Source organism: Carassius gibelio, chromosome A11 (assembly GCF_023724105.1).
Source record: "Carassius gibelio isolate Cgi1373 ecotype wild population from Czech Republic chromosome A11, carGib1.2-hapl.c, whole genome shotgun sequence".
NCBI classification, from domain to species: Eukaryota; Metazoa; Chordata; class Actinopteri; order Cypriniformes; family Cyprinidae; genus Carassius; species Carassius gibelio.
In genome coordinates, this window is record NC_068381.1 from 13610471 (window position 1) to 13682559 (window position 72089).

General features: G+C 37.0%; 2 protein-coding genes and 1 pseudogene across 13 annotated transcripts in view; 2 read left to right on the forward strand and 1 right to left on the reverse strand.

The window, feature by feature from the left end:
- The window catches only part of LOC128022401 (membrane-associated guanylate kinase, WW and PDZ domain-containing protein 1), a 118734-nt gene extending 101789 nt beyond the window's left edge, over positions 1 to 16945 (reverse strand). For 7 of the 8 annotated variants that reach the window (XM_052609928.1, XM_052609930.1, XM_052609929.1 and 4 more), the window contains exon 1: positions 16121 to 16944. In XM_052609928.1, coding sequence (XP_052465888.1) covers positions 16121 to 16418 — 298 coding nt within the window. In that variant the 5' untranslated portion in view covers positions 16419 to 16944. Of the gene's footprint in view, positions 1 to 16120 lie in introns of all 8 variants that reach the window. The other variant, XM_052609925.1, reaches the window with a different exon arrangement.
- Positions 16946 to 27032: 10087 nt separating this feature from the next.
- LOC128022404 (protein PHTF1-like) lies at positions 27033 to 37399 on the forward strand. 5 transcript variants are annotated; one of them, XM_052609938.1, is made up of 17 exons: positions 27033 to 27698; positions 27777 to 27874; positions 27968 to 28024; positions 28116 to 28185; positions 28937 to 29095; positions 29279 to 29459; positions 29655 to 29769; positions 29855 to 30031; positions 30111 to 30359; positions 32609 to 32737; positions 32977 to 33246; positions 33975 to 34106; positions 34510 to 34596; positions 35070 to 35225; positions 35909 to 36004; positions 36095 to 36220; positions 36495 to 37399. In XM_052609938.1, the coding sequence occupies exons 2-17, from the start codon at positions 27845 to 27847 to the stop codon at positions 36513 to 36515; spliced, it is 2055 nt and encodes a 684-aa protein (XP_052465898.1). In that variant the 5' UTR covers positions 27033 to 27698; positions 27777 to 27844; the 3' UTR covers positions 36516 to 37399. The 5 variants fall into 5 exon arrangements, with proteins under 5 accessions (XP_052465898.1, XP_052465897.1, XP_052465899.1 ...); XM_052609937.1 differs by having other exon boundaries at positions 27033 to 27548; positions 27699 to 27874; XM_052609939.1 differs by having other exon boundaries at positions 27033 to 27548.
- A 3291-nt stretch (positions 37400 to 40690) lies between these two features.
- LOC128022830 (6-phosphofructo-2-kinase/fructose-2,6-bisphosphatase 2-like) lies at positions 40691 to 47099 on the forward strand (annotated as a pseudogene).
- The last annotated feature ends 24990 nt before the right edge of the window (positions 47100 to 72089 follow it).

A 72089-nucleotide genomic window follows, 5' to 3' on the forward strand; every position in this document is an offset into this window, starting at 1 on the left:
TGGCACCACAAAGAATAGGAAAAAGGAGTTTAAAAAAATAAAGTCCCTCCCCAAACTCACACCACTGTTTGAGCCACAGGTTGTGAATTTACCTTTTGCGCAAAATTTGAATACTGCATAAAACATTTGCAAATAAAGCACTGTTTACATTCAGTCCACTGTTTAGTCCATTTATACTGTTTATATATCGCACAAAGTCACATGACTTTCTTGATGTGCATTGAGGAATTTATTGTAGTTTATGTGCATGTTTTCTTACTGGTTATAAATTTTTTTTTTTTTAATTCTTTTATGTGTTTTATACATTTATTATTTTTGCACAGGTTAGCATTTCCATTCAGCATTTTTTTATGTGATATCCCAAAATGCGCATTAAAATAGCTGGATAAAAACATAGCTATTGTTGCTGTGTTGGACTTATCAGTATGCAGGAAAACAAAACTAATATTACAGACTAAGATGTCAAAACAGAATGGAAACAAAACCAAGTGTGAAAATGAGTATGAAGCCAGACAACCTTTTTGAAAGAAACACCTCCAATAATTAATTTCACTTTCCACTCCAAACCAGAGCTCTTTAGATAAATACAGCAGGGTCAAACTTCAGAGAGCACTAGTAAAAATCTAAGACTATATTTTGTGGAATTTAACATCCTGTGGTGATCAGAACACATCCGAACAACAGAGGCCTGATTTTACCAACACCCACTCACAATACTACACCAAACTGTGCTCTACTGTTGTGGTACGCCAGTCGCCCAAACGCTGATGGGAAGTATGAGCAGTAAGTGTTATTTTGGATCTCTAAAAGAGTGAGACAATCAGCAGGCGGAGGACAGACAAAAAACTGCAGAAGACACTACTGAGGATGCAGTGCATCAATCACACAGCACGCACACCAGCACCAGCAGAAGGAGAATACACTCACTTAACAGACACAAACACCACAATGAAACACCCAAACACACTAGAAAGAACATAGCATGTGATATGTCAGCAGTAAGCCACACAAAACAGTGAAGCATTTTTCTGTTGAACACAGAGCAGAAATCTCACAACCTCCTGCCATACACACCCATATACATACACACAAAGATTCAAACTAGAGGCTGCATGCGGCGCTGAGGGGCTTTCCCACTGGACACCTACAGAGCAGACCAATCCAAAACCCCAGTGAATTACAGCGGCAATATCTACTGCCTTCTGCTCAAGGGTCTGACAGCTTAACGATTTCTCCCACTCCCATTTTACACAAACGCACACACACACTCTGCATTTCATGCACACACGTCAATTACATTACACACCACAAAAAGCAATCGTGATGCCATCCCCTCCTCGCTCATAAAGTATCCATTTCCAATAACTCTATGACATACGCCCGATAGTATAAACAAAGAGTCACTCTACAGTTACTGTACACCACAGCACACACTTAAATATGTGAGTGACAAGAGCAAAGAAAGAAAATGTGCCAGAAGACTGAAAATAAAACAAATACGCTAATGAAAGAGCCAAATAAATGCCAAGAAAATAGTAAAAGGCAAAGAAAGAAGAAGCAAAAGAAATAACCAAATATACAAGAAAAAAAGTGTAAAGTAAACAAAAGGACAAGACAATAGAACACGATAGAAAATAAAAAATAGAGAAGCGAAAAAGCAAAAGAAACTTAAAAGAATAAAAAAAGAAATAGAGTGCAAAAAAAGAGGTTGAAAAAACCAATGAACAAAACGAGGAAAAAAGGAAAAAACAGGAGAGAGAAAGCAAAAGGAAAAGTGAATCACGAGAGAAGTAAAGAGTGATAGAAAAGAGGAGCAAAAGAAATCATGAAAGTGTAAAGTGTAAAATGCAAGATAGAAAAAAAAGAGGAAAAAATGCAAGAGAAAGCACAAATGAAAGCAAAGGAAGAAGTTTTTTTCACAAAAGTGCAAAAAAGGAAATATGAAATGAAGTGTGAATGAAAAAGTGCGAAAGAAACTGCAAAAGAAAAAATAAGCATGAATGACAAAGAAAGCATGAATTTAAGAAAGAGCAAAAGAAAGTGAAAAAAGAGCGAAAGAGTGGAAAAGAAAGTGACAAACTGCAAAAGAAATAAAGGCCTTGGTAATTTGGAGATGGACACATGAGTGTCTTCAGGCAGACAGTGGCTGGAAAAGAGCTGTGTGTTTCTGTTAAAGAGTCACCATACAAAACCATACTCTAGTGAGGCACAGAACAGCTCGAAACGAACTCTGGTCAACAAACAGACATTTGGGGAAACCACAGCGGGACAGGTAAACTAGACATTTCTGCCTCTGGTATTCAGAGGGACACAATATGACTGCAGATATTTGCTTCATGCTTCACAGAGCCGACAGAGCGGGTGGCACTGAAGGCATGAAAAGGCTTACTGCAAACATCCTGCTGTTGTATTAAAGACAGGAAAACACACAGCGGGCGGCTGACCGGCCTCCTCCGGTTCAAACGGGTGTAGCTACTGCCACTGGAATCCATCCAAAATGTTATCTGCATTGAGTAAATACTACAACAACATCTAAAGGTCAAATCAGCCATCAAGGAAATGACTTCATATCTTATAGTAAAACACATTTTGTGTGTTTGGATGCTAGTGGTGTTTGCATAAATTTAATTGAACTGAAATTTAATGTAACTAATTTAACTGAACTGCTTGTCCGGAAAAACATCTCCCTCAAAATAAACATTAAAACATTCTTGCATGACTTAAAAAGCAAAACTCACAATTAAAACACCACATTCATACTTGAGAACAAAAGTTAACCATAATTAAATTTTCCAGCTCTGTTTTACAATAGAGCAGTTTGTGTTTGAATGGAATGACATCACTGTTTGGACATCTACAGACAACCACTGGATTCACAGCAGCGGCTGGTCCACAAAATGGCAGGCGCCTCCAGCGGTGTCACACTTCACATCTGGCTGTCGCTGTTCTTTACATCACCAACCCCATTACATCAACACCAGATTCTTTCCAAACATGCATGGCTGCAATTTTGATCTCAAAATTTGACCCATCTACATTGAAAAATCAAAGCTTTTTAGATTTATGTCGTCTACACAATGGAATGCACCAATAACAGAATTTTGGTCAATAATGATCAAAATAATTTGAAATTTTGTAATAACTTAAATAATATTGAATAATAAATCTAAATTAAATATGAATATCTATTGTGTATATATATATATATATATATTTTTTTTTTTTTTTTAAGACATATTTCTGAAAGACTGTTTCCGCCACTCAATTAAAAAAAGGCAAAAAGGCAATTGCGACTTTTTAACTCACAATTCTGACGTTGTTCTTGCAATTTCAAGTTTCCATCTCACAATTGCGAGATTTTTTTTTTAATCTTTAAACGAGTTTGTTTCTCATAATTCTGCATTTTTTCCCCTCGCAATTGCGAGTTCATATCTCACATTACTGACTTTTTTACTCAGAACTGTGAGATATACAGTAAACTTGCAATTGCAAGTTATAAAGTCCAGTTCTAAGGGGAAAAAATGAAATGATTTATATCTAATAGTTCTGACTCGTCTCGCAATTGCAAGTCTGAGAAAAAAAAGTCTGAATTGTGATGTTAACTCGCAATTGTGAGGAAAAAAGTCAGAACTGCTATATGTTAACTCGCAATTGTGAGAAGTGGCGAAAACGGCTTTCCATACACATTACCAGCTTCGATTTCAACCTAAACATATCAATACCAATAAATGTACAAAACTTAAAAGCAGTGCTGGTCAATAAAGCTATCATGCAACCCTAGCAGACATTTGTGATTAATATAGACCCAAAGTACACACTGTGTATTCAGTCAGTGCAGGTAATTTGATCTTCAGTGAAACAAGCTCTGTATTCTGTGTTATTGTATGATGAGACAGGTATATAATATTAAGAATTACTGGCCAAGGCTTACTAAAGGAAAGGCTGTTTGACATCAATCAGTGTATCAGTCCATTAAGACCCTCTGGTGGGCCATAAAGCCTTCAATCACGTGACCGATGACTGTCCACTCCTCACATCAATACATTAGCCTCCACTCGGGTGGGTTAGTGAAAATACAGGGAAATTGGTGCCATTGTCCTTTACAATCCAAAACCTTCTGGAAACAGAAATATTTATACTGTTATATAACCACTAATCCCATCATTTATTTTCTGTGGGATATTATGGACTGTTAATATGCAAATGTGCTGACCCTGCCTCTCCCCCAGTAGATCAGCAAAAGCCTTCATTAATATTTCAGTGATTTTAAGTATGCTTGACCCTATTAGGAGGACTGAGGTGTCTTACAAAATACATATACAATCACTACATTCATCTGGTGTGCATTACAGTCTCAGATCAAATGTTTAATAGGGTCAAACTCTCATTTGTGTGATTAAAATGCAGGATTAAGAGTTTCTTAAGAAAAGATTTTCAAATGTCAACTGGGGCAAAGATTAAAAATCAGACACTAACAGTGCTACATAGGATTTTATCTAGCAATTTTAAAATGACATAAAATGTACTTTAATTTTCAAGTCAAAGTTCATCAGATCTGTTAACTAATCTGTTATCTAACCTACAAAGAACAAATGGTGTAAAAGATTGTGCAGCAAAGGATGTGACGTCATTTTGACACTTACACAATAAGAGTTGTCTTCTGGACTCTTTCTGCACCTGTTAACAAGTGGAATGAGTATGTTTGTCAGTTTCACCCCAACCTGTCCGACGGGTCCCGCCCAGAGAGCAGGTGTGTTACGTCCACAGTTTGCTAGCGGAGCAGTGTTGTAATAAACACTAGCGCATGTCAGTGTCAGTGCAGCATCACAATCTACAACCAGTTACCTCCATAAGGCTTCTGGTTAAAAAATTAACAAGTTGAATTTAGAGGTATTTTGGCGGTACATGGTGGTACATGATGGAAACACCATGTCTTAACAAAGTGTATCTGTTTCAAAGGGACTTTTTAGAGAGCAGCTTCATGAATGAGATAAGATATGTGAACTATTACGCACAAGAGACAAAAGCAAGGACAGAAAAACAGAATATCAGAGACCAGTAAAGTGAGATTCCTGACGTTCCAGAGCGCGTTGTGCAAACAGAGGGAATGGAAATGCGTAAACATTCACCAGAACATTCCTGGGCTCTTCTACTGAGTGTTCAGCAAACAGGTTTCATGTGAAGTCTCTGGCACTCTGGATATTTTTGTCAGCTATTTCTCATCTATTTGCTTAAAGAAGCCAAACTTCCTCCTGACCTCTTCAGAAGGTGGTCAGGTGTTGACCAAAGGAACAAACAAACTACGCAGATTAGGACATGTGCAGCAAAAAGTGTAGAGGAAAAGGTATGACACAAAAAAGGTAGGAAGTAAAGGAAGCAGGAAATGACACTGAGGAATTGGTCGGGGCTAAACAGCAGAAAGGGCTCATCAGTTTGTCTCTGCCTTGACTTGTTTCTCAAGCGCTGCAGAATCTGAGTCAGCAAACAGTTTTACATTGAATGCAGCTTATGCCAAGCGTTTCCCTATCTCAGCTCTCGAACTTTATTCAGGGTTTATTTCAGCAAAGTACCAACAAATTAACTTAAAATACCATCAGAGACTAAAGACAGTTAAATAACTGATTGAAAATGAGGGAAGTTAATGAAATTAAGGACAATTATTTATTTATATATATATATGTGTGTGTGTGTGTGTGTGTGTGTGTGTATATGTATGTGTATGTATATATATATATATATATATATATATATATATATATATATATATATATATATATAATAAAAATGACAAAACCACATTAAAATTAATAAAACTTTAACTAAAAATTAAAATAGACAAAATAAAAATCAAATAAAAAATCAAATATGAATAAAAACTATAAAATGATCTTAATAATGCTAATTGGAATGCATGTAATAATTGCTAGGCCACAGCTGTAACAAAGAATGAGATATGAACACAGTGCTGGACTCAAACCTGCATTTACCATATGAGCACCAAAGCCCAATGCTAGCAGCTAAACCACATCTCCAACAGAGTCCTCTCTGAATGTACTGAACAGATGAGGTAATGTGTCAACCCAGATGTATACTGAGTGAAAAGGGAGATGCAAGCAAGAGGGTAAAAAGACTAAAGTTAAAGGAATGCAATATGTGATGGGGACAACGGAAATGAAAGGCTGAATGAAAGTGAAGGAGATGCTGCAGTCTGCACTTTTTAAATGAGGACAATGCGCTCCATAGAGAGATTTAATTGCAATACCTGGCAACAGGACTGATTCAATTAGGTAATGTAGGAAAGAGTTTGTGTGTGTATATGCAGTGCAACCCACTCGTGTAAGATGAGATGATTTCAAGGTAAACTGATCCAAAAAAAAAAAAAACAACATGCTGAGAGAGATTAAAATATAAGCATCAGAAAGTGAACCAATCTGATTTCTGAACTGGACCAATCAATTCAATTACTATAAATTATCAATTTCTAATGTATTTCTCCACTATCATGAAATCTCACTGAACCATTAATCAAAAAGTAAAAAAAAAAAAAAACAATCTCTAAAGATATGTGCAAATGTAAGAAAGAAAAAAACTCCTCCAGTGACTCCTAAGAACCACAATTTCTCCGTCTTTGTTAATGACCAAAGAAGAAAAAAAACTTCAAAGTCTGAACTATTTGTTTTTTCCCACCACAAAAAAGTGACAGATGGAGAGAATTGGTTAGTCATGCCTCATCCTCCCTTCCTCTCAGAGGTGCTAAAGACAACATTGTTTTCTTTCCCACTATAATGAAGGAGAAGAGGTCTAAAGCTTGCCACTACTGAGGAAAAAACCTTGCTAAATGAAAAACAGACAGAAAGAAACACCAACTGCACCGCAAAGGAATCGTAGCCCTTTAGCATAGCATAAATTATTCCCACCCAACCATCCACAGAGAGCAAGAGAGGTGCCCCAGACTCCAGGAATGGCCTCCTTCGGAGCTGTTGGTGCAATTACAGGCCATGCCAGTAAATCAGTGCCTAATTTAAACTGACTCTGCTATATGAAAGGGTTAAGAAAAGCATGTGCCACTCTCGAAATCATGATTTTCTGCCATGAATCTTGAGAAAGAGAGATGAACAGAGTAGAAGTGAGAATGCAGTAGGTCTATGACAACATTGGTATGAATGTTGCTATATAGTTGATATTGTGAAGGTGTTGTTACTTTGTTCGTTTAGTTAACTTGCCCATATTATATATCTAATAAGAATTTTTACATCATATTTATCAGTTTTATCACGTTAGTTTCACAGTTTTTAGTTTGTTAAAAAAAAGTAACACTATCTTGCAGAATATTAAAAAATCAAAGTAAATTAAGTAAATTAAAATTGATAAAGTTATAAAATAATTCATTTATAAACTATATAATTCACCAGAAAGAGAACACAGTAAATCTATAGCTATTGGTAGCAATATTGTGTAAGTAATCTTAAAATATTCTTATCTATTGGATTGCATCTGATAAAAATAAATAAATAACTGAAATTAAAATAAAAAGTACAGTAAAAATTGATTGACTGATTGAGTAAAAAAATTATTATTTATGAGAATGAAGAGAAAGAAATAACCCTGCTGACTTACTGCAGGCAGAATATGATGGATCGCAGCAGACAATATGTGCTTGTGTGTTTGTGTGTGTGTGTGTGTGTGTGTGTGTGTGTGTGTGTGTGTGTGTGTGTGTGTGTGTGTGTGTGTGTGTGTGTGTTTCTGACCCTTTCAACTGGGATGCAACTGTGCTCACACAGTCACATAAACATCTCTCAAATCACAACACCACGACTCAGCAAGAGACACAACGGAACAGCATGTAAAGACTGATTAATGAAGATTAACAATAAAAGGAAGCAATTAAAAAGGTGTTGATGAGAACTATGACTCCCTTTCTTAAACACACACAGCAATATAAGACACTAACGAGGAAATAAATCTGCACAAAATCCAGTATAATAAATTAGTACAAGATCACACATGTCCCTCATTTCACAGACAACAAAGATGGGGAACAATGACAGCAGATGTCGCGTACAGTGGCCCTCGCTGTCAGGATTAATCCTACTGTAAACATATGGCAGCCTCACCTCCACAGCTGCATACTGTCAAATGCCCCCCCGTCCCACCATAAACACGCTAACAAAAGACATCAGGGTGGTTCAAACATCAACATGCTTCAGTTATTACATTCAACACCACAAGTGTTTCGAATCACGCCGATCATTTTGAAGATGGAGTTTTGCACAGTTCAAACCCTAGATTTGATTTGTTTGGAAAGCAGGGACGGCATGCTAGTTTGTGAGAACCGAATTAAAACCAGAATAACTGACAAGCAGGGAACGGAGGGATCACAGTGCTGGATTTCCTTTGATTTAATAACTGAAATGTGCAGAAAAAGTTATTTATATCGGAGGTGGAATGTTCCGGGAGGGTTTGTTGTGGGAGAGATTCTGACTTCCTTCTGTAAATACTAACACATGGTTATTAAATTTAATTGCTCGATTCATTTTCCCTTCCAAAACTGGGGTGCATCCTTCCACGGGTGGGTGTGTATGTGGTTGGGTGGGTGTTTAAGTACCTCCTGCTGAAACATTAGTCTCTAAACCAAATTCCTTTTCAAGCAAGACCCGTGCCAAAATATATAGTTTCTTAGTATTATTTATAAACTATTTAGCTTTTATATTTTTTTTGATTTAATTTAAATTTTGGTGTTATGTGCTTTTGTCATTTTTCTAAGTTTTTTTAATATTTATATTTAGCTTTATTTTCAACTGTAAAATAATTAACTCTGTTAATAACCAAAACAGCTACATTTTTTAAAATTGTTTTCAAAGAAAATACTATTTTTAATTATAATTGCCAATGTAACTTTTCTTTTGACATAAAGTTGTTCATCTAATATTTATATTTAATTTTACGGATTATTCAACGTATTTAATAGTTTTAGTTAACAATAACAACACTGCCAGACACAGCAGTTCTTAATTTTGGGAATGGCACTGATTTTACAAAGATAAACAAATGTTTTGAAATTTGAAAAAATTTGAAATGTTTTGAAAACAAGAATATTCTTAGGCACCCAAAGGAAATAAATTCATAATTTTGGAACTTAATGCATACAAGTAGGCTACATGAATTTACATTTGAAATCTCTGAAATAATGCATTTTGGAATGAAATCGCTTGAAAAAGAGCAGGAGAACGATTAGCTCATTCAAGGCTTTCCTAGATGAAAACAACAAGAAAAGCACAAAAGAGAAGGCACCAAAGGATGATGCATGGCCAGTCGCCGACCATATCGGACACTGGGGAGGCAGTGTGTATTCTGTCTGCTATTGTTGACAATAAAAGCCTGTCTAAATCCTCTTGAACTTGTCTGACCCCCTCCGAACTCTATACTCCTTTTCTTGCAGTTTCTCTTTTGGTAATAAGGCCAAACGAGCTGAGGCAGAAAAAGAAAAGGCCTCTTCTCTAATGAGATCTGTGTATTCAGACCCTTGGGCTTCAGCTGAACAGAACTGTGCTGGAAAAACACATCGTGCAGGACGCCCAGTAACTTCTCCAGAGACCTTGGGATGATGAAGCATAATCCAACCGAATATAACAGTGGTATTCAATTAAAGTCCAAAGAGGTCTAGTCTGAACATTTCTTTCACAGCATAATCCAGACAATCAAAACAAACACGTTTTTACTAGCCAATATGTCTTGAATGCAACAAAAGGAAATAAGCACTACATGGAACACTTACTGTAAATCTCAAAGCAAAAGTATTTTTCCCAAAGTCCCTGCAGTAGTAGTTTCTAAAGAACTATATACTAATTATATATATATATATTTAAATATATATATATATATAAAAGAATTATTTATTAAAACTCTCAGCAAGACAATGCATTTGTAAAATGAACCACAAAACGCTAATTAGTGATCTCTATAATATGGGGAACCGCTGAAGATTTGTAAAAAGGCCAAGATTTTCCTGAGGTTAGGTTCAGTTTATTGCATGTGTGAAAGACTGCTCTGAAAATCATTTCGAAAAGAGGGCAATGACAGCAAAGCTGCGGATATGCATGGGTGATCAGAACATCTGATGTGTGCAAGTATGTTTCTGCAGGAGAAACCATTAACTTGTGCTTCTCTGTGCTAGCCTTAGTCTCTCTGCACAGATATAATATTATCTAAAGGAGATGCTCTCTAGGTTTTTTCCAACCTTCATCGATGTCAAAGTCTGTAGTTTGTGACCCAGAGCGAAGCTGTGAATCAGGACATTGAGAGTGTAAAAAAACCATTAATTGACTCTGAATCTGCATCATAATCATTAAATTTGTGCAATTCTCATCCTCATTCAAGAGCTCCATGTGTCAGAATGACAGCAATAAAGTTTGCCTTTCAAAGCATCTGCTGATTCAGAAAACACCACTCTTTCACTTCCTTTCAGTTCTTGTGTGACTGGTTGACAATCCAGACAGACTGTGCCTATTAATGAAAAACAGGGCCAGAAACATAAAAATCTAAAATCTCTCATAAGCACGAACCAAACGTGTATGGCTTGCTGGACGCCTTGACTGTGAGGTTGTGAAATGTGGGGCAGCATCACTGGAGAATGACAAAAGCATTGCGAATAGGATTGCTATGATTATTTTACCAATACCAATAAACAAAAGTGCTGTTTAAACTCAGATTATACAGAAAGAAAAGACAATAGCAGAACACAGAGAAAGAGTCTGGGTAACATAAGAATGAGAAGATTCAAAATAAGAGAGTCAGATTTCACAGTATTTTGCTTCAGTATTTATGTTTGAGCGTTTAAATGTGAGACAAAGATGAAAGAGTTTTATCTAAGAGGCCTTCCCCTGAAACCTCTATTGAGACAGGTAAGCTGTTGACATATCACTGAACACACACCAGCCCTGAGTGTCTGACATTCAGCTGAATGTTTGCTCATCTCTTTGGCAACCTGGGCTTGAATGGAAATAATCACTATAATCTCCAACACTGACACACTCTTATAACAGCAAAGAAACTGTAATAGCCAATTTCCAGCTCAAGAGTAAAAATTGAAACTAATAATGGAGATATTAAAGTTTAAAATGAGAAAGTTTAAGTGAAAAAAGTGATGTGATGAGTAGCCATATTTAGAATTAGGGCTCTGCATTTAACCCATCCAAAGTGCGCACAGCATTGAGAAGTGACGTGACATACAGCCAAGTTTGGTGATCCATACTCACAATTCTTGCTCTGCATTTAACCCATCCCAAGTGCACACACACACATACTCAGAGCAGTGGGAAGCCGGGGAGCAGTTGGGGTTTCAGTGCCTTGCTCAAGGGCACCTAAGTCATGGTATTGCCGGCCAGAGACTCGAACCCACAACCTTAGGGTTAGGAGTCAAACTCTAACCACTAGGCCACGACTTCCCCACAAACACACTGTGCCTTGCTCAAGCTGTAGTACTGAAGGTGGAAGTGAGCGATGGACATTCACTCTCTCCACCTACAATCTCTGCCAGTACTGAGACTTAAACCCGTGACCTTTGGGTTACAAGTGAGACTCCCCAACCATTAGGCCACGACTGACGACTGCCCAACTGACTGCCCAGAAACTATCCCAATTGTAAGAAACTTTCATTATTGAGTGACAAAGTCACAATTACAAGGAAAAAGTAGCAATTACCCTTTTCTCTTTGTACTCTTAGGTGGAAACATTCATAAGAAACAGCACGGTCAGATAATTAACACAGTTTGTTCCATGTCATGAATGAGACAATGTAGGTGAGCTTTTTTTAAGTGCCAAGCAAGAAGTCAACATAAGTTTTGTGAGTCTAATAGCGGAGGGGCCACATCACATGAACATGTTCCCTATATGAAATACTCTTTGATACTGAAACAGTAACATCCAACTTGATCGGCAAATAAGAAATTCTGTACGCCATCCTCCACAGGTCAGTAGTGTCACACCAGTAGCAGTAAGTCACAAGACCCCATTAGACCAGTTGGACGTAAGCTTTCCCCGTGGAAACACACAGTTTGAGGGAAAAAGTGCTTTTGTCCTGCCCTAATAACACTAGTGTAACCAATTCCTCTTAGTTACCACTTATATTAATAAAAATGTCAATGTTTCAGTGAGCAGAATGCCGAGGTCCTGTTGATTTATATAAAGACCTCTATTACACCTTGGTGATATCATCAACAATGACTTTTCAAATGCCTTCTGTGTCATGTTTAAGCTTACCAATGAAACAGTGGTTATGCTTTTTTGTTGTTGTTGTTATATTGGTTTGTTTTTTGTATTTTTTTACATTCTTCAGCTAGGTTTGTCAATGAGCTTAACTGACCACATTGCAAAGAAAAACCCTCTGTCATTCGCGTTTGTGCTCCACAACATCATGCTGAGATAGGAAAGTCCTTGTCCAGGGTCCTGGGATCTCTAGGTTGTGGTAAGTGATTGAACTCCTCATCCTCGATCTGAATACTATCAGAACAGCTGGATCCCTCTCTGCCTTCGAAAACCATTTACAGACATGGTCAACGCTTGATTCACAACAGCTCATAAATTGCTTTAGCTGAATCTGTGGTTCACGGATCAACAAGGTCAACACAAATATTTCTGCTGTAATTATGGCAAAGCTGCTGGTTTTCAAACGTTTACTAGAAGAAACTCGGAGCACTGAATGAACCACAATTTATTATGTGACTCCAGAAGTTCTAAGAACAGTGTGGTTAATAAAAACTATAGATATTGAGGGTAATCAAAATAAACATTATTCATTTTACATCATGATTTTAACATTTTAATAATGATTTTTTTATTTTAATATATTAATTTATAAACTTAAATACGTTTTAGACATCCTGCAGCCTCCTTGAAAGTTTGTTGAGGCCTCCAATGGGCCCCGACCCCGTTTGAGAACCAAAATACAAAATAAAACTGTCATTTTAAACCTTGTGACCCCATTTAGTATTGATACTAAAATGTTCAGCTGTTATTTTTACAATAAATGTCTCATAGACCTTAACTGAATTATGTGCTATAATCAGTTGCATCTTAGTATACAATTTTTTGTGCATCACCATTGGCTTTGCTTTACCAAAATGTGCAGTTGAGATCATTTGTACATTCATTTACTCCTTTACCAGTCTTTCCTTTCTTGGGGCACTGAAAGAATGTGTAGCTTTCCGCATTGTTTTAAGTTATCCTGACTCACCGACCATGATAGGAAGCAGAATGTGTTCCTCTCGTTCTCCTGAACATCACAGATGTTTAAACTGAAGGAAAAGGAAATAAACACTTCCACATGAAATCTACCCACTGAGGCCTCCACCCCTCCCTTCAGCTCATTTACACTGCAGTAAATCTATCAGCCGGCCATATAAAAATCTACAATATGTATATATGAAAAGGAATTGTGTTTTATATACAATGTGAAATGCAGCAGGACTGAAATTTGAATAGAAATGCATGCAGAAAGTAAGGGCACAGCCTCGATAGCCTGATGTGATCCAGACACTAAATAACTTCATGGTAGCCTTTTACCACTGGCTTAATGGCATTTCACAATCCACTTTATATTGGTTTAGGATAGATTGGAATTATCCCTGTGCAAACCGAGGCTGTGGACATGCAAAATACACAAATGCATTTTCTCCCCAGGCATAGCCTAATCCAGCCCAATGTTAAATCCCACACAGAAGCTCCCAGACTGAGAGATGTAGAGCAGTGTGTCATTCCACCCCTTCAGAAAGCAGCTCAGAGTGGGAAACTGATCTAGGATCAGCATTTGTTTAGAGAAAACTGATACTGGATAAATTGTCCTGGTGTGAAATGCATCATGAAAACAAGTCAACAGCCAGTCTGGACAAGATGTAAAGAGTTTGTTTGTTCATCGGAGCAGAATTGGAGAAATGTGTGCATTACATAACTTTCCCACCAATGGATCCTATGCAATGAATGGGTGCCGTCAGAATGAGAGTCCAAACAGCTGATAAAAACATCACAATAATCCACAAGTAATCCACACGACTTTAACCTGTTGCAAAATATTAATCTATTAATGCTTCAACCAGTTAAAAAGTCCAGCCCCTGTTGCCCTCTCACACCGACACGTTTAAACTTTTGGACTGTTTTTTCTTGATCTGTTCATATTTCTCTTCTAATTCAGACAAGATGACTTTTTCACTGTAGAAAAGCAATATTATGGATAGAGACTCATGAAAAACATCTTAATGATGAATTTGTTTATTACAAACACAGCTTTTCACTTCACAAGACATTAATTGACGGACTGGATTTTGGTGTATTCCCTGTGGATTACAGTGATGTTTTTATCAATTGATTGAACTCTCATTCTGACGGCACCCATTCACTGCAATGGATCCAAAAAGTAAATTAAAAAAAAAAAGTCAATAATTTAATTCAATAAAGTATTAAAGATGCTCTTCCAAGAAGACATATTCACGTCATTGTATGTACAATCTGCATTGCATTTTTAAATAAATTAGTAAATGAAACCAAAAATGAGTATCATGTCACTGACCCATTCATTTTCCTCACTTTAAGACTTCCAAATCTTCCATGGCATGTAACTTTCAGCTCTAAGTCTAACTGTTTTCTCAATTGAAGAGTGAGAGGCTTATTCCATCAATCAATACAAAAGCATTGAAAAGTATTCCTATTACATATCACCTCCAGAGAAAGCTGCCAGGGCACAAACTGTCAGAGGTCGCCACAGGACTGAGAGTATTCATGTAAAAATCAATGAAGATTAATAAATTAATTTGTTGTGTGCTGCATTAACTGTGCTGAAGGTTATGGATGGGCTCTGAACTTATTATTATGCAATGTAAATAATAATGCCCCACAGCTGCTTGTATGGACAAAAGCGTATGAAGTCTTGAACCATGCAAAATTAACTTTAAGCTCAGCTTAATGCATTTCATATCAATAATTCATCCTACAAGTCTAAAGCATGGGGAGTTTGAGATCACCAGCCTGTTCAAGACAAAAAAAAAAATGAAGACTTTGTTCACAAACTCAGAAACAGATGGCATTAGTTGCCAAAAACATTTTTATAATTAAGACTGGTTACGACAAAAAATTCCCAGACAGCCTGATAGATTATAAACAGTGAAACTCAACACCAGAATATATATGCGGATAGTGTGAGAGAGAGAAAGAGAGAGAGAGCTGGAGCTGGGCCCAGTAGTGCTCTGGGAATGCAGTCCGAGTTGATTGGCTGGTTTCCTGATATTGTCTGAAGTCATTTGGTGAAATAGGCAAAAGTATACAGAGCGGCGAGAGCAGAATAACTCAAACCATGTGATGAGGCAGAGCCCTTTTGGGAGTCACCTCACCACAGCTTCAGCACAATGGACAGTCTGTAGTGCCTTTACCTAGGGATTACAACTCCTCATAAAGGATTAAAGTGAAATAAATGACGTGAAGAACGCCATCACATCTGATTTTATTTAGTGAGTCATGCTTTAAACTTATCAAAGAGCATCTGTAAAGGGGCTACAGAATATCTGACCCTGGACGAAATGGATTGTCAAGTTACTCTTATTTCAACTTAACTTAACCTGGGGCAAAAGTTTCACAATGCTTAAGAAAAGAGATTCATTCACTCGTAATTGAGAAATGTCCAAAACAAAGCTGAAAATAAATGTGAAAAGTTCTGAAGTTTAACAGCATAAATATAAAAAATTATAATAACACTGCTGCTCAAGCCCCTTTTTTCAGGGACGCACAACCCAGGTCCTGTGAACTGACCCATGAAAATTTGGTCTTGTCTTTGAATTTTAGAAATAGCCATGCAACTATATATATAAAAAAAAATTATATATATATAAAAACATAAATATTGTGTCAATAAAAAAATACATTTATAATATCATATTGTTATTATTGTTGCAGTCTAATGACAAAATAATTAAAACTAAATAATTAGGCCCCTCTCTACTTAGCCAAGTCACACAAATGGTAAATTATGAAATATTTTCATGCATAGCTGGTACTTGGAAAACAATCCCTAATGATGTGTATACAGAAAATGCATTACTGGAGAAAAACAAAAGTGAGATTAAGGCACTCTTCTTACCTTGCCTCACAGTTTTCAACCTAATAGGTCCCTTACAGTTCTTGATCACTGTCAGCACATCATACAGCGGCAATCCAGAGACAGAGAGCGTCTCCACCTCCAGCAGTAATTCCCCTTCGGACACTTTCCCATGTCTGTACTGTACGGCATTCCCGTTAACGTGTCCGATATAAGCGAACTCACCGTTCTCCGCTCCGCCGAGGAGCTGCACGTTCAGCTCTCCGCGGGCGTCCTTACAGACCGTGCACTCGTTAACTTTGGTGGTCCAGTGATTCTTTTTCTGTACCACTTTGGACATGATGAATCAATCAAATCCGTCCAGAAACAGGTGGTTCCGCTGACAGACAAGACAAGAAAGCGCGATAGTTTCATAGAATGAAATATCCCACGCACACGCGGAAAAGTTTCTTGTCCGTCTCCTCGGTCATGAATGCAGCTTGTTCGCAGCCCAAAAAAGAAAGAAAAAACCAAATCAAGCCATTGTCCGGCTGTTGAATAAATGAAATCCCCACTCCGACCGCTTCTCTAATTAGCCTGTATTGTTTTCCTCATCTTCTTAACATCTTTCCCCTTTAATCCTTTGTGCTTATCTGTTTGTCTTTTAATTTCATAAACCTCTCTAACTACACTTTTAGTCTTAAGCTGTTTCCAAAATAGTTAGTTTTTTTCTAAAACACTTCTAAGTAAAATTTTCCTTGGAGCTCAGACTGTGTCGCTGAATGTTTCCTCCTGGTTCACGGCTCCTTTAAACAGGTACAGCGTTGACGTCTGTTTTGATACATTTCATCCCGTTCTGCGTGCTCTGTGCTCTCAACCAGGGATGGAGCGAATGTAACGTGCGCGCATGCGCACTATTTCCCTTCGTCCTCTTGAGGGAATCCTCATTGTGTCCATCACCAGGTCCTAAAGTCCGTCTTTCATAGAAGAAGAATATTAACGACCCTAAGCCGATTTCTGAAAACCCTTGATTAAATATCTCCCACACTATATATATTTCAAATTCTGCAATAAATAAATGCAAAAACGGACATGTATAAATAATCGCTCCTGGATTTTATACCAGGCTACTCAGCATCTAAAAACTGGTTAATTGTAATGAGATTGATTGAAAACATCTCCAGAATTTCCATGAGCCATAAATCATGAAAGATTTTCAAACGTAGAATTTTTTTCTTGTGAGTCTATGTTTAAGACTTGCTGTTTAAAAGCACTAATCTACAGTTTATAGATCAGTGTTTAAAAGACAGGACTACACTCCCTACACTCCTAAACAACCAGTTGTATCTGTTTGCCAGGAGAGTTGGTTTGAGTTGAAATTTAGCCTAGCATAGGGGTTTATCCTTGTTATTCAGGTTCAACCTGCCTGACATGTCTGTTGTCCTAAAAAAAAAATCCAGTGTTGGATTGAAGATTTTGACATTATAAAATATGTTATAATATTTTGTATAATTTAAATATATAATATTACTATATTATATTTACAAACCATATTATAATATTTTTGTGTTTATTTATATAATGACACAAATTAATTTATAATGGGTAGTTAGTAGGTTAGTGAGGTAGATATTCTAAACTGATCAAGAAAAATCTGTACTTGTATCACATTGGCATTGGTATCTACAAGGTTGCAGTATCAGTATCTGTACTAGGAATTCAATCCTCAAGCCATATAATAATTTTTAGCAAGCAATGCCAATATTGTCATGGTCTAACTCTCCATTACTAATTCTGATGTATTTTTACATAATGTAAGTCTCTTTTCAATTACACTGTCACTTTCTCATCTGTGTCAGTATAGTCATACAGTGTTTTTCCTGTGTTTGTCTGACAGCATGTTACAGCCTGACACGTGAAGGGCTGTCGTCGTGATCAGATGGGCTTCGCAGTTCACCTTGGGAAAAGCAAATGAGCTCTCTGATCCTAAAAATAACATTCAAAGTTCTCCTTCTCCCTGGAGACGCCAACCATTGGCCTGGATGGGACAGAAAACAGAGTGCTTTTAGGCTTAAACCATGCAACTTCTCTTCTAGTCGTCAGCGGAGCAATCAGGCGCTCGCCGCGTTCACGCCATGCCAGCCTGCTGCATCTGGGATCTTTGAATGATGATGTAACATGTCTAACCCGATTTCACTCTTGAAATAATCAAGAGCAAAAGTGGTAACTAAATGCTGTTTGGCACCAGCTTTAATCAGATGTCCCGCTTGTTGATGTCATAAAACACAACATAATTGCATGATAAAAAATTCCTCAATTCAGTATTGAGCCTTCCTGTTTCAGAAAGGAAGTAAAGGAAGGCATTAACCTGATGTGGAAGTAGAGTTGTATATTTGGGCGTGCAACTTGCAACATCTTCTCTCTTTTTTTTCCAGTCAAATCCTCTCTGACCTGAGAGTGGGCAGGACTTTCTCACTGCTGGCCTTCTACCACAAACCTTCCTGCCAGAACACGTCATTTAAGGCCGAGTGGCTGATGCGCAGTGACTGTGACCCGTTTCTCCTTTTCATTTGATTCCATCTGCCTTTCCATTCCTTCCTGCAAGCAGTCGCTATTGCAGAGGGTGCACGGTCTATATCTCTCTCTTCCAACCCACTTCTCACTCTCAGTCCATGAACACAAGATAAACACGCTGGCATATAATGCCGTATGTCAGTCCAATTAATTTTTTATTCTATCTGAAATGTATTTATTTAGAATGTATTTATTATGTAATTTATCAGCTGACCTGCAGTACATTAGCCTATACGTGCAGCATTACCAGTTCACCACACAATCCCATTGTGAACTCTCAAATCGGGTTTCTGCATCTTTATTTGTTTTAGTTTCTAGCTGGATTTGACATTTAAAAAGCTAAAAGCAATATTTAATAGCCTATATTTTTATTTATCATAACTGAACTTGGTTAGTGGCAAACATCACTATATCAATATCAAACTTAATGAATATGCAGGATGATATTGCGCATTAATATTTGATACATTTCTGAAATTAAATCTTGTCTGACTTGAACAAATGACATAAATAATTCTCAAATAGATCTCTCTATTTTTACCCTCCTCTTTTTACTGTAGGCCATATTATTTGTTTGTTTATTTATTTATTTATGAGGAAAGATTAAAATATTGCATATAGATTTTGCAGTCTATGGCATGATGTTCACTAGTTCAGTACTGTCAAGTCATTGCTTAGGGTTTTGGCAAGCAATATCTCCTCACCTATAATGAAAAAAAAATGACATACTGACCTTTTGCAGAGAGGAAAAACATAAAACTGTGACATACCACTTTTGTGTAATCTCCCTTCCCCATTACCCAGTAAATCTCTTATATTCATATGCAGGGAAATAAATATATATTTTTGACTAAAGTGATTTGGCACAGTGTTGAGTGCTGCATTCACACCACTAGGTGTAAATCATATAATTACCTCAAATACCAAAAACTACTGAATGTATCATGAATGTGAAAATTTTAAATAAAATATTTAAACAACAATGCATAGGTTTTGTAAATCTGTTTTACTGGCAACAGACAAGAATGTTTCTTATTAGTGTTGTTATATACAGCATCATCATTGTTGTATTTTACTCTTTAGGGGCTGAACACATGAGAGAAAACTGAGTAAATAGCTTCCCAATATGTGTAATATGGAAAATTAAAATAATAATGGACAAGGGAACATTAATGTGATATGTATTTAGGACATCCACGTAAACACATGAATCCAATTATGTCATTCTCACTCTTGCTGGATAATCTTTATTTACTATATAATTAGCTGACTAATAGATGCTCAATTTGAAGGCCTTTGCTCTTCTTCGGTTCTTCTTATTCTTTGTCTCTCTTTCTCTGTGGATCCAATCTTATTCATTAGCATAACATAAATGCACTCTGAGTGCTATCCAATTGCTGTAAAGTACCATAAAACCCTTCAAACAGTCTTTGGTCAGAATATGATCCCTTAAAGTTCTTCAGTGAGTGGATCAAAAAGAATTATCTTTTTAAATTTTTTTAAAGTCTAGTTTGATTTTTGAAATAGTTGGAAATGTTTTACTGTGAAATGTGAAAACTAAGCCTTCTTTGGACATCATTAAAATAAAAAAATAAACCATGCTGGAATTCATTGGCAACTAGACTAGAGAAGGGGTGCATGCAAAACTATTTGATTTAACCCAGTGGTATGTGCGCTAATCTAAATAAACTTTCACTCTAAGCATGGATGAATATTGGAATCAGCCTTTATAGGCTACACCCGAAAACAAGATGACACACCTCCTGCTCTCTATGTGTGTAGCATATATGTGTGTTTCTAACCAGCATGCTCCTGTAGAAACTGGAACAGCTCCAGAACATGCAGCATGGCCCCAGTATCTCTTTTATGATTCCAGTGTCAGCTTCCTCTGAGACTGCAGGAATGCTTTGAAAGCGATGTGGAAGGATGAGCTCCATTCTGCTGTGATCAGTTTCAATAACAACATTACCTACAGATTATACTGCATTTTTGATCTTTGATCCTTTCCTCCTCTTTTGGGAGCATGAGTGGGTGAATGAATTACAGTGAGCACACAACCTTGACTGGCCTGTGAGTTAGACACAGTATACCGAATGTGATTATGGAAGACGAGGACTTTGTACCCTTTAAATGCGAATTGTGCAACCTTATAAAATGGTAGGAGAGATTTTAGGTGTGACACACAATGATATTAGACCACACTGAAACAAATGTGTCTGTAATGAAGCACATTAGTAGAAAATAAACCTGAGATCAACAACGTCATTCTGATCAAGGGCCAAACTTCTGCCCCTAGTGGCAGATACCTTATTCTATGTTAAACAACAATGGTGATTTGGTTAAAAAAAACTGTTTAGGTGGACTAACATTAGATGATGATGAATAATCTTTTTGAGTGGCCCTGGTGAGATGCACTGTATGCACCAAAGGTTTCCGCTTGTGCTCATTGATTCTGTATCTGGTTTTTATCATTTGAAAATGATGTCATTGTTCCTGACACACTGTATATAGCAACTAAAAGTCAATAATATGTTGTACTGACTATGGCACAGTGAAATAAAAACAAGATATTTAATATTTGATCGTTTTTATAAATATTTGGATATTTTATAAATGGAATGGAAAGTGAAAAAGAAATAAACAGATTTGCACTGCATGTATACTACATTTCAGGCTTTCAAAGATTCCTAGACTTACAAACAATATCATTATCTTCCAAATTATGACACACACACACACACACACACACACACACACACACACACACACATATATATATATATATATATATATATATATATATATATATATATATATATATATATATATATATATATATATATATATATATATATATATATATATATATATATATATATATATATATAATATATAATTAATATAATTCATATAAATAATATATATAATTTTTTGTTCAGCAAGCACACATTAAATTGATCAAAATATATAATATAATATAATATAATATAATATAATATAATATAATATAATATAATATAATATAATATAATATAATATAATATAATATAATATAATATAATATAATATAATATAATATAATATAATATAATATAATATAAGAAAAGCTCTGTTCATAACCAAAAAAAGATCTGGATTGCCTCGAGAGAATAAGCTTTAAACTTTTTACATAACTTTTGAAGATAACCTCTAATTGCTGGCCCACATTTATTAGGTCTTCCTGTACTGCAGAGACAGAGCCATTATAAGTGCTAATTCAGGATAACGGATTAGCCAGCTGATGCTAGCGCTCTAATTTATGCTAATGTCTCTCGTTAAAGTGCATCTGAGGCTCTGTGTGGCAGAAAGTCTTTACGTTTCTTTTGCATGTGCTGCGCTCAATGCAGTCTTGGCTGAAATCCAGATGGAAATAAGGAAAGTGAGCATTTATCACATGAATATGCCAGAATAAAGGGGTAGTATAGTTAATCGTTAAGGTGCCTAAGCGCATATAGGTCAATTCAAAATGTTTAAGGTTTCAGGCCGAGCAAGTCCAGATTAATTCAATACAGTGCTTTTCCAAAATAATTCTTAGAAGATGCATGTGTTACCGGAATGTGGCTATATACGCACAAGGAAAATATTGTTGAAAATAAGTCCCTTTAGAGCCTTGTTCTCACTCTTTCTCTCGCTCTGCTTTGTTACATAACATTTGCTCTCTACCTCGGGCTTGACATGGCACAGTCAATTACATCTCTCAGTCTACACGTATATCATTCTGCTCATACTGTGATGAGATTTGGGGAGTACAATATAGGCTGTAAATATGCATAGATACAGATTATATTTACATGTATGCCATTCATTTTCATAATAATCTGGACATAAGCCATATGGACTTGAATAGATGTTATTTTACCTCCTGAAGAAAACCTGGGAACAAAATGAAAATTTGCTGAAAAATGTACTCACCCTAAGGCCATCCAAGATATACATGAGTTTGTTTCTTCGTCCGAACAGATTTGGAGAAATTTAGCATTAGATCAGTTGATTACCAGTAGATCATCTGCGGTGAATGGGTGCCGTCAGAATAAGAGTTTATCTCAACATCACTATAAGTAATCCACATGACTTCCCATTAACGTCCCACCACTTAATGTCTTACTGTAAAGTCAAAAGCTGCATGTTTGTAAAAAGCCAATCCACCATTAAGACATTTTTGATTTCTAAACCATTGCTGGCTTAATTACTAATCATATTGATTTTTTCAATGAAACTATCTTCTTGTCTGAATCAGGAGTGAAATATGCTTACATCAAGCACTGTTTACAAATGAAAACCATCCAAAACAGTTGCAAATATGTTGGTGGATTTTGATGTGAGAGGACAAAGAGGGACTTTTTCACTGGAAGTGTTATTATAGATTATGGACAAAATTATGGATATTTTTAAGTTAAGATGCATTATCTATTTGTTCCTTACTAATACATTAATTGATGGACTGGAGTTTTGTGGGTTACTTGTGGATTATTGTGATGTTTGGACTCTCATTCTGACGGCACCCATTCACTACAGGCATCCATTGGTTAGCAAGTGATGTAATGCTACATTTCTCCATATCTGTTCAAATGAAAAAACAAACTCTTCTACATTTTGTTCGGCCTAAGCATGAGCAAATTTTCAGCAACTATTCACTTAAGGTCAACATTAAAGCAAAATAAAGCAAAATAACCATATTTACTTTTTTTACGCTAATGTTTAACAATTTATTGGTGCAATCAATGGTCCAAATCATTACATTTTTTCAATTGTATTATCTAAAGATATGATTTAAAATAAAAAGAAATGGAAAAATGGGCTTCAAATAATATTTTTAATGCTTGAACAAATACAAAGAAACACACACTTCACCTTTAATCTCATAAGCATGTAATCTTTTCACTCCATTCAGCACGGTTGAGTATTTTATCAAGCATTTAAATTCATATTATGCAAACACACATGTGCACACATTCCTTGCATTTATAGAACTCTGGAACAAAGTGATTCATGTCAGTGGGCAACTAGTACAGCGTGCACATTGTGGACCAGAGTTTTGTCAGCAAAAAACACTCTGCTTCTGAGCTGGATCATGTGAGAAAGAAAGAGAGCAAAGGGTGGCAGAACATTCTGTTTTTCCTGTCATCTCATCCTATATATCATCTTTGACTATATGTATGTATGTATGTATGTCCCCGGGGCATGTCACATCAGCTGTGCCTGAGAGACGAGAAAATACTGCGATCAGGGAGGTGAAATACAGTAAACTAAATAAATACTTATAGTCAGCTTGTCAAATTAGTTAAAGCATGTAAACATTTCATGTTATTATTTCTGTGTGAATAACTCCAGCCTCAGTATCTTTGGCTACACCGCTTCTTTGTCTTGGACTGGGATGAAAGTCAGTTTAGGTGTGTATGTAACACTGACAAGATGACCAGACCTGTGGTTGACCCACTGCTGACTGCCATGTTTATTAATGAATGCAAAAAAAAAAAGCATGCAGAGTTTTAAAATCACTATTCCCACCACTTACTTCACCATACCATGAATAATAAAAACCTCTTTTGATGGTGAGGTCTAAAAGCACTGGGCAGATACACAAGACAACGAGGTGCAGTGAAATCACCTATCTTTTAAAACCGCTGGAGGTGAGATCTGCCTTGCATATGAGTCTCATTAAGAGGGGTCTCGCAGGACAGATCCAGGTATTAGGATTGAAATATCGATTGAGACTTTTCATATAATGTCAGTCAATAATAACCTCCTATACTGGGGCAAGGGAAATCAGAGGGAAAACTCACGAAATGAAATCTATAAGCAGTATACACAGTGCTCACTTATGCACCAACGGAGGACTGGGTAATTACTCCTGGACAAAGGTGATCTATGGGTATGTTGAAAGCAAGAAACCATTAGTGCATTCAAATGAGAAAGTGCATGTAACAGTCTGAGTTTTCCCACTTAGAACGTCCAATGTATATTCATGTTAAAATTTCCATCGCTCGAATCAAATTACACAGACAAAAGAATGTAGACTTATATTTTTATGAATTCCTATGGACACACACACACACACATTATCAATGAATGGTATAAATACCTAACCTAACTAGCCTTCTACCACGCTACAATCCATCACGCTCCCTAAAGTCACAATTAGATAGCAAAGTCCACTAAAGGAGGTAGACCTTTTTCACATTTGGCTCCTAAACTCTGGTATAGCCTTCCTGATAATATTCAGGGTTCAGACACACTCTCTCTGTTTAAATCTAGATTAAAGACACATCTCTTTCACCAAGCATTCGAATAATGCATCTCATAATCTTTTACTGTAGTTATATCTGATCAAAAGTGCATTCTTATTTTTAAGTTGGGTTAAATTCATTTTAATTTGTTAGATCAGCAGTTATGCTAATGATGTCTCTATTTGTTTCTCTGTTTTGTGTAACTATTACTCAAGCTCCAGTCTGGATCCAGAACACCTGAGAAGAGATGATGCTGACCCCTCAGAGGACCCCAGATGATGCTAACCCTGAATCAACAAACAGAACTAACAAATGTTGCTATAAGTATGATTGCATCATATAATAATTGCTGTTAATAGTGTTCATCGCCTGTTTGACAACATCTTTAATTTATTTTTCCGAAATGTTCTGCCATATACACATAAACTGACAGTCACCACTTATAATGTACTACTAAATATTGTAGAAACTTAATTTTCTGTAAAGTAGCTCTGCAATGATTTGTACCGTAAAAAGTGCTATGCAAATAAACTTCAACTGAATTGAATTTAATACTAAAAGTATTAATACTGCTAATAAATCAAAATAACAATTAAAATAATAACATTAAATATATATTTTTTAAATACAATAATAAATAATATATAATGCAAAATACAATAATCCTTAATAAATAACATAATGATTATGATAACAATTATGCATAGTATATAATAGATATTATGCCTTATATTGACTCGATGCAGTAACCAACACATATAGCATTTCTGTATATTCACAGTATTTTGATAATTTGGGTAATCCTTAAACACTGGCACTGTCGACTTGCAATATGGTCCAGATAATAGCCACGGTAAGTTATTTATCTCAGTCAAAATTTCTTAATGGAATTTGTGATTATATGGTGATATTATGGTGTCAGACTAGTATTGGGCTTAATACTGTGATTATTCTGCATGTTCTTCATTATATGTGGCTGCGAATCTATTCAAAACATTGTTCAAAGAAAGTGATATAACCCATCCAAAAGAATGTTATTGGATGTATATTTAAAAATCAGAAAATCTCTGTTTTCAGTCATAACAGTAACACAAAGCAGTGAGTAGTAAATATTATTATTAAATTATTGATAGCTGCAAACATTTTTATCCAAAATTTTCCAGATAGTGGTCAAGCCTGTCTGTCTTGATGTCATATTGCTCACATTTTTGCAGTAAACAAATAATAGTCATGAAGTCTTCATCCATTTAACTGTTTATGGGGTTAATTAGGGTCGAAATATTGAATTTAATTTCTGCATATATTTAATTTTCTTATAGATGAGTAAGCATATGAATTCAATTATAGAAATGAGTGGTTTATTTTCTTCTTGAATAGTGAGAACAAATATTATATAAAAAAAGAGAATGAATTTTTCAGATTTTTTTTCAGAAGAAAATAACAGTTTCAGAAGTAAAAAGATCTGTTTATTCTCAGACGTAAAGAGACAAAGCTAAACGAATAAACGTAATGTTATATAATTAAAATGCTGACATCTTGTGGTGAAAATATAGCGGTACATTCTTGTGGCACTACATTTTCGTGATATTAGTTCTGTTACTTTTCTCGGCGCTGATCAGGATGGACCAATCACAGTTGCTGAGTCCTGGTGAATAAAGGCGTTTTATCTAGTCATTTACAGAGTCATCTCACGCGGATATACAATAAATATACAACAAACGTTTTATTTACAATAATAACGTTAATATAAAACGTCACTAAACACAGGTTTAAATGACTTTATACCAGTTAAAAACCTTTTAACACGGACCGTATTTTTTCAACACTAGAAAAGGGCACGCAACAATCTGTTAACTTTCTTCTAAATTAAATAATTAAAGGTGCAATAATTTAAAGTAGTAATAAACATAAAGAAATTAATAGCACTTTTGAAAATATGTTTGAAATAATAATCTCATGAGCTGTATGAAAATAGCTTTTAGCATTTGATTCAAAGTTGATTCGAAGACCACTTTAGTTCAGACAGGTTTTGTGAATCGGTTCAAATGATTCATCGTAAAGAGCCGACTCAAAGGAACGATTCGTTTAAGAAGGAGCATTTACACATTTAAATACTCCAACCAAAGATGTTACATTCCACGAGTTTCATTGAACGTTCGAGTTCAGAATTTAACTAGGGATATTTTTTGTTTTGGTATCTTATCTTATCTTATTTTACTTTATTTTATTTTATTTTGTCGTTTTACACTAGCTACTAAAATGTATTTTGTATAATATGTAGTTCCGCCATTCACATTGGATGGCTCGTTGTCGTCGCGTGCTTCACACACACTTGTCGTAACTGCCAGGCGCTGATGAGAGTGGCTGGGAACTTTAACAATCACTTTTCTTTTACAACAAGATCATTTTATCTTCGAAGAGATTTAACCGGATTAATGCCAGGGTGGTTTGACAGTAATTATCGTCAGCTCAATACTTTAGATGGTTGTTTTAACTTCTTATTGAGATGTTTATGATGCGGCGTCAGATAGTTTTGTAGGGGTGGGGGGGCGAGGTTAGTTTCAGCGTCAACATAATAATCTGAAAATGTTGACAAGACTCAACAACAACTGCTGAGGACTTACAGCCAGATATTGTTTATTGGGCTCCAGGTATCTTTAATATTGTAATATTTTCTAGAAGCATGCGACTTTACCTGTAACGTTAGCGGTCTTTATCAAATGCAGTCTAGTTAGGCAGCTCACTAGGTTTTGAAACACAGCCGCTCTCTTTATTTTTACTCGATACATCTCTACCTATAGGTCTGTACATTCTTTTGAAAACGGGCGTCTCCTTTTTACTCTAAGCGATGCATAACCTGTATGTCTGCCTCTTTCGAGGAATGAGAGATTCTGCACTACTTATCGTCTGAGATGAACTGACCTAATGTAAAGAAAAATACATAAAAATGGCAGGAATAGCATGGTATCAGAAAAAGGTGAGCCTTACTAGATCTGTTTTACAGTAAATACAGATTTGAAAGTGTTTAGAAAGGGATGATTGACAGTTCGCTAATGATCTTGTGTCAAAGATCGGAGCCTATGATCAGCAGATTTGGGAAAAGTCACTGGAACAGACTGAGCTCAAGGTATTTGGCACAGTGGCAGTTTTTGTTTGCTACAAACAGTAGATGTGCTTTTGAACATTGTGACTTGTGAAACTCTGTTCTGTGTGATCAGGGCTTTGGAAGCAAACCTAAGAAGACTGGCCATATCAAGGCAGATCTCATTGATGTTGATCTAGTGAGAGGTGAGGTATTTTTGTGCATGATTATTTTACAGTTTATAACCAGATTTAAATATTATATAATAAAATGATGTAATCTTATCTAAATCTGAATAAGATGTGTAAAAAGACACACATACAAGTAAACTAAAGATAATCAAATGTGATGTGTCACATAGGAGCTTCTGGGCTACTATTTTTGCTGAAATTTACTGACAGAAATATAATTATTTGTTAACTACTTAAGTATATGTATTTGCCAAGTTGTATTGTTCTCCATAAATGTATATTTCTTTTATTTATTTACAATACAATTGCAACACTGTTCAAAAGTCTGAGGTCACTACGATTTTTTAAAAAGAGATTAATACATTGATCCAGCAAAGATGCATTAAATTGATCAAAAAGGCATTTATAAAGACATTAAAAATGTTTCTAATGTTACTAAAGAATTGTATTTTAAATCAGTGCTGTTCTTTTCATCTTTCTATCATCATCATCAAAGAATCGCAGTTCAATTTTTAAAATTTCCACAGTTATGTTATTCCTCCAGTTATTATAAAATTATATAGATCAATAGTATTTCACAAAATTACTGCTTTAACTGTTTTTTACTGATAGAATAAAGCAATTTTTGTGAGCAAAAAAAAAAAAAAAAAAAAAGGGACTGCCCCCAGACTTTTGAATGATATTGTACATATTTAAACATATCACTATACCCTAAGGCAACTAAAAGCTCTTTTAAATAATTAAAATAGTATCTTTACAACCACAGGATCTACCTTTAGCAAGACCAAACCAGAGAGCCCTTGGACCGCTCTGACTCGTAAAGGCTTGGTCAGGGTCCTCTTCTTTCCTTTCTTCTTTCACTGGTGGATCCAAGTTACATCTAAAGGCATTTCCACCCTCATCTTAGTTCTGTACCTTCTTCAAGGTATGCCGTTTTTCCTTCTTTACAGCAAAGCACAGTCACGTGAACATATCTTAAGCATTCAAGAGTTTTGGCATAGCTTCGCTGATCATTTTTGAAAACCTTTTGTGTCATTTGGAAATGAATTAAAATGAATGAAAAGTCTCCGTATGGTATCATGAGCTGATGGATCTGTGTTCATTGCAGTGGCAGGAGCTGTGTTGTATTTCGAGGTACCTGCAGCCTGTGCCAGTGAGGTTGTGGGTCCATTGTGTCTCATGCTGTTGTTGGGTACAGTACACTGCCAAATAGTATCCACAGAGTCCTCCAGAAGCCCGGACAACAGCCCTGTCCCCAGTCGGACGGCCAGCCCTGTTCGCAGGAAAAGGTTAAGCTACTGCTGTGTCAGATTTGTGCACAAAAAAAAATGTCATTGACCCTAGTGGCACCAAATTTAAACAGTTATATTACTTTTCTATATTGAAAGAGATATAAACAAATAGGTCCTGGCTTTAGATTGGTCAGTACTCCATTATTTGGATGTAATTTCGTATGTTTTAATGATTTTGGTGTTTATTCACAGACCGAGGAAGAGTAGAAAATCAAAGCGGTCTGAGGATGAGAGCAGCAGAGGGGGAGGCATAGCAGAACTCAAACTTGAAGACAGCCACCGGCTCTACAGATCAGAGAAGAGACTGGTAAAACAGTTTCCTTAGAACGGTTCGTTTTGAATTGTCACGAACATTCATGGTTGTGTTGATCGAGATCCTGTGGGCTTTGCAGAACTCCCTGAGGAGGCCTCCGTATGGGGCTTCTGAAGATCTCTCCAGTGAGGAAGAAGCAGATGAAGCAGAGCTGCAAAGAGAGAGACTCTTCTCATCCGCACCTCCCAAATACGCCCGGGCGCTCAGGAATAGACTCCACAGCGTCCCCAAGAGCAATCTGCCACCCCAGACTCATGTGAGTATCTGTGTAAAACCAAGGTAAATGTCTGTAGAATAGTTCTGAATATTCATTACTGTTGTGTGAATGCATACAGGGAGAGAATAATGGCAAGCCAACAGATGCCCCGGTGCTTCCACGTGAAGTCAAGCTTCTGCGGCCCTCATCGGGCTCACGTCCAGCCTCCGACACAGATGATATGTTATGGGAGGAGCTTCTACATGATCCTGACTCCGCCTCCACAGGAAGCAGTGAAAGTGGAGAGGAGGAGCCTCACAGTCCTAACCACTCCATCCCTCTGCCCAACATCACTCTGACTAGTGATGAAGATGAAGCTTTACCGCAGGTGGGTTGTGTTAATAAGTTTAATGTGAATTTCACACCTCGCTTAATGGATTAGTGCATCCAAAAATGAAAATTTGCTGAAAATGTACTTCCTTTCAGACCAACCAAGCCTAGATGAGTTTGTTCCTGCATCAGATCAGATTTGGAGCAATTTAGCGTAACTAGACTTGCTCACCAGTGAATTCTCTGGAGTGAATGGGTGCCGTCAGAATGAGTGTCCAAACTAATGATAAAAACATCACAGTAATCCACAGTCCATCAAATAACATCTTGTCAAGCGGAAAGCTGGTTTTTACATTTAATCATTTAGCAGACGCTTTTATCCAAAGCGTTAAAGGGGAGATGAAATGCTCGTTTTCACTCAATATCATGTTAATCTTGAGTACCTATAGAGTAGTACTGCATCCTTCATAACTCCAAAAAGTATTTAGTTTTATTATATTCATAAGAGAAAGATAGTCTGTACCGATTTTTCCCGGAAAAACACGAGCGCCTAGAGGCGTGACGTGTGGGCGGAGCTAAAGAATCACGAGCGCCAGTTGCGTTGACAGCGTTTGGAAGCTGTGACAGCTGTGAAGGCTGAAACTGAACGAGAGCAGCAGCAGAAAGCACTCGCTCCGAGCGGGTCTCGAATCCGGGTCTCCGATGGGAGGTGGACGCACTAACAAGGAGGCAGAGATATTTTAAGCAGTTTTACTCACCGCCTGCGGTTCCAACACACGATCGTGACCCTTTTTCGTTGGGATTGCATTATCCTTAAGAAATAAACGATACGCAAATCCGTCGTCAAACTGGGCTTTGTTTGTAAAACAAGCATTTTAGAAATGCAGGGAACAAACAAAAACACTTGCACAACTCCGTTGATGCTCTGTAAAAATAAACTCCATCCACTGGTCCCTTAATGCTGTTTTTTCTTTGGTAATCTCTGTGCAGGGTTGTCTTGCCCTGGCAACCAAAAACACACTCCTTTTGTGACATTTCGCGACGCTCTCGCTCTGATCACTGAATGCCTGTGCTCTCATTGCTCTGCTATACGGGAGCACGCGCTCTTTCGGCAGAAGTGCCCTCAGGACCCATATAAGGAATTTCCGCTCCATCTAACGTCACACAGAGCCATACTCGAAAAAAACTTTCTGAAACTTGTGACAAACCGGAAGGAGTATTTTGGGAACAGAAATACTCCTTCAAGCGTACAACTTAATTTTTGAAACTTTGTCCATGTTTAGCATGGGAATCCAGCTCTTTAAAAGTGTAAAAAACTCAGTATGCATGAAATAGCATTTCACCCCCCCTTTAAATAAATAAATAAAAAATGATCATGATTTTCTTATTTTCAAACTATCTTCCAGCTAAAATAAGTTTAGTGTTTTGTACACTAATCATTTTGTGTTTTGGTATTTGGTGTATTTGTTTTGTACAAAAAAAAAAAAAACTGAGCTTTTTGCTTCACAAGACATTGTATGATGGACTGGAGTGGATTACTTGTGGACTGTTGTGATGTTTTTATCAGCTGTTTGGACTCTCATTCTGACGGCACCCATTCACTGGAGGTACATTTTAATTTTTGGTATAAACTCAGGAGCTTCTGGGCTACTATTTTTTCTTTCTCTTTGTGGTTTTTTTTTTACCCTTAGAAAAGGCCAGTTTTTACCACTCCAGTACAAATTAAGATTGCATTGTTAATTTAAACAGCATTTCAATGTTGTATAGACAGGAGGCATTCAATCACAAACTAACCAGTAACTGCCCATACAAATATTAATGTGCTTTGCATAGTTTATACAGAATCATCGGTCAGTGTTTAGAAAAAAAATTTTCAACAGCAAACTCATTTTTAAATTTCCATGATGTCATTTCCTCAGATGAATGATTAAGCACTTATAACAAGTTGTGAGCACTTTGCATGTTGTGCTCAATATCTCTGATATTTTAAGAAGTGTATTGAACTTGATACACAGTCATGAGGGTCTGCATTTCCTTTTTTCTGCATGTTAGTCTGACCTCATGACTTTGATTGGCTGGCATTTTTCTGAATATTATTATACAGTTAAAAAAAGGTTATGTTGCAATACTTATCTTTTTCACAAGAATTTCATAACTTCTTTCCTTTAAGATGTTATGACAATTGTACCCACTTGACATCTTTAACGCCATGTCCCCCAAAAATTTCTAAATTGATTTCATTAAAAAAAAAATGAAGAATTTGTTTATGCACTTAGAATGACACGCATGATTTCTCTCTCCCTTTAGCACCAGTTTTCGTGGCTGCAGGCTTGTCACCCCTCCAGAGACCGTGTCAGTGCCATTATCTGGGAGCAAGGAGACTGTAAGAAAGCTGACATGTCTGTGCTGGAGATCAGTGGTATCATTCTCACACGAGTAAAGTCCTTCTTTCTCTGCCCTGTTTATCTCTACTCTAGTGGTTTAAATTGCTTGAAAAAAGAGAAGAGAACTGTTGACTTCCTCTTTAAACACAAATTATATTCAAATTCAGTCTAAACTCCTCTGTAAGCATTTGAATGCTGACTGTTTTGGAGCTTTGCATTGGTATTTTTTCAACGAGACATACCTAAGGTGCTGTTTGCTGTACAATCATGCTGAAGGATTTCTGTTTCCAGGTGAAGGTGGTTGAACAAGGGATGGGTTATCTGCTCTTCGGCTGTCTGGTCACCACCTCACTGGCTCTGCTGCCCTACTGCTTCAGACTGGCACAGAAACTGGATGTTGCCAAACTTAATTCTGTTTCCCTTGAGGAACTGCCCGCTGTGGTCATCGGGCCGCCTTGTGGCTTGTCCTATGCGTTCTTCATCATCACCATAGTAGAAAGACTTTTCCTCTCTGCACTTTTCTTCTTCATGATGTGTGTGGCTGAGAGGACGTATAAACAGGTCAATATGAAAATGCCTTGGCATCAATGGAGTGTTAGTAAAAAATGCTTAAATGTTAATTTGACAATTGTTCGATTCAGTATGCTAATAAATTTTTACATTTCAAGTTGCATAAATTAACAGTTAAAGCTGCAGTAGGGAACTTTTGTAAAAATATATTTTTTACATATTTTTTAAACCTGTCATTATGTCCTGACAGTAGAATATGAGACAGATAATCTGTGAAAAAATCAAGCTCCTCTGGCTCCTCCCAGTGGTCCTATTGCCATTTGCAGAAACTCCATCGCTCCCGGTAAAAAATAACCAATCAGAACTGCGGTCCGTAACTTTGTTTGTGTTCAAAATGTAGAAAAATGAACATAATAAGCGAGTACACCATGAATCCATTTTCCAATCCGTGTTTTTAGCTTGTCCTGAATCACTAGGGTGCACCTATAATAAGTGTTTATATTCAGACTATTTTAGATTGCTTCGGGGGTACCGTGGCGGAGTAACCCAGTACCTTTGTGATTCTTCATAGACATAAACAGAGAGAAGTAGTTCCGGCTACGATGTTCTTCCACAAGACGCAAGCAGTTCTGTTTATTAACCGCTAACGCGTCAAAAGTTCCCTACCGCAGCTTTAACTAACATGCAAAAGTAGATGGTTTCTTGAAAACTCAGTGCCACAAAATCTTATAAAGCTAAACAGGATGTTTTGTTCTAAATAAATGTGATGTCATCCACAGCGCCTTTTATTTGCGAAACTATTCAGCCATATCACGTCCGCACGCAAAGCCAAAAAATCGGAGATTCCCCACTTTCGGCTGAAGAAAGTGCAAAATATCAAGATGTGGCTTTCACTTCGATCATTCCTGAAGGTATCATCTTCCCACTACATTAGGGATGCACTATAGAATTTGTTGGCTGATATTAATGATTGTTTTTTTGCACGCTAATTTCTTCTATTTTTACATTTAGATTACCATTGCTGTCATCTAATGCTTTTATTTATTTATTTTTTACAAAATAATATAGAATTCTACCCATAACATATTTTGAATTCTTACTTTAACCTTTAAGACATTTTATCAAAGCTCTTTGGTTGCTTTTCAGTTTCAATCCAACTAGCTTAACCAGTCTTTGTAAACACAAATGAAAGTGAATGAGTGTTTTTTTGCAGGCAGTGACATTTGTATTGTCCTGTTTAAAAATGCATGTAGCTAGTTGACATTACATTAAGATACCTGTTTAATTGAATTTCTCTGTTCTGTTTAATAACAGAGACGAGGCCCTCAGCGATCAGTTGATGTCATTGTATCATCGATTTTCCTCCTGGCTTTGTCTATTTCCTTCATCATCTGTGCCCAGGTCAGCTGTTGTTCTATCATACAATGTTTTCGACATACCCTTTAGACCTTTTCAAGGTTTACCTTCCCAAAAATCTAATCATATTTACATAAATGCTCTAGCTTTTATGTTGTTTGTTCTGAAAAATAATTTCTATAATCCCGCCCTACAAAGACACCATTGTACCTTTACAAATAAATACAACATTACACTTGAATTATAATTTAGCAGTGTTAAAATTTACTAATTCAATAATACTAGTTTAACACTGTCACTTTTGTGTTTGTTTTTTTGCCCTTTGTATTTAGTAAGAAAAGTAGTAAGTAGAAATGTGGTTTTAACTGGTAGTGTATGCCATAAAGTCATCTTTTAGAGAAAATTAATTAATTTATATCAATCTTTTATATTAGGCTAAAGTATCAGATTACTGCATCTGGTAAATCTATTCGCAAATGTGACTAATAAAGCCTAAGATAACTGGTATTGTGTTTCAGCTTTTGCACAGTCATCACACATTTCTGGACTCAGAGACCAACTGGGAGCTGATGGTCTGGTGTGCTGCTCTAATGGTTTTCCTCCTACGCCTCGCTACCCTCGGAGCTGAGACCAACCGAAAGTACAGCAACGCTTCTGTGCTTCTGACTGAACAGGTGAAATACAAATATCAGCCACACATAGGGGTGTGCAATATCACAGTTTTTGATCTTGGATGATTAAAGTGTCGTATAAATATCATAAATAACATAGAAATCTTTTACTGTTGTGCCACAACGCACACTCTAATCAGTAGCAGTTTTGGCGCCTCCCTCACAATATTCTGTAAAACACCACATACATTCATATCAAATGTTATAACTCAGTGGTAGAGTTACACTCACGGGACACTGCAGACTTTAAAGCCTTGCCGGTTAAACATTACATAGTGCTCTTCTGACGTGCTTTTTCTGAGCGCGTACACCTGAAGCGCACACACAAACTAAAAAGCAAGTAAATTATGACAGGATTTTCAGTTTTGGGTGAACTATCCCTTTAATGTTAATAAAACAAAAAAAACAGAGAAAAATCCCTAACTGCTCTTTACTGAAAAACAGTGATAGGAAAATATAGTGTTATTTTTATATTTGTGTATTCAATTTCCTAAACGCTACTGCTAAATACACATAATGTGCTTGAAAATGTTATATTAATGATAATGCTAAAGATATTTAGCATTATTAAATGTCTGAATTAACATTTAAGATTAACAAATTATTTTCATTGTTAGTTAATTTTAACTGGTGTAAGTAACTAATGTTAGCAGTTAGGGACTTACTGTAAAGTGTTTTTGTTTCAGATAAACTTGTATCTTAAGATGGAGAAGAAACCCAACAAAAAGGAACAGCTGAACATAGTAAACAATGTGCTGAGGCTGGCCACAAAATTACTGAAAGTAAGACCATTCAAGATAATTACCATTCATTGGGAAAAAATAAAAATAAACCATGCCACGCTTGAAATGACCATCATTTGCTACTTTCAGGAATTGGACACTCCATTTCGTCTGCTGGGTCTGACGGTGAACCCTCTGATCTACAATATCACGAGAGTGGTCATCCTGTCAGCCATCTCAGCTGCCGTCAGCGATTTACTAGGGTTCAACATCCGGGTGAGTAAAACATTTGCACACCAAGCACGGTGGTTATCTCCACATGTATCCTGGGTCTGTTTTATTGTCCCGCTTACATGCAGATGTCTGGAGTTATTGATGATCTGTGTTTTTATGACTCTAAAGTCATAACTGCATTTGTACTACTTCCTGTTATCAGCATAGTGGGAGCTGCTCACTCTTTGTAGTATACGTATGACTTTTATCACACAGCAGGACAACATATACATGCAATCTTTAACAAAATCCATCATGTGCTTTTTTTTTTTAACAGCTCTGGAAGATCAAACCTTGATGTGATGTCTTAACACTGAGGACAGAGAGACTTGTGCACAACCTAACAGATGACCAAGTTTCTCTACCTTTTAAAAACTGTGCGAATCTACTGACCAAACTTATACATGACTTTTCTTCCATACCCTGTGCCTTCGGTCAGTCCAAGCAAACCTGTGTTCAGCTCAGCTTTTTTTGTTGAGCTTGTATTTGAAATGTAGAACCATAAAGCTCACTCAGACTCCAGTGGGTTTTCTGGATGCACTTGCTTACTGTAACTACTTAACAGCTTGCCGTTATATTCCAACCAGTGACCAGTGTTTCCCATAAATGTATCCTTGGGAAATTATCTGGTCGGGAAGCTACCACTTAAAACCGAACTACTGTGTGCCTTGTGAAATGCATATAACAGTACTTTGAAATAAGCTATTTATGAGACATGGATTTGTCAATTGCTGAATGGGTAATGAAATGAAAGTTTTGAGATTTTAGAAAAGGGTACTGAAAAAACATGCACACTGAAACTCTTGGAGGGAGCACCTTTTACTGGCATTGTACTAAAATAAAATAAAATAAAATAAAATCTTTCTCTAAAAAACTTCCTCATTCGCTCCTTAACAAAATATTTGAGTTTGGGATGGGGGAAGTTTTCACAGATAAAATTTGAACAGCATTGAAGTATTGTGAATGTACTATTACTGACGACTCAAAAATCTTATTTTTAGTTTTAATTGATTTATCATTATTAGAAAAGTGAGGGTTGTGTGATTTTTACTGCTATACATTTATACTGCAATCACTGGATAGTTTGTGAACAAATCATAAAAGCAAATAAGAAATATGCTACAAGAAATGTGTGTAAAAATGACATATGGACGTTATTAAAAAATTAATAATAATTTATAATGTTATTGTCTTTATAGTTTTAGGAATTAAAATGTTCATGAATTTTACGGTGTAACGATGTTACAAAGTGTCACTGAACGAATCCGTTCAGGAATTGAAAGCATGGATGATTCAAAAGAGTCGAATCACTGAGGTGAATCAACAGCACCAATTACCAGAACGCTGTAATGTTTGGTTAAAGTCTTCTACAGGTGAATCTAAAAAAAATTTAATCTCATGTAAAAGGTTTTTATTTTTTGTAATTCATTAATTAATTATTTTTTTTTTTTTTTGTGCAAACTTTCTTGTTCTAGATTCATTGAACACAAACGGAAATATTTCAAGAGTTTTTTTGGTTTTAATTCTTATGTTTACGATATTTTGAGCTTGATTCATTTTATTAATTTTGAGAATAAATACTGGGTACCTCTTGGGCTAGATTAGAACATGCAACCATACTTCTGGGAAAGACTACTGACTCGACAGTTGTCCCGAAGACAATCATCAACACCCTCCACAAGGAGGTAAGCCACAGAAGGTCATTACTGAAAGGGCTGGCTGTTCACAGAGTGCTGTATCTAAATATATTAATAGAAAGTTGACTGAAAGGACAGGTGTGGTAGGAAAAAATGCACAAGCAACAGGGATGACCACAGCATTGGGAAGATTATCAGGAAAAGCTGATTTAAGAACTTGGGAGAGCTTCACAAGGAGTGGACTGAAGCTAGAGTCAGACGATCAAGAGTCACCATGCTCAGATGTCTTCAGGAAAAGGGCTACAGCTGTCCCATTCCTAGAATCAAGACATTCCTGACCCAGAAAAAACATCTGAAGCATTTGCAAGAAGTTGGTCTGTTGCTCAGTGCTCCACAATCCTCTTTTCAGATGAAAGGAAATTTAGCATTTCATTTGCAAATCAAGTTCTGAAGGAAGACTGGAGAGGCAAAGAATCCACGCTGCTTGAAGTCCAGTGTGAAGTTTCTGAAGTCAGTGATGACTTGGGGTGCCGTGACGTCTGCTGGTGTTGCTTTATTGTGTTTTATCAAGTCCAAAGTCAATGCACCCATCCACCAGGAGATTTTGGAGCACTTTATGTTTCCATCTGCTGACAAGCTTTAAGGATATGCTGATTTCCTTTTCTAGCAGGACTTTAGCACCTGCCCACAGTGCCAAAACCATGATGACCATGATATGTGCTTGATTGGCCAGCCAACTCACCTGACCTGAACCTCACAAAGAATCTTTGAGGTATTGTGAAGAGGAAGATAAGTAACATCTGACAAACAATACAGAGGAGCTGAAGGCCGCCATAAAAGCAACCTGGGCTTCAGTAACACCTCACAAGTGACATAGGCTGAACACCTCCATGTTTGGCTACGTTGAAGCAGTAATTTGTGCAAAAGGAGAATATTTAAACCTGCTTTGGAGACTTTGAACATTTCTGTCTTGTAAATCTTTTTCTGGTTGATCTTTGAGAAAATATTGGAATTTTTTGAAATACAGAATTTTTAATTTTCCTAAAGTCCTAACCATCAGAATTAAAACAAAACTCTCTTGAAATATTTCAGTTTGTCTGCAGTGAATCTGAAAGTTTTTTTTTTTTTTTTTTTTTTTTTATTAAATTACAAAATATGAAGAACTTTTCCATGATATTCTAATTTTTTTAGATGCACCTGTACTATTCACTTCACAGACCAATAGACGGACGCCGTGACATGCTTTCACAAGTATTAGCCTACGGTAAGTGACGTCGAGACACACCTTCACTTCACTCACGCGCTTGGCGCTGCTGGTTGCTATGGAAGGTCGTCAAGTGCAAGGCGACTCAAGCAACAGCACTTGAAGGGACAACAATTAGGAAACAATAAAGTTTTTCGTATCTCAGTCATGTGTTTATTTTTAATATATTCATTCTACGATGTAATGACTAATTGCTGACAAACTCCCCACAGGCTACTGTTTAACTGATGACCGAACATGGAATCCTCAGCATCTTCTTCTGTTACAATGTATTGCGACGTTTGTTGTGACTGTGGCACAACAAAAGCTGCAGTGTCACTGAATAGAGCATTTTGCGTGGAGAAAATGTTTTCAATTGCCCTTAGTTCTTTTTAATAAGCCAATAACTAACTTAGGTTGCGTATATTGTCCTTTTCCCGCCTCCTCTTCTCTGCGGGAATGTTTTTTACAGCAGGAAGAGATTAAGTCTGTCTGCATGGGTGCAGCAGGAGGCTGCTCCAACCAGTTCTGCTGAAGCCAAAAAAATGAGCCCAGAGGTCAAGAGAAGAAATGCTGTAAGTATACACTCTTTCACATCCCACAGATCTAAGAAATTGAATGAAACCATGTTTAAACTAGTCCAAGGTGGTCAGCTGGTCATGCCGGTCTGTTTCACGGGTGTTACAGAGGTTTGTGCTACTTTTCTGCTGATGATGAGTTTCCCACATGTCCTATTCAGTTTTAACAACAGCCCTGGATCCTTTCACAGTTCTTATAGTGTCAGCTGTCACTGAGGCTGTTAAACAGAAGTTCACTGTCAGTCTAAAAATAGACCTGCTGTGCTTCCCTTTATTTATATATGCATTGTCTGTTATGCTGGCTTCAGGGTAAAGGCACATTTAAGTTTTTTTTTTTTTTTTTTAAGTCATTATCAAATGGCTGACCTGAGTCAGTGTTTTCTTAATACCAAATTCTTTTCTTTATTAAAAAAGGAAGAAAAAAAAAATGTTAAGGGATTTCAATTGCATTTGACATTTTGTTTAGTCTTTTTGGTTAAATAGTACTTATTTAAAAAAAATATATAAAATAAAAAACATTCATTTATCTTAGAAGAATAATTAAATAGACAGCATACCGTTTTATAAATAGTATTGAAAGAAATATAATGCTTTAAATTAGACTGGAGTGAATATGTTATACACCAAAATATATATATTTTTATTCATAAAGGATACGATTTGATCAAAGGAGACTGTAAAGATATTCATAATGAATAAATAATTGTTCCTATAAAAAAAAAGCACCAAATCAGCATATTAGATTGATTTCTAAAGGATCATGTAAGATGAAGACTGAAGACTGGAGTCAATGCAGTCAGGTGTCAACAGTTACAAAGTTTCAGGTCCTATTTTGTAGTTTGTTTGTGGAAAGTACCATAAACCGCAAATGCAAACATATTCTGTTGGTGTCCCACATTTACATTTGGCAAATTATAATTGTTAGTAGACTGTAACTTCCTCTAGCTCATGTTGCGCTGTTGATATTGTCTGTCTGTTTTTCTGTGCCTGTCTGACCACAGCATGGGTGTCTTACATGACTAACTCCCCCTTCATGATTGTCATGATCGGCCTTCCTGACAGAGGCAAGACGTACATGTCAAAGAAACTCACGCGCTCCCTCAACTGCAGAGTTGAGTTCCCACAAAGGATAAGTGGGCAGATGAATTTAGAGAAGTTGCAACATATCAAATGACACTCACTATAAATATCATCTGTCTTCACATTTACATGCATCATTTAGCCTTTAAGCTGACCATTCTGACATGATGGTATATTTTCATTTAAATGTGTAGGCAACACATTTCAACTCAAACTTTCTTGAGTACATCATGACCCACAATGCAAGTGTTTTAATCCTTGTAACTGAAGTCAGAGGTTCCTAAAGCAATGGGAATTGAACTGTTCCATCTTTACATGCAGAGTGATGTCACCTTGATGCATTACAGTTGCACTAGAACCGATAAAGGATGTGAAGATTAACCATGATTTCTTGTTTTTTGGGTTATCTTGCAGTGTTTAACCTGGGAAGCAGTTAGAGCATACAAGTCTTATAACTTCTTCAGACATGACAATATAAGGAAGCCATGTAGATTTGAAAGTAGGATTATATCTTTGTTAAATTTAATGGGATAGTTCTCCCAAAAAGACCATTTCGACACATATCCTGAAGATTACATTAGTGACAGGTCCAGTATTCCATTACATTAGTTACATTCTGACAGGTTCATTCATGTCTTTCCTGAGAACTGAATTTATTTGAATTCAGTGCATGTGTGCATGTCTATTGTTGCATTTTTGGTTTTCCCAAAGAGACAGTGTGCCTTGGTGGCCTTGATGTTGATAAGCTTCAGGCCTACTTTATTTATATTTGATATAATCTGTTTTTGTCCTTTTAAGTTTTTTGATGCTACAAACATAACCGGGAAAGACTGGATCTTATAATAAATTTTGTACAGGAGAATGCATACAAGGTATCATAGCCAAATGTGCACTTCCATCGTAATCTTTCTGAAGAAGTGATGTGTAGTCATTATTTTCCGATTTGTGTGTTTTTACCTTTGCAGGTGTTTTTTGTTGAGTCAGTATTTGATGATCCAGAGGTTATTGCAGCTAACATCCTGGTATGTTGTTATGTTTGGTTTGCTTTTACTTCAAACTAATGCTATAATGAGGTATAGCAACGTATCAGAATTGCCTTTCATGATCTTCTTAACAGCTGTCTCTTATGTCTCTTCAGGAAGTAAAGGTTTCAAGTCCAGATTATCCAGAAACACAGAGAGAGAGAGTCATGGAGGATTTCCTGAAACGCATAGAATGTTATAAAGTCACTTACCAACCACTAGATCCTGATGAATATGACAAGTAATAATGTTTAGAAAATAGACACGTAATAGCATATCTGAATGTACATATATTTTCGCCTTTAGAATAAACCTTTTGGCATCTATGTAATAGAATATAATATAATAAAGACCCATTGATATTGCAAAATGTAAAACTTATTATAATATAAAACATATTATAAATATGTCTAAATATATATTGGCAAATATATATTTGGCACTGTCAAATAGAATAAAAAAATTATTAATGATGTCAAATACAGTATAATTAATCTTAGTTAATGTTTCCTACGCGAAGAACATATTTAACATGACCACATGTCAACAGAAGATAACTGTTACTCTTATTTTTATTTATGTAAATAACATCTGTTTTGATTCACTGTTATATATTACACAAAAGGTGCAGAACGGGATTCACACTTAAAGGGTTAGTTCACCCAAAAATCTAAATTATGTCATTAATGACTCACCCTCATGTCGTTCCAAACCCGTGAGACCTCCGTTTATCTTCGGAACACAGTTTAAGATATTTTAGATTAAGTCCAAGAGCTCCCAGTCCCTACATTGAAGCTGTGTGAATGGTCTACTGTCATTGTCTTCTCTTCCAGGTCTGTTGTGAGATTTCAAAACACTGAAGTGTAGTGATATCCGGTTCGCGAATGAATCATTCGATGTAACCGGATCTTCTTGAACCAGTTCACCAAAACGAACTGAATCGTTTTAAACGGTTCGCGTCTCCAATACGCATTAATCCAGAAATGACTTAAGATGTTAACTTTTTTAATGTGGCTGACACTCCCTCGGAGTTCAAACAAACCAATATCCCGGAGTAATTAATTTACTCAAACAGTACACTGACTGAACTGCTGTGAAGAGAGAACTGAAGATGAACACCGAGCCAAGCCAGATAATGAACAAAACATTGACTCGTTCACGAGTCAAGAACCGTTTCTGTCAGACGTGTCCGATTCGTGAACCGAGGAGCTGATGATACTGCGCATGTGTGATTCAGCGTGACGCAGACTGACACACAGAGCGTCTGAACCGAACTGTTTTTTTTTTTTTGGTGATTTAATCTGAACTGATTCTGTGCTAGTGTTATGAGCGCAGGTAAACCGAAAGGCTTGAATCAAGGGCAATCATCGCAAATGATGTAATTACATTGAGCGCAAAAGAACCAGTGAACCGTTTTCTTCAACCTGTTTATTGAATCAGACTGTCCGAAAGAACTACTGGTGATCCGAAAACCGATTCAACCGGTTCTTGACTCGTGAACGAGTGATTATCTGGTTCAGCTCGGTGTTCATCTTGACTAAACTGCTCTCTTCACATCAGTTCAGTCAGTGTACTGTTTGAGTAAATGAATTACTCCGGGATACTGGTTTGTTTTAACTCCGAGGGAGTGTCAGCCACATTAAAAAAGTTAACAGCTTAAGTAATTTGTGGATTAATGCGTATTGGAGACACAAACTGTTTCAAACAATTCAGTTCGATTTGGTGAAACGGTTCAAGAAGATCCGGTTACATCGAATGATTCGTTCGCGAACCAGATATCACTAAACTGCAGTGTTTTGAATTCTCTCACAACAGACACGGAAGAGAAGAAAATGATGAATAAAGTCATAGTTTTTGCTATTTTTTGACCAAAATGTATTTTCGATACTTCAAAAAATTCTAACTGACCCTCTGATGTCACATGGACTACTTTGATGATGTTTTTCATTTTTTCTGGACATGGACAGTATACCGTACATACATTTTCAATGGAGGAACTGAGAGCTCTCGGACTAAATCTAAAATATCTTAAACTGTGTTCCGAAGATGATAGGAGGTCTCACGGGTTTGGAACAACATAAGGTTGAGTGATTAATGACATCATTTTCATTTTTAGGTAAACTAACCCTTTAAGTTTAATTGTGTATTATAATAGTTTTATAATGGCTTAGCTGGCACCACTGATACAGAGAAAAAGATGTTCCTTGTGAACCATGTTCAGGACTACATCCAGAGCAAGATTGTCTACTACCTCATCCATGTGAGCAACAAAACAGCACCACTGCACAGAAGACTCCACCTCCTCCCGGCGACCAGGTGATGACTCTGACCCCAGACAGCGTGAGGAGATCCTTCAGCAGGATCAATGCCCGCAAAGCTCCGGGTCCTGACAACATCCCTGGGCGTGTACTGAAAGACTGTGCAGCAGAACTCACTGATGTCTTCACAGACATTTTTAACATCTCACTGAGTCAGGCTGTTGTTCCCACATGCTTTAAAACTACCACTATCATCCCAGTCCCGAAGAAGCCATCTCCATCCTGCATCAATGACTACCGTCCTGTTGCACTTACCCCCATCCTCATGAAGTGCTTTGAACGGCTAGTCATGCACCACATCAAGTCTGCCCTCCCCCCCTCCCTGGACCCCTTCCAGTTTGCATATCAGTCCAACCGGTCGACCGATGATGCCATCTCCACTGCCGTCCACTCAGCACTCACCCATCTGGAAAAAAAGGATTCTTATGTCAGAATGCTGTTCATAGACTTCAGTTCAGCATTCAACACAATCATCCCTCAGCAGCTCATCTACAAGCTGAGTCAGCTGGGGCTCAACACTTCGCTGTGCAACTGGCTGTTGGACTTTCTGACTGGAAGACCTCAGGCAGTACGGGTCGGCAGCAACACATCCAGCACCATCACACTGAACACTGGGGCCCCCCAAGGATGTGTGCTGAGCCCCCTCCTCTTCACTCTGCTGACCCATGACTGCACACCGTCACACAGCTCCAACCTCTTCATTAAGTTTGCAGATGACACGACGGTGGTGGGTCTCATTAGCAACAAAGATGAGACAAACTACAGGAGTGAGGTGAGCCGCCTGGCTGGGTGGTGCAGTGACAACAATCTCTCTCTGAATGTGGAGAAGATGAAGGAGATTGTTGTAGACTTCAGGAGAGCACACACTCAGCACGTTCCTCTGACCATCAACGGTGCGACTGTGGAGAGAGTGAGCAGCACCAAGTTCCTGGGTGTGCACATCACAGAGGACCTCTCCTGGACTGAAAACACCGCAGCACTGGCCAAGAAATCACAACAGCGTCTCTACTTCCTCCGCAAACTGAGGAGAGCCAGAGCCCCACCCCCCATCATGTACACATTCTACAGAGGGACCATCGAGAGCATCCTGTCGAGCTGCATCACTGTGTGGTATGGCGCCTGCAACGCGTCCTGCCGAAAGACTCTACAACGCATAGTGAGAGCAGCTGAGAAGATCATTGGAGTCTCTCTACCCTCCCTCCAGGCCATTTATGGAACACGTCTCACCCGCAAAGCCCTCTGCATCACAAGTGATCCCACCCACCCATCACACAGCTTCTTCAGCCTGCTGCCATCAGGGAGGAGACTGCGGAGTCTCCAGGCCAGGACCAGCAGACTGAAGGACAGCTTCATCCACCAGGCTGTCAGGAAGCTGAACTCCCTCCCGAACCTGCCCCCCCCTCCCCTCTTCTTCCCCAGGCACCACTGAACTATGAACCCCCCCCCCCCCCCCCCCCACTAATTATATGATGACATGCACGAGTCACTTCTGTAACATTGGTCTGCTCACTCACCGCTCACTACCTCATTCGGCATGGAACTACCTCATCAGTCAGTTAAATAACTGCTCTTGGTCACTTGTCACTTTAATCAGACTTAAGATATTTTTAATAAGTGATTTTTTTTGCACTAAAAAATCTTTTAACTGCACTGTTGTTCACTTCATTGATTTGCACTATATCTGTCATTTACCTTGCGCTGCTTTATTTAACTTTATTTTTAACTTTTATTTTTATTATATGTCTTTTTTTTATAATTCCCTTATTGTATAATTGTATCTACATTTTATATTTGATCTAGTTATTTTTTTAGGCTTTAATGTTAATGTTATCTGTATGCACCGGGGTCTGAGAGTAACGCAATTTCGATTCTCTGTATGTATGTACTGTACATGTGGAAATTGACAATAAAGCAGACTTGAACTTGAACTTGAACTTGAATGTGCACTCACACTCCATCTACCTGTGCTGACATGGAGAGAGCAAACATAACATCCAGGGCCGCATTGGAGGAGATTCTTAACTTTCCCCCCCAAGGGAGACAGGTCTGAACTTATTTAGTGCTGCCTTTATAGCGTTTATTCATCAGAAAATTCTTTTCTTTTTTCTCTCCTTTGAGAGTAGTTTGCGAGTGCCCTGCGTTAGTTCTTTGAGGAGCATAAGCTGTCTGACTTGTAGGTTTGGACTAGCCAGTTAAGGTTTACCAGACAGATGGCTGAAGAGCTGTGAGTTCCATATGAACAGTGGAAAATCCTCAATGAGATAGATGCTGTTAGTATGCTCAGATTCTAGCAGAGATTACATGCATTATATATGTATTATATGTTCATGTGAGGAGATGACCTATGAAATTATTTTGAACACATTCCCAGAAGAGTTTGCTTTAAGGGATCAGGACAAATACCACTACAGATATCCAGGAGGAGAGGTACAGCACGTGATGAGCGTATCACTTTGTTGCAGTTCTTCAGAGTATGTTCCTTCTCACTCTCTGTAGTTCTGCAGGTTTTCTGGCTTTTGTTGATGTCAGTGTTCCTGTGGGAAGGTCTGACTGTTTTAAAAGGATCTTTCTTCTTGTAGACATATCAGGACCTGGTTCAGCGACTGGGGACTGTGATTATGGAGCTTGAGAGACAAGGCAATGTACTGGTCATCTGCCACTGCCAACTAGCCTATTTCTTGGACAAGAGTGGAGGCAAGATGCACTTTCACTTGAGAAGCAACAAATGTTTTTATCTGCTGGCCAGCATATTTTTACTTACCCTTCCGAGATTTTCACTGGCCTCAAAAATGTCTCTTTTGAACAATTGAATGCATCACTGCTGAATTGATGATGATGATGATCTCACTTATTTGAAAAGTTCCCTTCATGTTGTCATGAGGCTCACTCATGCTTATGGTGGGTTGGACAGTTGTTTCCTCGCTTTTTGTTTATTGTCAAACTTGCACACTTCTGCTCACAGATCATTCTGGTTCATGTTTTAGGTTGCAAAGTGGTTGCATAATTGGTGCCACATTAATCTCATAGATTCGTATCTTTTTTTCAATAATGTTTTTGAAACTTTGCGACAAGCATGCTATGTTTTCCTTTGATGCAGCTTTTGATATCTTAAAGGTTTTGTTTTGATCTGGAACTGAAGTTTCATCACTGCATGTTGATGTCTGTGCTGCCTGTTGCTTTTCTCAGAGAACCCCCTGATTAAAGCAGCTGTTTGAGTTCAATACAACTTAAGCTCTATTAACAGCATGACACGCTGCCAGTTACCACAGAACATAATTTTGAGTCTAACCTTAGTTTGCAAAAAAATAATAATAATAATAATAATACAAATTGAAAGTAAATTTGCTTACAATGGGGGTCCACGGGTCCAAGAGATTGCATAAATATTAAATGCAATTATACATGACCCTATAGTAGTGTTATAGAATCATTGACTTCAATGCTGTTCATATAGAAATGTAGTAATTTTCACACGCAGTGTGCCAGGATACCAGATAGGGACTGTTTACATCAAGTAAAATTCAGAATCTGAATTAACCAATGTATATATTAACTAATACATATTAACATATAAACTAATAAAATTACAAAAGCACATAGCAAAACTTTGTATACTCAAATCAAATTAAAAACTGAAAATGTACCAAATATAATAAATGTTAGTGATTCTATAATAGCATATAAATAATACTAAAATAACACTGATACTAGTGCATCATTTTAATTGTCATTTTTAACTGAATGACACAGCTTTTTTTTTGCTTTTTTCTGCGGTAACAGCTTAACTTGTTAACCCATGACATTCCTTTAAGCTATGTTCTCTGTAGTTTAATCAAAAGTTTTTTTGATTAGACATAAATCTTCCTCTTATCCACCTGATCAGAGTGAGGTATATGTTGTTGCTTTCACAAATAGCATCCATCAATCCAATAAATGGATTGATGAATTAATTTATTGTATAGAAACTAGCAGCATAACATCTCTTTTTGTGTTCTGCAGAAGAACAAAAGTCTTATGGTTTGGGATGACATGATGATGGATAAATGACAACAGTTTTCATTTTGGGGTAGATCTCTTCAAAGTGATGTGCTTCAGTAATGAATATTGTTGTACTCTGAACATGCCAGTTTGTCCTTGCGCTTCAGTTCTCTTCTCCATACTTGTCTGCCCTCATTCTTCCTCCCCTCCCCTTCATCCTCCTCTCTCTATATTCACAGTCTCATGTGGTTGGTAGTCATCAGTAAGTATCCCATGAGTCTGAAAGCTTTTTCACCCCATTGCATTATTAGTAATTTGTTATTGGTGGATGCATGATGTCACAAACCGCTGTTTTGAATGTACGAAGATTCTCAGAACTTGCATTTGTGTGTGTGTGTGTGTGTGTGTATACATATAATTTATAATTTAATTTTTGTAGCTATTTTGAATGGTTTTAAATTGAAAATGTGAAGTGGTTTAGATAGTTTATTAGGAAGTATTCTGATATAATGATAGAACTTAAAAATCCTAATATTCTCTTTATGTTGAAATTTAACTTTATCTTGGCTTTTTATTTATATATTTTTTTTGAAGAAGACTCCTGTGAAGGAATAAACTTTGACTACCCAGGTGAAGTTAATGACTGTTTCTGCTTCTGATTGATATAGATGGGGGAATTTCCTAAATCCAGCATGAAAAGGAAACTTTGCTTTTAGATTATTCCACTCCCCACATTCTGCTTTCTTTTTCGGTGATGGATCTATATTTCCTATCAGCCTCTTGCATGACAAATCACCACTGCTATGACTACAGTGAATCATTTATCATCATGAGATGATGACTGAACAAAGGAGATCCTTTCCATGAACTGAATGTGATCTGTTAGATTGATCACACCGTGGATTGTGCAAATGATGATAACCTCCATACAGATTCTGTGTTGCAATACAGTGTTATTAGCGACGATGCATTTTCACAATCATAACTATTACAACAGACTGTAGTCAGTTATCAGAAAGAAGAAAAGCTTTTTTCAGGGAATCAATGGGACAGAGATTTGACACAGACAGAGGAAGAGTTTATATATTATAACAAGTAAGTTTTGCAGATTGTGGCTTAAAAGGATACACTTAATGAAAGGTTTTAAATGACAATTAAATATTATTGTCTTTCCCAATGTTCTTAATAAGAATGATACTCTGGTGATACTCTTTGGATATTCTACAAAGCTCAAGCTAGTGATTTAATATTTGTATATGTTTTTGTATAATATCTATCTATCTATCTATCTATATATATATATATATATATATATATATATATATATATATATATATATATATATATATATTTATATTAGTTAACAGGTGTAACAGTAGCATTACGGCCACCAGATGGCGCCAAAAGACTTGTAATAGTAGCATCAGCGAAATAAAGGCTTTGGACGCGGACTTGTTACATTATATGCAAGCAATGGCATACTAGTAGAGACTGCTAGATTCGAAATTTGTCACAGCTAAAATAATGGTGGCCTGGAACTGATTTGGTTATAAAGCAAAATAGTTGTCTGTGTGACTAGAAATGAATGGCTGCACCTGGAACACACCCACATTGCCCTATTGGTGTTACATAACCCTGATGGAGATAGTGAAGAACCACAAGAGAAGTATTAAGCTCTGAGTCACTGCAGGTGAAGGAAGAAATATGCCCTGATATCTAAATCTGCTATGTATTCGATGCCAACAGTGAATGCAAAACAGAATTTCAACCTACATTTCCTCTTGTTTGTCTACTTGGATGCTAAACATGTTGTCTTTTTAAAGGTTGTGCAATAAATCATTCAACTCTGTCTTCAAAATGAATGTGTCGACATCATTTCACAGATCAGCGAGAGATGAAAAGTGCAGGTGCTTTCACACTGAGTGTTGTAAGAGCATGTTAAAGAGCCCTTGAAAACTTTCTGAGATTCCACTTCAGCACAAGTGTTCCAGTCTGACCACAAAAGCACGGTTGTCCCAACTGGGATGATTACATAGATCAACTTTCTGTTATTAATTTTTCCTGTCTTTTCTCCCACTTTGTTGTGTTTTGAATTTGTGGTTGTTGCAGACAGGTAATTATAGCTCGGTTGATTGAGGAGCACATTGGAATCGTTTGTGTGTAGGTCTTTTACTGTCTCAACTACCCATGAGAACCTGGCAGGACTGGTTCTGCTCAATGTGTCTTTTACATGAATGTTATATAAAAATACTATTATCATAGTGATACCACTATTACAAAATGAAGCTAACATCAAATTCCTCTTAAAGGATCAATGTGGTGATATTGTCAGTGTTAATATTACTGATAAAAACTGAGGTCATTAAGTTAAAACATGAAATAATAATAATAATAATAATATATCAAATTGTTTTTAAAAAGCATAAAATATTAAGATTCCATTCAAACTACTTCTTTTTTTTTTAAAAAGATAATTTTGGATTACAATTTATGTTTCGCTGTTCATTTTAACTTTCTATTCATCCTGAACAATTATTTCTACCAAATATTAGGCCCAGTTGTTTTCAATATTCATAATAATAAGAAATGTTTTTGAGCACAGATTTCTGAAGGATCGTGTTACTCTGAAGACTGGAGAAATGATGCAGAAAATTCAGCTTTGCATCACAGGAATAAATGAAATGTTTAAATAAATGAATATAGAAAACTGTTCTTTTAACATGCAATAACAGTTCACTATATTAGTGCTTTTAGTGTATTTTTCAAATAAAGGCAACCCTGACCACTGAAATCTTCCTGGCCCCAAATACATAAAAGAGGTCACTTTTGTATGATCATGTCAGAGGTGTATATAACGCACTGTAATTTAAAACGCTCGGTTTAGTGATGTACGATAAGTTTCAGTGACAAGCGAAACAGAATGATGTGTAAGGATCACACCTGTGTGTGTGTGTGCAGGTATACGTGAGTAATCGAGAACAGCAGGGAGTTGCAGTTTAGCACCGTAATGTGAGAGATGGAGGTCACCCAAAGCAGCGCTCACCTGTCCCAGAGCTTTCAGGGGAATCTGATATCCTTCACTCACAGTGCGTCAAGCAGAAAGAAAAAGGAAAGAAAGAGAACGCAAGCAGGGTGGGAAAGAACCTGAACTGCCCTGACCCTCAGAGAAGTCAATTATAATTAGTATTATTTCACGGCTCTCTGGAACACTTGACTCTGATTGGTTAATTAAGTTTGTATGACTGTTTGTGATTTGTTTCATTGACGTTTGTCTCACTCTGTGCTAATATTAAGGAATAAGTCACCCAACTATGAACATTTCCTGAAAATGTACTAATTTAGCATTATATCACTTGCTCACTCATGGATGCTCTGCAGTGAATGGGTGCCGTCAGAATAAGAGATGGCAATCTCATTCTGACGGCACCCATTCATTACAGGGGATCCACTGGTGAGCAAGTGATGAAATGCTGAATTTCTCCAAATCTGTTCAGATGAAAAAACAGACAAACAAACTTTCATTCACATTTTGGATGGGGATGAGGAGATTTTCAGCAAATGTTAATTTTGGGGTGAACTATTCCCTTTAATGAATCTTGTAAGCCTTTCTTTTCATATAATCATATAATTGTATTTGCATGCTTTGCATCTTTGTATGGTCGCTGTGGAGGCCGCGTTCATTCATGTGATTGATTTTAATGCCCATGTGTAATTCTAACTTGTTATGGTTAATACAGGTCATTTTAGATGCCTAACCATCATAGATTAGATGACATAGTCATCCCCAGCTGTCTCAAACCACATCACGCTGGGATCAGGAGCCATGCAGTTGCATCTGTGTGACTCAAGCAGTTGTATGACTGGTTTTTATGAGCTGTTTAATAGCAGAGAGCTGAACGAGGCCATTTAGTGTGAAGAGGGATTGGTCTGGTTCTCTCATAAAAACACCGTGTCCATTATTATGGGCAGAGAAAGGAGAGAAGGGGTGAACATGGAAAAAGGAGGGGCTGTACCTAAAGACGGGCTGTAAATCAAGAGTTCATTTATACCTTCTCTCTCTCTCTCTCTCTCTCTCTCTCTCTCTCTCTCTCTCTCTCTCTCGCTCACACACAAAGATCATTTCAACCAGATTTTCCATCATCCTGAGGGTTTGAATGCAAAACTGTGAGGGCCATTTGGAAAAATAAACCAATGTAAAAACTAGTAAGAGCACACTTTTTATGTACAAAATGCATATATAATATTTTAAATAAACAACAACAATTCCTTAAAATGCTTAAGGAAAGTCTTGGATATTTTCTCAGATTAATTTACTTTCGTGTTTTAAATATTTCTTATTTAATTGCAAAATATAATCTAAATCAGAATTTTTGTCATGTTTTCCCAAAAGAAATTTAACAAAAGAAATTAAATTATATATATATATATATATATATATATATGTGTGTGTGTGTGTGTGTGTGTGTGTGTGTGTATATATATATATATATATATATATATATATATATATATATATATATATATATATATATATATATGTATATACACAAACAAACACACCATTCACAAGATTTTTCTTTTTTAAAGAAATTTATATTTTATTTAGCAAGGATGCATTCAAATCGATCAATAGTGAGATGTACATGTATTTTAAATACATTTATTTTCATCAAAGAATCCTACATTTTACCAATTTTAAAATATATCAAAATAGAAAACATTTATTTTAAATAGTATTTTTTTTTTGTTTTTTGCTGTTTTCTTTTTATTAAATAAATACAGACTTGGTGGGCATAAGAGATTTCAAAAGCATCGAAAATAATATACCGACCCCAAACACTTGAATGGTATATAAATAATTTATAACATTATATTTTTTATTTCCCAAACTGACAACTTTAATCCAAATGTAAAACTATTTAATGACTATTTAATTTTATTTAATACATGGGCTAAACTAAGTTCATATAAAATAAAAAATAAGTCAATTAAATAAAACGTTTTATTTGAAATTTTAGCAATTCTGCATGATGTTTTAAGAATTATTATATATTTCAATTAAATATAGTTACTTTCATAGTTAATATTAGTTATAGTTATGAATGAATGAATGAATGAATGAATGAATGAATGAATGAATGAATTATTGATGAATATGCAGTGGATAAAATGTTTAACTTCATTATATATATATATATATATATATATATATATATATATATATATATATATATATATATATATGTGTGTGTGTGTGTGTGTGTGTGTGTGTGTGTGTGTGTGTGTGTGTGTGTGTGTGTGTCTGACGCTGGAGAGCGTCTGTAAAATAAACGACTGTCAAGTTTTAGAGCTCTCAGTGTATAAGCTATAGAGTGGGTGGAAGGGGATAAAGAGATTAACAGGTAAAACAGACCTCTCAACCACACGTACCCAAAACCACACAGGCATTAGTCATTGCATTGCAGTTTTTGCAAACACAAGGATGCATTAAGGAAACTATGGCTCCTCTCAGTCCAACAATTCGAGTGATAATCGTATTGTTTCTCTCTCACAAACACAGGTGCTCACTGGCTGGTTTGCGCAAGTCTTCCTAATAATATTTCTCTCAGTGTGTTTTGAGGACCCCCGGCTCCAGTTACTTTGTCCTTCATCGCTAGAATCAATTAACCACTTGAAGGGGGGCAACTTTAATTTAGATTAAACACAAGCAGCTATGCAAACAGCGGACAGCGGCGAGAGAGAGGAAGAGAGCGAGGGAGTCTCAGTCCTGTAGAGCCGCTGAGTCTAGACTCCAGATGTGCGGAGCGGCCCCTGAGGTCTTCAGCAGATATCAGCAGCACGTCTTCACAGTTACAGCACTACCAATCATGACTGTGAAAGACGGATCGTTTCTAGAGATCTCAGCAGCACAACATGAGATGGGCTGGTGAACACACGCCAGTGGCCCGATTGTTTTGTTCTGTAAAGACTCAAGTATATATTACAGTTTTGCCTTAAGACTCTTTGTAGCTACATGCATACACTGTATGGACAGTCATCTGTCAACCTGACAAGTTCACGCTGTCCTCCTCAACCTCAAACCAAATCGAAATGATCTGTAGAAATCTGAGCTATGAAAATTAACCATTGTTTTTCCTATAGTTTAACCGTGGTATTTGGAGTAAAATTGTGGTTATACAAATGGTCAAAAAGATTATTTGAACTTTTTATCGTCAGCTTTTTTTTTAATCTGGGTTATGAAATATATAAATGTGTGTTTGAAAGACACTAAACGGCTACCTTTGTGTGAGATAATATTCAATAAAAACTATTCAATACATTTTGTTCAAAATATTCGCCAGCTTTATTTGATTTGCAGACTATAGTATGTAAGTACACACACCTGAAGCACACGGAAGTGTAGCATCCAATATCCGTTGGGTAAACAGGGCTGGGGGTGGAAATATTCAGCTGTTTAAACTGTGAGACATGTACATGAGAACTGTGTGTGTAAGTGGTGTTTGATTTGAGGAGGGTGAGAATATGTACTGAGCAAACAGGAGTATGGGACCCGAGTATTGTACCAATACAGTTGTGAGAGACAGCTGCTTCCGCTGCCAGGCTTTTGTTAGTGTGTGTGTGAACAGGTGAGCAACAATTCATTCCCCTGATACAAGACAGCGCACGTGCACACAAGAGAGAACAAATATGCAGCGAGCACACACTGTGACGAGCACAAGCTATTACACACTTTACCTCACGTTCTCTTTTCTCAAACACACATTCACAGATTTGGACATTTCTTGGGTGTTTCCGAGGCCAAGTAACCTCACACAGAATAATTCTCACCCCATTATTGAGGGTGATGCTTGAATTGTTTCTTTCTTTCATCACCTGTTGCAATATGGGTCAGGATTGCGGTGAACGGTAACACATACAGAAAGTATCAAGGCGTCATGAAGGTAACCAAATAATCATTAAACACACATTGATCAACTACAGTTTTGAATATATGGGGAAATAATTGAGTGGGTACACTCCTGCATGTTATTACCTTGTTTTGGACACAATACCAAGGAAATACCATGGTTTCTTTTCATGGAATTTATATGAATTTTATTTACTTATTTGCATAGTACCATGGTATTCTTGGACATACCCCAGAGTACCATGGTATATTTCAAAATGTCATAGGATTACCATTCGATGTCATTGCTGTACCATGGAACCGCTGCAATACTCTTTTTGTAAGAGTAATATAGTTACACTTTATTTTACAGTCCTATACCACATGTACACACAATGTAGCCTACTTATTATACCGATTACACTAACTGGGTAATAACTAGGTACTAACTCTGAACCTACCCCTAAACTTATCCTGTGTAGTTACCTTATATTACCCAGTACTTAGCAAACATAAGTACATGTACTCATTCACGACAACCATGTATATCAAAGTACCATGTTATCATGTAAACAAATAAGTTCTTTAAATAATCAAGTTCTTTGAAAACATGATTCTGGACAAAATATCAAGGTAATAACATGGTTTCCAAATCAGTGTTTTTTTGCCATTTACCATGGTACTTCCATGTAATTTTATTTTTATTAAATTATTTTTTAGAAGCATGGTAATTTTGGATGTACTTTGGAGTGCAATGTAAATACTATGACGCAAGAGTTATAGTTCCACCATGTATTTCACATTTTCTAAGGCATGTAACATAGAAATGTCATGTTTCTGTGGTATTTATGTACCATGCTAACATGCTATACAATGAAAGTCTTTGTTGTATCATTGTACACAAAAAAATTACCATAGTACTACCATGTATTTTTAACAATGCTATGTACCTCAGTAAATACCATGGTATATTTAAAAATGCCATTGTTTGCCAAATTGTACTAGGGTAGTACCATGGTATTTTTATTAATACATTTATCAAACTGGTCAAATTGATCTCCTGAGAGTCACGGACAGCTTGAACAAATCATTACCCTTTCAACACGCTCATGACTGGCCTTATTCTTTTTAATTGGGTACAATTATTATTATTATTATTTTTATTTATTTATTTATATTCAATTATTTTTTGTCTTCTGGGATGAGGACTGAATACAGATGTGCAGGAATCTGTGACTCCATTTTCCACCACTAGAGGGACTGAAACACTGTGACTGAGATGTAAACAAGACAGGGCCAGAAACACCTCATTAGAGAGAGAGTGTGTATGTGTGTGTGTGTGTGTGTGTGTGTGTGTCTGGGCCACAGATAAGATGTTCAAAGGCTTATTGCATGTTATCTCATTCAAGCACCTTTTGTCCAGCCCTTGGACTCGTCTCTAATGAACAGTGCCTCAGGATGAGATCACAGATTAACAGCTTGGACCGTCTGTCCCACGGGTTCAAAACATCATACATCTGCTGTAATTTAGCAGACATGTGAAGTATACAATTCCCACATGCAGTCACGGAGAAGCATGCATGTATGCATGTGTCGAGACTCGAGAACGCATTGTTGACTTAAACAACCGCGGTGCCTGCATGCATCTGAAATGAAAGCCCTTCACTGCACTCTAATCATCTGCCTGTGCGCCAGCCTGGCTGCTTGGTAAAATATGAGCAATTTCCCTACAATGTGGTTACAATGAGCCAGTAATCGCTGTGTACGGCCCCCTCCCCACCCCCCATGCCACAAACACTCCCATGCATTCAGTGTTGACACAGCTTCAGTGGGAATACCCACCCTTTATGCCTCCTCCTGCTCTGACCCCCCCCACTCCAACACACACACACACACACATCAGAGGCCCAGCCATCAGGCCCCACACCTGGGCATGTTTGCAAAGGAAGAGGCCGGGGCGGGCAGCCCTCCATGCGCCTGTCGACTGGCTCCACAATGTCTGGCCAGCTGTGAGCCTGGCCTGCCCTGAGCCCTCGCTGTGGGGGCTGAACACACAGCTGGGGAAGGCATGCTTCCCAAAGAGAGAGAGAGAGAGGAAAGAAAAAGGAAGGAAAGCAAATGGAAGACAGAAAAAGAAAGCAAAGGAATGTGGAAAGCGACAACACTATATTTTAGGATTCAGATACAATAATGCATGTTTGTTCATAAACTGCTGCTCTTTAAATTTTGATCTAATATGTTTTGTTTGTTTGTTTGCTGCATAATTCTTCGAAATTTACATTTATGCATTTAGCAGACACTTTTTTTCCCTAAAACAACTTACAAAAGAGAAGCATATGAGCAATTTATCGCAGAGTGGACAATATTCACATTATTGACACATTCTTTTTATTATTACACTAAATGTATGTATATATTTATACACAAATTATGAAGAAAAATACTCTTATTTACTGTATTTTACAGAATGTATTACTTATATTTATTATTATATTTAAATGTATATTTTTATATTGTTATACATTATTTAACACCTTATTCTAATACTTTTGTTGTTATTATGTTGTCGATTTCATTTTTTCTTGTCATTACTTTTTTTGCATATAATGATTTTGCAATATTCTATGTTAACCTAAATTATGTAAAAAAAAAATCTTTAACTTGAAAAACAAAACTGACAGAGATGTCCATTTAATTGAAAGAAGGGATTTTTTTTTTAAATAATTTGTACCTAGTTTTGATTTATAAAATGTAGTAAAAAAAAGGTACTAAAAAAGAATGGGTCTGTTAGTTCAGACTTTTCACTGTGTATTTTATTTTTAGATAGTAGAGTAGTAGGAATAACATTTAAGGAGCCAGAAAACATTACAATTTATTACTAATCACTTATAATGATACATGTCCAGATATATAACTGGAATAATATTCTGCTCTGTAAATCAAAACAAGGTCCTTTTTCATAGTTTTTTTGAGACTGAATTGCTATAATTTCACATCATTTATGGACATGCTTTATGAATTAACAGTGAAATCACCATTTTTTTTTTTTCTGGTGCAAAACCAAAAGTTGAAAATCGAGTCTGTGCAGTTTAGCCGCTGTAGCATTGGCCAGTGCTACTATTACCAGAAAAGTACTAGTTTGACTAGAATTTCAAGATTTTAGAATAAAATAAATGTGTGTGTATGTTGCAATTATAATGCATTACAGTGATAAATAAATCCTATTATCAAATAAAATAAATAATAATGCATCCTAGAAATTAGCTGAAATAAGAATTTGGACTCAGCCAAATGGTTTTTCTGAACCATATGACTGGCCTGTTAGGTTTAAACCAGCCTGTTTGTGTCCCTCTGAGAGGACACATGCTGGTCCAAGCACCCCACTGCTTCCCTCGCACACTAACACACACACTCCAGATGGGCACAGTAGATGGACAGAAGGACAACACATGTTTGGGAAGTTGAATATTAAATAAGGAAGAGATCAGGTAGAAAGTGTAACTGTTAAACACGCTCTCTTAATAGCAGAACGTTTTTTTTTTTGGACCCAGTGCCTCAGCAGTTTCCTCCCCACTCACACACATGCAGCAGATTTATACCATTTACATCACGTACCAATCAGTGCCTATCACCAGAAAAACGAAGGCCTCTCCACTTACAGCATTCCAGAGCTATTCAGCACTTTTTATGCTGCTTTATCTGCCAAGGTGGATGAACATACAGTACTTTTTAGAAGTCTGGGGTCAGCTTCTTCTTCTTCTTCTTAATCATCTTTTTAAAGAAATTAATACTTTTATTCAGCAAGGATGTATTGAATTGATCAAAATAGCAATTTAGATTTCTCTTTTAAATTATTTCCATTTTGCACTAAATCTGTTTTCAACATCGAATCAACAACAATTTGTTAACAGATCAATTAATTGTCAGTTAGTTGCAGCGCTACTGTTGAAGTGGTGTGTAAGTGAGTTTCTGTAAGCAAACATGCAACAAGATTTGGCAAGAATAGGCAAATAAAGTGAGAGACGTGTGATACATAGTGTTGTTCCACTTTGCAAGTGTCTTTCCACTTGTGGGAATGACAGAGCTTAACTTTTGGAATTCTGCAATGGAATCAACGTCAGAAGAGCAGAAGAGCAGAAGATCTGTCTGTTCACTTGTCCACAGGCTGACACATACTCTACACTAAAATGATTCCTGATCACATCAGCAAACTGCGGTCACCTGCTTAGCTAAGGGAAATGGAAAAACCAGCAGTACAAACGGGGCGAGAGCAGATCACACGTGTGAGTGTGTTTGTGTGCCAATTCCCTGAGTGAGGCCAAAAGCAGGAACTATCTCTACAGCTGTCTTTGAAACAGGAAGCTCCTCTCCGAGAATGGATTTCTCAAGGCCTGCTCGTAGAGGCCCCGTCAAATGACAGGAAGTGAAGTCTGGAGAGAGGAAGTGGGCCGTGGAGCTTCGGCTCCAGTAAGTCTGGGCCCTAAAGCGAGGGAGGAAAAGAGCGAGGGAGAAAGATGCTGGGCGTAGTGATGTTAGTGGCAGCTGTTCCCACACTGCCAGCTGTGAGTTATTATTTGCCGCCTCGTAAAAATACACTGGCACCAGTCGGGCAGCCTCCTGTCGCCATGGTACTAGTCTCTCCAGTGAAGAACAGATGTGTGACAGCACACGACCATCGATCTGTTTGTCATTATACAAAAGTAAGCTTCTTTTTTTTCATCTACAGTGCAACATATTGTTGACACACTTCTTAGTGTTCTTAGTGTTATGTCCATCACTGTCCTATAATTAAGAAAACAGTGATGATTAAATATGTATTTGTAAACTAATTAAGCCAAAGACACGACCCGGTGCATATTAACAATGTCTTAAACACATGCTAGTAAACGACTCTTTTACACTCCCCTCAGGTTCATAAAAAACTCTTTAAAGTTTATGTCACGAACCGTAGCGGCGTTCAGAGAATATGCTTAAAGCACTGAAAGGCTAGCCATGCCTGTTTCGAACACTTAGCATACAGAGAGTAAGGAAATAGCTGCTTTGCATTAAAATGAGATGTATCAGCTCAGATAAGTAGGTGTTAATTTGTGTAGCGACACCTGACATGAATACAGTGGCGGCGTCATCGTGTGTTAAGGGTTGTGACCGCAAACATGGCTGCAAAGCCTGCATACTCATCTAATTTGGGTATCGACCTCCTCATTCAGTAGCAGAGGTGCTAAGTGTAGCTACTTCTTATTGCTAATGGCTAAAGACCCTCCTAGAAACGAAACAGATCTGGAGACAATAGCCTGTTACAATTGTCACACTTTCTAAGTGGCACCAGCAAGTTAAACCATTAAAACTTTTCACCTACTGTAAAGGGCTTTGTGAGGCGGTACTTCCTTTCTTTAAGGATGCATCAGGTTGCTAATGGATCATTAGCACCTGTGACACCGGCCCTGGAACCTCAGGACTTTGAGTCTAAGGCAAAGTCAAGTGAAAGTCAAAGTTTTATTTCTCAAATGCAGCAAACCGCAGTACCTGATGATGAAGAGTTATCCTGCAAGGTTCTTTGAAGGTATAACAAAAGAGAGAGAGAAAAAATGAATATAATTATAATAAGTCTTATTATTAGAGCAAAGCCGCCTCATTTCATGAGACCATTCCGTGTTATTAAGATAGCAAACTCAAGTCTGATAGCAAATGGAAAACAAAGCAATGCCACAAGGACACGCTCAAGAAAGACAGTCAGTCTGAAGTGGCTTTTACATTTCTGTGACTGACTGGCATTAGCTTAGCATCTGGACAGACACAACATAGCAGCCACAGAAACATCGCAGACATAATTCAGCATAATTTTATCACTACGTATGATAATATATCAAATTGTGTTGCATTTCTGGAGGGTGGACACAAAGACACACACACACGAACATATCATATCTTACAGAATTTCAGGAATGTCACTGGTTTTCCGTCTCTAACTTTGGTCATTTCAACCTCATTTTGAGCGGAGGCTTTGATCACCTCACACAGCTGCCCAGAACCACTTTCATTGCTCTCACAAAAGAAGAAGAGTGTTTTTCTGCAGAAGAAAGGCTGGGGTTTAGTTCCCAAAGAAAGCTGAAGTTTAGCTCCTTCACTTTCTCAGCATTGTTATGCTAACGGAGCCAGCGCTAAAGAAACATCCCATTAGCATGTGAAGAAGACCCCACATCTTCCAGAAAGACAATCTCCCATTCCTCTCTCACTCTCTTTCACTTATTCATTCACTCCCTTCATTCAGCTCTGATCCTTCACTCTCCTTTTTCCTGTCTTTCAGGCTTTTATTGTTGTGTGTTTCCAAAGATCCTCCATCTGTTTCCCTCTCGAACCGAGAAAGTGCATACAAGCTATACTTTCTGGAAACTTCTTTAAATATACACTCTTAATGCTAAACAATATTTTTTGTTAATCATATGGCAATTATCTTTTTTTCCGTGACTCGTGCTGTTAGAGCAGCTCTAAATGTATCCTTCAGTGTCGGGATGAATTCATCATGTATATGGCAACAGTGTGTGGCTTAACTGGTGGCAGATGTGGAGACCTTCAACATGGGCTGAGTGTGTGTGTGCTTTTAAATGTGCATGTGTGTAAATCATGATAAGTATGACCACACCGATTCCTGTCTCACACTCAAATTCCATCCATCTTATAACACTCAGCCAGAGTAAATATATGTTTAGATGCCATATTGAGCCCATAGCTGGTGGGTTACACACATATGGTTCTGCTGAAAAACAGAGACCTATCTAGGTCATAATGGGAGATATGAAACACATAGTTTATAAAGACAAAATATGCCATTAAAATGATTATCTGTAAGGATGTGAGAGCATGCTTACTCTCTCTCTCTCTCTCTCTCTCTATAAGTATATATATATATACTCTCTATATATAATTTCTCTTTGGGATCCCCTCATGGGTAAAAAAATGCTTTTATTAATAAAAAAACATTTGATTTTTTTTAAATATAATTAATTATAATTTTATAGTACGTCTGTAGTATTTATAATTATTAAAATTACAATATTACACAATCAAAATTATAAATAGTATATATAATAGTATATATATATATATATATATATATATATATATATATATATATATATATATATATATATATATATATATATATATATATATATATATATATATATATATATATATATACACTCATATACTTTAATGTTAATACACAAGCGGACTGATACAAACAGTGAAAAATTAACTAATATACACTTGATAACAACTTATTGTGTAGCACATCACATTAAAATGAATAAAATCAAAGTCGCACCATGCTCTACTGTTTGAGCTACAAATGCTCCTTTAATAAGAAAAACCTTGGTGTGTCTTCATTTTGATCACTAGGTAAACTTGGGAAGATGTCAGTAACCAGGCGGATTATCACTATGAGTGTACGATAAACAGTAGTGAGTGATCACTGTGAGTGACGTGACACTCAGCCTGCTCTCGTCTCTAGAAACAGAAACTACTGCCAGCTGTACAAAGAGTCAGAAGTGCAGCATAGGCCCATCTGCAAGAACACACACACACACGAAAGTCCAGAAACTCCAGAATCACGGTGCTTGGCGCCCGCGTGTGTGAGTGATGCTTTTAGTAAACACTGACACAGCTGGGCCGTCGGAGAGCAGCTAAATTGTTGATTGCAACATGTACCTGTGACTAGCGCTGCGGTGTAACTTAACATCACATAGACTCGCTTAATAAAGAGCGATGTTGAGTCACCCACACATGTTTTGAGTATGGGTAGGGCAGAGAGGATGACTAAATCCCGCACCTGCTGGACTGTCAGGGCATTTCACTGAAGACACTTACACAGGCAGAGAAAGGGAACAACAGAGGAAGGGAGGGGGATATTTAGAGTGAACGCACAAGGAGGATGTTGTGAAATCATGTTGCGTATGTGGCTGCACAGCTGCAGCTTCACAGAGAGGGGCGGACTGAGCATGTGCAAACACAAGAGTCACATACAGCATGGCTAACGCTGACATTTCATGATTGGGGACGGTATCACAGATGAGACTGATAACGTGTGAACATGATATGAGCTGCTAACCTGGGAGGACTGGCAGCGGTTGAGGACATAGAGAGCCGCGCACATAAACACATGCACCTTTCGTTTCCTGTAACTATTAGGCTCTGATCCAGCAACATTCCTCTGTTCGGGAAGGAAATGCCTCACAGCTTCGGCTTCTCTGATGCTTCAAACCAGAGAAACACCCAGCATATTGACTTCCTTTGTTCTTGCTGACATATTTATGGAGGGTCTCGCAGGTGTTGAGGTCAACTGGTCGTTAATACAAATAATGAAAAAATATCGCTCAGAATCAGCAGAATGTACAAGGAAGCATTTTTGTTGCAGCTCCTCAAATTAATTAATTTATGAATTAATTTCTATTCATTTTACTTCAGGACATGACCAAAACACAACCGCGTCTGAAACTGAACACTTGATGTTTGAAATTAGACATGCATAAATATTGGTAAATAATATGAATACAGTGTTTATTATAAAGTTTATATAATTATTTATAATAATTTCTTTAATTTTATATTTTCATATTATATTTAAAAACATCTTATTTTCTATATTTTATAATTAGTATGTAATGTAAAAAAATAGGAAATAAATACAATAATATATTAGCAAAAGTATATATATATATATATATATATATATATATATATATATATATATATATATATATATATATATATATATATTTAAAAAGTTTAGAATAGTTACAATTGTTTTGATGTTTTTTTAAGGCTCTCATGCTCCCCAAACCTGCATTTATTTGATTCAAATACAATAAGAACAGTGAAATCAAGAAATATGAATACAGTTAAAAAAAATAAAAAATAATATATATATATATTTAATATATATATATATATATATAATATTATCAATATATTTAAAATAATATTTTATTATTATTAACCAGTTTCAGTATACTTTATATTAATTAAACTAAATGTATATTATTTTTATATTTTATTTAAACTGGGGAATTTTTCCTTGTCATAAACCAAGTAGTGCATGTTAATTTTAACCTGTACGATCTATAACAACTGAAGCCATTTATGGTGAAATGGCCTCCAAAAACTCACTCTAAGGGTGCATGCGTCCTTCCATACAGGCGCTGTGTGGTCCAGCTCCCCCAGGAAGTGTGCGCGGGAGCCCCAGGCTGTCTTTAACTGTCTGATTTGCTTTGATGCTCAATCTAAAGACTGGTGCAACAGGTGGTGTATGTGCATTATGATAAATGCATGGCCTAGTTTTGTGTCTTTGTCCACAGTTGTGAGGTCGAGTGAGTGTATATAGGTAAGTTGTGTCTTATAGGTCTTCACGTGTCTTGTGAATACAAATGTGTGTGAGAATTTGTCTGGGGGGATACGGTGGTCCCCTCCTGCCTGGTTGCCAAGCAAGCACCATATGGGCTGCCTGTTAGGGTGCAGCTGAGGTCTCTAGCCCGTTCCCAGAATTGAGATGGTAATGAGAGTGGCTCTCTTTCACTGGACACTGGACTCAAGCTGGAGCTGAGAGGTGATGCTACAGGCTGTGGGACAGCCCACCTCCGCAAGACTCAGCCCCTCCAACAGGGCCAAACCACCTGTTTGATTTTCACATGAAGGGGTGGGAGGGAGGCATGGCAAGAAAGAATAAAGAGAGCTGGAGAAAGCAGAGGAATGTGCTCTGCTAATTCTGTTCATGAGTGTCTCTTTCTCTTCATTCAACTTTCTCCATAAACCCCCCTCAGCAGCGCCGCACACACACACACACATACACACCAGAGTAATTTAGAGTCTATGAAAAGCACACAGACGTGTCCGGGCACTAGAGGACGATGGTGTGAACATACCACACACACAATGTTCACCCGTTCTCCCTTTGTTACTGTAACCCCCTGAAACAATGCAAAGAAGAAAAGAAGAATGTAAAAGAAGTGGGGCACCTTCTGCTGCCTGTTGCACACAATTGGATTCCTGCAAGTCAAGCCTGGTAGATAACATGTGTGTGTGTCCAAGTGTATGGGGTTGCTCGGGCCTGGCTGTGGGAAAAGAGATAGAGCCACTGTGTGTGTGTACAGGGGACACATTCTTGCACCGTGAGAATGCCCAGGGGAGATGGGATGCATCCTTTGCATCCAGATTGTAGCCTCATTCATTCCCGTGCTCATTCCTATGGAGTCTCAGGCTTGTTTACAGAAAAACTCTTCTGATCGCTACTACATCAACCATTGCTGAAAACTGTACAAAAATGATTTTGAAATTAAGTATTGGATTTGTTTATTTAATTTATTGTTTGTTTGTTTTTGTAAAACGGCGTTTGCCTAACATTCTGTGTTATTTGTATTATTCGAATACAACTCAATAAAAGATAATAAACAGCAGAAAAGCAAGATTAAGTGTAGGGCTGTCCATTTAATTTGTTTACTTAGTTTGATTGATTATTTTTTTTAAAAATCTAATAAAAAGCAGGGATTTAGTTTTTACATAAAATGCATTCTTTAAAATGCAGTACTCATGGCATGTGAATTCTGATTTTTATTTATTTATTTTTGCAATGTTATGGCAATGATTTACTCTTTTTATAGTCTTTTTTTTTCAATTTATTCATCGTGTATATCTATATACATATATACATGATTTTCTTTCTTTCTTTCTTTCTTTTAATAATTATTTTTTACTTATTTTAATTTCTTTTAATTTAATTTTTAATGAAACATAATTTCAAATAATTAGAAATTAAAAATGTTAAACTTTTTAACTTATTAAAATGTTTTATAAATGTAAATAGAAAAATATCAATCTTATTAATATATATATATATATATATATATATATATATATATATATATATATATATATATATATATATATATATATATATATATATAATACTTATATATATATAACCTATTTTTATTTTTTTGATTTACAAATTAATTAATCAATTAATTAACAAATAAAAATGTTGCACTTGTGTAAAAAAATACTCAAAAGAAATGTATTTTAAATGATAATAGAAAAATATTCAAACCAAGTAGCAGCTGCAAAAAAATAATAATATTTTAGACATTTTCTCAGAACTATGTTTGCGTGTGTGTGTCTCAAATGTTCAAACACTTTTATTCTGTAGTATCTTGATCTTCACGTGAGACGTACTGACAGATTATTCCAATCTTGTGGGAGTTGGTTGAGTTTACATATTGTACCTACATGAAACAGGTGAGAGGTTGAATTTTAGCTGCATTATATTTAACAGCCCAGCCCTGTCATACGGCAGATGGGCAGCTTAAGGCAGTGAGTGTACACTTTTAAACACACAGGCAAAATGGCTGAAGAGCTTCTCTTGTATTAAAGCTGCAGGCTAAACACCTGTGCGGAGGGTGTATGTGTGTGTGTGAGAAACACAGGGTGAGTGTGTGTATTTTAGGGTGTGGCTAACTGCCTCGGCTCTGTGGACAAACAGCCTCACAGCAGCACCTGATACATGTGAGTTTCTGGTTACCACTTTCTGATGTGATTTCAAACCTATTTACAGTCTAATAAAGGAATGAAACCAGTGAGTCAAAACCAAACAATTCTTGCCTGCAGACTCGATTGCCTTCTGCCATTCCTCACACCTGTGCATCCAACAGTCGAGCAAGTTAGCTTTTATATGCAAGAAACAAACATGATGATCACCAAAATAACCAAAATAATTCAACAATGATCATTATGATTAATCTTAAAGGAATATTCTGGGTTCAACACAGGTTAAGGTTAATAGATAATCTTAATTGTAGCACAATGTTGATTATATATATATATATATATTTATTAATAGCAAAACCTGAGGTTACTCTCAGGCACTTTCATCACGAGTGTTTTTAATACTCAAATTTTTTGAGGATTATAAAGGTTGAAATATGCTTTAAATGCATAAACACACAGAATGTTAACATATTAAAGCTTTACTATTGGCATGATTCACTTTTATTGTAAGAGCAGGTTGAAATTTATTTTATTATCCCACAAGTACCCAGAATATTCCTTTAATGACTATGCAAGTCAAATCAAAGTATCTTTAGAGTGCCGTACCACCCCGAGGGGGACCATTTCACAATAAACAATAATCCAGATTACATAGATGCAATACTGAAAACAAAAGAGCTGGAAAGGTCTGTTCGGTGTCGACGCCGGCGGCCATTTATCAGAACCATCAATGGGTTTCATTCTCAGGCATCTGGCACAATACGCTCTGACAAACAGGAGGGCTTCCCATTCTTTGAGACTGCCACTGGGAAAACGGATTTGAGGAATTAATCTTAGTGTGGAACTGAAGAGGAGAAAGTAACCAGGCCTTGGTATTGTCCCATTTTCTCTGAATAGGGCTTTGTGAGGGAAGCACAGCTGCCACCATCATCACACCCATCTTTTGGACGTACTTTCATCCAGTATCCAGATGGGTTCGATGGTATTTTCACATGTAGAGGTATGTGGAGGAAGTTAGGTGACTTGAGCAGACAAAGATCTATTAGATGCAACCCGACCATGCCACGAGCAACAAGTTGTGGCAAGCTGCGGGACCACGAATAGTTGCTGACGGCACCTTTTTTGACAGCTCCATACAATAACGGAAATAGCACTGCACCTGACACACAGGGAGCTCTGGGTTTAGAATAGAACGAGCAGAAGCTCTCCAGAGGGTCTCTGGCTAAATGGCCTCTGTCCCTCTCCCCTGCTGGTGGTGACAGCTGCCTGGTAGTAAGGGACTTCCCTCCAAAACTTGGCCATTATACCCCAGCTGTGAGCAGCTGGTCTCCCATAAACACACACACACACACATCCTCTAGATCTAGCTATTAAATGGCAATGTGATGCAAATGAGGGCCAGGCAAGAACATCATTCAGCTTTTCTTATGGGACCAGAGTCATCTAAACATCTTTAACAATTGACTTCAATCCCCCTGGAGTGATTTTGAGACTTTTGAATGCACATAAAAAAACAAATCACGTAATCCCGAAAACAGTACCTAAAGGTGCGGTCACATTAGTGAAATTTCCAACAAAAGTTTGCAGACAAAAAACACCCATTGTCCAATAGAGTAACTTAGGGTGACCATATGCCCTCTTTTTTCCCAGACATGTCCTTGCCAGGATTTCTTAATTGCCTTAAATGTCAGTGTTTTGGCTTTGTATTCCTATTGACGTGCTCTCTGCAGTCCTTGTACATTATAAAAGGACGTATGGTCACCCTGGTGTAACTCACGCGTTCAAACTAAGCGGCCTTCTGCTGGCCAATGCGGCGAATCCATGAACAACTTGAACCTGTTGCGAAATCTGCGTTAAGGGATCACGTGGAGTCCTATTTAAACGACTGGATTAGGTATGCGAAACTTCGCTTTTCGAGTATGTTAATATGGTGCTGTCTGGTTGCATTTATTAGCCCACTAACGGCACAAAACAAACGTCTGTTCCCAGAAGATGACACAGTCACAGATTAACTTGAAGAAGGAGAGCTGTCGCCAGTGAGCATGAGAAAAAAGGAGGAGGAAAACAAAATGTGTTTGTGTGCGTGGGGGGTGCTGGGGGCATCCAGGGGACAGAAAGAGCTTCGACATTATTAGATTTGCAACAAGCCGCAACACTGTCACCCTTTGTGTACCGGCCTCCTCCCCCGTCCCATCCCGTGCACCTCCCGGAGTCCAGTGCTTGTCTCCTCCCTCTCTGTAACCCCGGCTCTCCTGTCCCAGCCCTTCCCAGAGGTCCAAGTCCTCTCCAGGCAATCTCCAATGAAGTGGAAATGATCCCGGGACACAATGCCTACTTTCTGAATGGGGCTTCGGCATGCAACCAGTGGTCTGTCACCAGCAGATGGGGAGCTAATTAGGAGCCATTAAGGCACTTTGATAGTGTGTGTGGGAACCAGGCGGAGAGTGTTCACAATCTGCTACAGCAGGACCACTATGTGGGAAGAAGTGCTGTATGTCAAGACCATTGACATATGATCAGGACTAAATAAAGTCACAACGTTATGAAAGTAGCATAAGATTTCTTTTATATTGCTGACATTGCTTAGGCCACACTCATAATATTCCAACGTTTTCTGTTGGAATATATGAAATAATCTCCAGATAGCTAGGCAAACATTTATTTTGGCTTTTATCAGCCACCATCCAATTAATTCCCAAAGGATCAAATCAGTTCCCGCCCCTACATTTCTTTCCTTATCACCCTGTTTCAGAATCACGTCATACTACGGAAGTCAAATGTGTTTTGAAAAGCTATTCACATTGACTTTATTTCAAAGTATGACTCACACAAGCTCATGTTCTTATTGAACTGTATTGTCTTATTGTGCTTTGCATTGAACATTTCCTTTCTCTGTCTACTGCTTAACGAGTGTAGCGGAGATGTTGTGAATTAAAGAGTTCATAGCCAGCTGATGACACACCACAGAACACTGCAGCCTTGTCAGACAGCGATCACATGACTTCTGAGAGGATGTGATTCCCTCGAGGACAATTATCTGAGACCACTCTTCCCATGAGAGGGACGAGTCAAAGATACATGCAGATGCTTCAAGAAGAAGAGCATTCACACTCATCCCGCACCAGCCTTTTCTGCTGTATAACATATTGGGAAAAATAACTAGCCGTAAATCAGATCAGGGTGGAATCAGGACAAGAACAGCTTATAGCTTAATATATATATATTTTTAGTTTAAAAATAACCACACACTAAATAAACAAATAACTAAATAAAAATGTGCATATAAATATGTATATACTTTTAAAGAATATATATATATATATATATATATATATATATATATATATATATATATATATAAAATAATAATATATTTGTGTACTAAAACTAAACACACATGCATATTGCAAGTTTTACTGAAGGAATAAAAACTAGTGATTGCTGTCCAGCGGCCAGCATGTGGTCATCAAACAATAAAGAATATATAATTTGCCACTGTTTTCTTTGAACTTCCTTTCTTCACTTCTAAGAATATGTTTTATATTTTACCAAGAGTTCATAAGGGTGTGTGAGTGTGTGTAAGGGGGATGTTACACTCTTTGCCTCTCTTTGCCTTGATGTGCAGTAAACAGGCTTTGGAGAGCCCAGCTGTGAGGGCTTATTGTTGGAGTCGGTAGGAAGTGCTGATAGCTTGCGCAGCTGAACAAAAGCGGGATGAGCGAGTGGAGGGGCGCTCCAGACTCGTCGGCTCCAGTCGAGATTCTCTCTCACAGTCCCGACACTGCACTCCCATTGTTCAGCTCCTTCTCCGCCTCCCCTCAACCCCGCTCAGCTGTGACCGAGCCAGAAACGCTCCAGTCCCTCGAACTCCTGCAGGATGTACAGCTATGTGTCCGAACCATCGGCAAAAATAATCTGCGCATGTTCCTGCACGTAATGCATGTATATTTTATAAAAAAAAAAAAAAAAAAAAAAAAAAAAAAATATATATATATATATATATATATATATATATATATATATATATATATATATATATATATATATATATATGATTTATATATGATTTATATATGATTTATATATAATTTATATATAATTTATATATAAAATATATATAATTTTATTGATTCTCAAAATTAATAAAATTAAGAATGCATAACTTCCAAAAATAATTACTGTTATATTCGAAAACAGGAGGCTATTTATTTCACTTCCTTAAAAATTTATAAAATAAAAGTGTCCCTGGAATCTAAAACTCCCCCTCTGGCTCAATAGACTATTTTTCACTTTGTCTGTCACTTTTGTGTCTTTACAAGAGTCTTTCGGGACGACAATGGCAGTGTGCAGGTGCGCGGAGCGGTAATCGCATCAGAGGTTTAAAGTGATAAACGAGCGCTGACCAGGGTGTTCTCAGGACTCCGCCGCGCGCAGGTGAATGGGGGAGAGCGGAGGGATGCGAGCCTGTTGTTTGTTGTTGCTATAGAGACCGCCCGCTCGGCGCCAGGCTGACAGGCGTCAAGGCTCGAATGAATGGGTGACGTCACGGCGCTGGCGCCCGGCAGTCTGCTTCGGTTTGTTTGGACAATCTGGGGGAAGAATCAGAGCACAGCGATGCAAAGTTATGCGAGTGAGTGCGCGCTCAAGGCGAGGCGCACATATGAAGGAATTTGGAGGTTTGCAAGACATTCAAAGAAATACCATGAGACAATCATTGGTGGAAAATAAACAGATAGAGAGACATTTGAATAAAAATGAGACCGTGGCAAGACTTGGTTGCACAATAAACCTGAGCACTATACAAGAAATGCACTATGGATTCTATATGAGCATACAAAATAGTTAAAAGTTGGCGGAATATCATTAACTGTAGCTTAGCCTGTAATCTTATAAATTTGCATCAGTTCACAATAAATGTCTTATGTATTGAAACATACCACGATTTTATCAGATTTTATATAAACCACAAGAAAAATATTTGATATTAAGCAACAATTTATTAATGTATAACTATTTGGATTAAAATTCATTGTGAAAAAAAAATTCTTTTGCAAAGCAATATAAATTAGGCTAGTTTGTTTGGCATAGCGTACTTTTTATTATTCTTAAAACAGTGAATAAAATAATAATTAATAAAAATAAAAACATTTTAAAGCTCAATGTCATGGAATTTACATATATATATATATATATACACACACACACAAACATTTGTCAGTTAAATAAAAGCCATTGTGGCAAAACCAACATGCATGAAGCAATTTTGTTGTCATGTGACAAAAAATAATAGCAGATGATCCCTTTAGGGGTGTCAAGATTATTAAATTATGAGTTTAAACAAGGTTTATGTATATATAATTTATTTTTTACTTAAAATGTTATGTTGACATTATATTCACGCACATGTGTCTAAGGTGCCCACTGCAATCACAGAAGTTACTGTGGCAAGATAAATGGAAGGAAACAAAGATGATGAAGAATCATTTTACAGTGTGCTTTGCGTCTAGAAGCAGCCCACATACGAAGAAAGCTTGTTTCATTTAAAAGTAATAACTGTTGTCTGTTGATCGTCGACCACCCCCACCCTCCGCCTGA

Coding starts and splice junctions, on each gene's coding strand:
- LOC128022404 (XM_052609935.1), top strand. CDS start 27,845: ATGGCAGGAATAGCATGGTATCAGAAAAAG. Junction 33,247..33,974: donor CTGAGAGGACGTATAAACAG/GTCAATATGAAA, acceptor TGTCATCCACAG/CGCCTTTTATTTGCGAAACT. Junction 34,107..34,509: donor CACTTCGATCATTCCTGAAG/GTATCATCTTCC, acceptor GTTTAATAACAG/AGACGAGGCCCTCAGCGATC.